General features: G+C 44.1%; 1 protein-coding gene across 1 annotated transcript; it reads right to left on the reverse strand.

The window, feature by feature from the left end:
• Positions 1-6639: 6639 nt before the first annotated feature.
• Positions 6640-33555, reverse strand: LOC131395926 (liver carboxylesterase 1-like). The gene is made up of 14 exons (XM_058527701.1): positions 33504-33555; positions 30398-30602; positions 26783-26927; positions 24181-24314; positions 21322-21475; positions 19567-19671; positions 17613-17717; positions 15214-15252; positions 14179-14319; positions 12456-12536; positions 12052-12199; positions 8154-8285; positions 7094-7166; positions 6640-6814 (listed from the first exon to the last, which is right to left on the reverse strand). The coding sequence occupies exons 1-14, from the start codon at positions 33553-33555 to the stop codon at positions 6640-6642; spliced, it is 1689 nt and encodes a 562-aa protein (XP_058383684.1).
• Positions 33556-59982: the final 26427 nt, after the last annotated feature.

A 59982-nucleotide genomic window follows, 5' to 3' on the forward strand; every position in this document is an offset into this window, starting at 1 on the left:
GCCCAGGTGGGATGGCGTATTGCCAAAGATGCCAGATTGCCCTTGAAATACAATGACTTGGTTAATGCAGTAACAGCATGTGCTATGTGTTCTAAACAACACTAAAGACAATTGCCAAAGGAATCTGAGCCATCCATAAGATCCTAGCCATTGAGGGATTGGCAGATTGATTATATTGGACCCTTTCTCCTGAGTGAGGGTTCTAAATATGCCGTGGTTTGTGTGGACACAGCATCTAGTCTAACACAAGCAAACCACACTGTCACCGTTAAGGGAATAGTAAGCTAATTAGCATGTACAGATACCCTCATCAAATGGGCAGTAATCAGGGGTCACATTTCAAAGGTCATGACATACAAGATTGGGCAAAAGATCATGATATTGAATAGAGGTTCCCTCTCCCCTATAACCCACAAACAGCAGGGTTGGTAGAAAGGAAGAATGGGATATTAAAGCAGCAGATTAAATTACCAACAGGTAAAACCACCTTGGCCAGGTGGACTAAGGTACTGTCCCATGCTTTAATACATTTAAATGATCAACCAGCATGGCCTGTTGCCCCATATGCCAGACTGGGGATCCCTGCTGAGACACCTAATACCATAAATGTATGGAAGTCACCAGAAACAGCCATTGGCTTGACTCTCACTATGGATCAGTGTGCTATGCTGTTGAGGACATCAAGCCCCATCTTGCCTGGGAAAGGAGTTATCCACTGAAATTTGCAAGGGGACATCCCACCGGGTAAGGTGAGTTACTTCACACCTCTGAATGAGGGGTGACTACTCAATCTCCACTGGGATCCTGTTATGCTGCTGCAAGCTGGGCCTGTTGAAACGCAGTACACTTGGAATGGAACACCCACCATTGAAAGAGGGAAGAAGGTGGGGTTCCTGGTCTGGTATACTCGGTCCCCAGTCCATCTCACACCTGACAATGCTGCCTCCCCTGGCCAACATGTATGGTATACACAACCAGGTCAGGTTTCTAAAGGTGCCAACCTCCCTGTCTTCAAGGCGAGATGGGCACATTCTGTTTTCAACTGGTACAATCATTTGGCTGCCATCTTTCTTTCCTCCATTGACCTGAGGGACATTATAGCACATATAAAGGCCTTTACTAAATTCACCCAGCAAGCCTTAAAGGATAGCCGACAGTCTGCCCTTACGGAACACTGAAATGTCTTTAATGAGAAAAGCTGTCCTCCAAAATAGAAAGGCATTGGATGTTATTATTGCTTCACAAGGAGGCACCAGTGCCATAATTCAAACAGAATGTTGTATGTTCACACTTGATGAGTCTCCTGATGTATCATCTTTATTAAATCACATGAGGGGACACGTGAATGCTGGGAGTGATTCGACCCCCAGCCTAAGGGACTTAATAAATCAGCAGTTTGGATCATGAGGCTCTTGGTGGAAAAAATTGTTTTGGGAATCATTATCTTAATCTGTATTTTCTCTTACATGTGCCTATACTGTTGCTGTGGTGTCTGCCTCCACTGTGGCCAGATAGCTGCCAAATGAGCCACCTCCACGCCGGTGAAACCCCTTGTTGACTCATCACGGCAAATTGCACAAGAGGGGTGTGAGAGATTGTAAGAGCTGGTCCTGAGGGACAGAGTGTTGGAGGAGGTGATCAAGAGGATGTGACCGAAAGTTGACCTTCAAGCTGGATCTGGGCACTCAGAGGCTCTTTACCCCCTCCCCTGTCCTTGGAATGTACGCTCTGCCTACCATTCCCACAGTGGGGGCTGTTCCAAGCACATAGCCTGGGGAGACTAAGGTGTTGTTGAGACCATCCGGATGGTATCCCTGACTGAACCCACTTAAGGTCCCTATACAAACATTTAAGATTCTGGTGGGTGGGTATGGGATCTACTCATCTTGCAGCCATCCAAGACAAACCTTATGAGTAAGTTCCCTTGATTATTAAAACTGCCCCCTGGCAATCTGGAATGGTCTGTCTCTTTCTTTGGTCTCTCCTTGCCCTCCATGTACAGGGGCCTGTTTCAGACTACACCAGGGAAGCTCCTGAGGTTGCAAACCAACAGTTTCATACCCTGGAGCCGTGCAGGGAGGGGGACCAGCTGTTGGCAGATGCAGAAGGACAGGGCGTAGAGAGTGTCGTCAAGAGGAAAAGAGCCAGCGCTGAGAGGAGGAGGTGAATCTGGGGTGGCCAGGCAGTGAAGTTGAAAGACCCCAGCTTAGAGGCAAGGAGGCCTCAGCGTGGCTCCAGTAGTTTTGTCAATGTCTTCTGGGTGACTTTGAGCTGGGTCCTTCCCCTCCATTTGTCCATATATAGGGGTGGTCACGTGTCCTCCCTGGAGCCCTTCTAGCTTAAATGCAGTAGCAGACACTATCGATTCACTGCTCATATCCCCTCTACACTCACTGATCCCATAACCCTGGTGGCTTCCCTCCACAGGCACCTGTGACTCTCTTCCTGAGGGCTTTCTCCATGAAGCAGGTCTTGGTGCTGAGAAGGAGAAGCCTTTGATGATTGACAGGTGGGAGACGGCATGTAAATATCCCACTTCCTCACTCCTCTGGAGGAGCTGTCCCAGCACTTCTTGGGGTCACCTCCCAAATAAACTACTGCACTCAGATCCTTGTCTTGGGGTCTGCTCTCAGGAGGACCAAACCCAAGACATATGCTGGGCCTCTGTGAGTCTGTTATTAGGTGCAGAAACATCAAGGATTATTAAGTGTTCTTGGTGAATTGACCCATTTGTCATTATGTGACGCCCCTCCTTTTTTCCATATAATATTCCTTCATTTGATATGAATATAGTCACCCCAACTTACTTTTGATTAGTATTTGTATGGTATATCTTTTACTTCCCTGTTACTTTTAACTTACTTAAGTCTTTACCTATAAAGTATGTTTCCTAAGGATAGTACGTTATGGATCACCCTGCAAATGCAGGGGGGACCTCCCCCAAAGTTTGGTTCATATGTTGAGACTGGTGACGTTACACACACACCAAGAAAGCATGAGAAGTTTTATCACTTATTATTTGAGGTCTCTGGGGAGAGCAGGGTGACCTCTCAAGAGGTTCTGAAATGGCTCCACAGAGCAAGGAAGGAGACAGGTTTGGGATTTACTGTGGTTAGGGCCTGGTTCCATGGTGAGAATTCCCACGTGGGCAGGAGCTTCCATGGTTTGAGTCTCCTGCCTGCAACAGAGGAGGAAGCACTTGGGCTTTCTCATCAGCTCGTCCACCCGTGGGGAGAGAGGGGAGAGGGAGGGATGAGGCTTAAAAGCCATCAAACAGTGGAAAATGGAGTCGGGTTCCTCATTACAGTGCATCCAAGTGGTGGTGTTTTCTCATCCAGTCCAACGACATCTGTCTTTTAACTGCTGTGTTTAAACCACTTCCAGTTAATGCGATTATAGACGTGGTTTAGATCACAATCTGTCATCTTGGTAGTTCTTTTCTATTTGTTCACGTCTCCTGTGTCGCTCTTTTCCTCTCTGGTTGCTTTTGGATTGAGTATCTTTTATGATTCCAGGTTGTCTCCACTATTGGGTCATTATTCATAACTCTTTTGAGAAACCATTAGTAGTGGCCCTGGTATACAATGCACATCTCTGATTAATCACATTCTACCTTCAAACAACCAAAACCACTTCACGTGAAGGGTAAGAACCTCACAACTGTGAACTTTAACTTCTCTCTTCCCATTTTTGTGCTATTTTTGCCGTGTATTTTGCTTTTACATATGCTCTAAACCCACAGTTCATTGGTGCTATGTTTGCTTTAGATAATGATTAAAAAGAAAAAATATTTCCTCTTTACCTATATTTTAAAGATTTCTGTACATTTTCACTTGTTGATATTCATTTCTTTTTTCTGACAAGTTTTTTACTTGTGTCATATTCCGTCTGCAAGTAGAACTTCCTTTCACATTTCTTGTATCACAGGTATGCTAATAAAATCTTGTTTTTTGTCTGAAGCCTTTTATTTCTCCTTTATTTTTGAAAAATATTTTCACTTGGTACAGAAATCTGGGTTGAAAGTTTTTTCTTTCAGTGCTATTTAAAGAAGCCAGTCCATTATTTTCTGGCTTGCATAGTTACCAATAAGAAATCTACTGTATTTCTTGTCTTTGTTTCTCTGTATATAATACCTTTTTCCTCTCATTGCCTTCAATATTTTCTTATTCTGAGTCTACATGTTTATGTTGTTGTTGTTGTTTAATCCTGCTTGGAGTTTTCTGAACTTCTTGGATCTATGCTTTAGTCTTTCATTATTTTTGGAAAATTCTCAGCTATTATCTTTTCAAACATCTTTTCTGCTTCTTCTTTCTCTCCAGTTACACATATGCTGGACCATGACATATTGTCCCACATCTCTTAGATCCTCTGTACTGTGTTTTTTTCACTCTCTCTTTTCTCTTTTCAAGTTGGATAATTTATATTGACCTCTCTTCAAGTTCTCTCATTCTTTCCTCAGCTGTGTCAAGTGTACTGATAAACCCCTTGGAGGTGTTCATCATCTCTGTTACTATTTTTTCAAACTGTTCTAACATTTCCATTTGCTTTTTTCTTATACTTTCTATCTCTCTGGTGAAGTTACCCATTGGTTCACATAAGTTTTGCATATAGTTATTGTATATTCCTAGTTTGTTTGTTCTGACACCTGAATATGGTTCTATTGATTGCTTTTTCTCTTGTTAGTGGGATTTTTTTTCTTGCTTTTTTGAATGTTTGTAATTTTGGACAAGGGATCCAGAGTCCTCTCCAGAGTCCTCCTCAATAGCATTTGCAGGAGAGTAGAAAGTGAAGTAAATAATATTTACGATTGTAAATGAGCACACTTCTTCTGTGTGTGTGTGTGTGTGTGTGTGTGTGTGTGTATGTGTTGGGAGAACAGAGTTGATTTATCAGGAGTGGAGCAGGGCTTGGGTTTCATTGTTCCTATGGTCATCTTCAGGGCACCACCTGATTCACATTCTTCTAGGGTTACCTTGTGCTTTGGCAAGAGCTGCTGAGTGTTTTCCCTCAATGTTCCTGTTCGACCCTCAGCTTTAGCCCTGCCCTGTGCCCCCGCCCCTCAGTGAGAGTCTCTTTCCACACTTTCCCCTCCCGCAGTGGTACATTTCTGCTGCTCAGTACTTGGTATGTGCTAACTCGAGGTGGCCTCCAGGAGTGGTTTCTCTTGTCTTGGTCCAGCCTCAACCTTAGGCAGGACCTGTGTCCCTTGGTGGTGGGGAGAGGGGCTTTCTCAGTGCTTCTGCCCCTCTGCAGCAGTAAAAGATCTCTAGTGGCCAGGACCCAGGGTGGTCACCTCTCCCTCTCCCAGGGGAAGAGGGTTTTTAAATATTCCTTTGCCTCACCTCCATAGGTCGTCCCCAGGGCCCCAAGGGAGGTGGGTTTGCTGCCCTTTTCCCAATGGTTTAGAGATTTTATTCCTTAAGGGAGAAGTGTCTGAGCAGAGCACCATGCCTGCACCCCTGAGGCAGGCTTTCTCTGGTCTTACTACCTACTCCTGATCTTTCTCAGGAGCCCCTGACGGAGGTCCTTGGAGAAGAGTCTGTGTAAACTCGCCCACCAGTCTGAGGTTCCGGAATCTTGTACTCTCACACTAGCCCACACTTGGCCTTTAGCAATTGATTAGAATTTTTAGAGTAATTATACTCACACCTATGGTGACCCCATCTTCTGCCTGTAGGCAGACAGTAAGTCAGCATCCACATCCCATCTCTCCTCCAAAGTGCCTGTCTTCCCCAGACTTCAGGGTCATTGTTCACCTGCAAGCTCTACTCCTTGAATGGTGCAGGAAAACTGATGATTTTGAGGATAATTTAGCCTTTTATTGCTGTTAAGGCGGGAGTGACACTCCCTAGAGCTTTCTACATCCCAGCAGAAGCCAGAAGTCACCCCAGGGATTCTGAAAGTGGAAGTTTTAGGGTGACACTTCAGGGACTCACCCCAAGGCGGTCACATCTTGGACCTGAAGTGGTCCAGGCTGCAGAAGGGGCTCAGATGAGTTGTTAGAAGAGATGGTCTCAGGGAGGGGCCTGGGAAGATACTGTGTATGTTGAAGAAAGAATTGCAGACCTGTGGAAGGGTCAGTAAGGGCCACACAACAGTGCCACTGGGTCACTTCGGCACCTCCCCACTCTCCCACTCCAGGCATATCCTCAGTCTATGCCAGCTCCATCTCTACAGGTAGTTCCACAGAGGGGAGAGGACACTGCACTTTGGCCAGGTCGCATCCTGTTGTTGGAAGTTGTTAACGGTTCAGAGACATGGAGCAGTTGCAGATTCTCCCTGGCAGCTCCCAGGGCCCAGCCTGCTAGACTCTCTTTGCCCAGAGGCCAACCCAGGCAAGGTAGAGGCACCTTCTTGCTTATGGTGCCCTCTGTCTTCATCCTTCTCTCTCTAAGGAGGATGGCTTAATCTCCAGCCTAAGACTGACTTGGTGTCCAAAACAACATTTATTCCCCAAATTGAGGCCACAAATACAGATATTCACCCTCTCTGGCTTCTGCCCACTCCCACCAGACAAGTCCCCAGCCCCCACAAAGAGACGCCTCTTTGGCCCGTAGACACCTCTGTTGAATTCCTCTGTCTGGGCTCTCTAGTCTGAGATACACTTGTCTGAAGCCAGCTGGGCCTCTCATTTACGTTTCATTGTTCTGTCTGGGGTGTCTCTTCTGCTGCCTTCTTGGCCATGAGCTCCGTCCAGAAAGCCACTTCCTTATCTTTCAGCTTCTGGGCTGCCTGGGTGGTGACACCAATCTGCAGATAGCCTTCATCCTGGTCATATGCCGGCCAATGGGGCAGCCCCTCCCCATTGGGGTTCCTGGGAACAGAATCAAATAAATATTCCTCAAAGCTACTGTGTGGTCCCAACAAGACTCTGAGATTTTCAGGGACCCCTGACTTCATCTCTGCCAAGAAGCTCATAAGCCTCCAGAGACAGGGAGCTCACCACCTCCTGGGCAGCTTGTTCATTTTTAGAGAACTGTCATGTCCGAGGACACAGGGCAGGGAGTTCGACCACAACATTAGAAGCTATCTCTTCCCAACAGATCCGCCATACCCCTACCCACCCCTATTCCATCTTTGCCATGAGGCTCACCCATTCCGAGCAAAGTTGGCCCAAAATTTCATCACCATCTTGCTGAGTTCAATCTCCTCTTCTGAGGCACCCTCTGTGGGGAAGAAGACAAAATCCTTTGCTACTCAAAGTGTGGTTCCTTGGTCCGCAGCAACAGTACCTCTTGAGAGCTTGTTAGAAATTCAGAATCTGAGCCCTTACTCCAGACATACTGAGTCAAAAGTTACATTTTAAGACGATTCTGGGCAATTTATGCGCACTTTAAGCTGAGAGTTACTGATCTAGGACTCAGTGAAGGGCTGCAGTCAATCCATAACCTGGCTGCCTCTCTTCTGTGCCCACCTGCCCTGCCCTCCCCCTACATGGTGGCATTCCCTCACTCCAGGGTTTCCACTACAGCAACACCACCTCCCAAGATTGCTCTCCTTCGGGTCTTTCCTCAATCTCCTCCACCCACCCACATGTGCATAGAATCTGAAAAATAACAGAGCTGCAATGGTCCTAAGGACTTATCCAACCAGGAAATGCCCAGGGGCACTGGTGTGTCACAAAGAATCCTGAGGTGGGTCACAAATCACCTGTTAGTGACACTTAAGGTATTGAAGACATTTGTGAAAGGTTTCTTTAAAATGTCATATTATTAAATATATTAAATTTATGAGTTTTAGGTAGATAGATAGATGGTTGGATAGATATTCAGAGAGACACACATTAGCCCTGATTCAAGGTCAACACCCACTCTAACCTTACTCTCACTCACATTCTGACATGCTCTTGTGAGTGGAAGTGGTGGTGGCATTCTAGCCCTTGAGCAGGGCCTGGCATATGAGCAACCATCTGTATTATTGATGCCCGGGTCTGGATTCTTGGAGTGACCATGAATGAGGGCACATGGAAATACATTCTCCATCATGCATGTTAGAGCAAGAGAAAGGTTGGGAACCTTTGCAGTTCAACCCTGTTATGGTGAATTCAGGAAGCTAAGCCCTGAAGAGAAGGAGGAACTTATCCAATGCCACCAAACTGAGACATGAACCCCGGTCTCCTAATCCCAAGTTTGTAGTCACCAAACGACCATCACCTTTTAGAAACGGGGCCCCGAAGACTGAGTAGAGCTCATCCCCGTGGTCCCCTTTCACCGTCTTGGGTCTCAGGTCTGATGAGAAGCTTGGGCGATACTCAAACTCATACATGTAGGTGGGGGCTCCGGCGTCTGAGGAAACATGGATTCATGTACAGTTCATTTTACCTCACGCACACCTGGAGGGTATCAAGGTCTCCGGGGGGGGGGGCGGTCTCAGGGAATTGGTGGCACACCTGGGTCCTGAGTACACAACAACAACAATATTAATAACAGCTGCCCATTGTGAGTGTCGACTGTATGCTGGACACTGTGTGGCCCTGCAGGAAACCCCTGATTGTCAGCATAATAGAGAAATAGTGTTTCAGAAAAGTTCTGTGACTTGCTTAAGGGCACATAGCTGCTTGAGGTAGAGCTAGATTTCAGCCAGGTGCTTGTTGAATGAATGAATGAAGACTGAATAATGATTGTTGAAACTTTGGGTAAATCCTTTCAAAATAACGACCGTTACAGGCACACCGGTTCAATTCACATAAGCCCCATTGCGTACTGATGCATTCACACTCAAGAACATCTACATACATACAGTTTACACTACTGTATTCCATTGATAACAGGCTAGTTTTCATTCCTTTGGAGAATCCCTGCAGCCCAATCGGTGTCTTCTATTCCGCCCAGTTTTGAACACTTCCAGTGTTTTTCTCACTCTTCTGAGAAGAGTGAAGCAAATCCAAGTTGCTGGTCTGAAAGTGTGAAAATTGAAATACAAACATATGAAGTAAGGGGACAATCTGTCTCTTGTGTCTCAGGAAACCACAAACTCAGCATTTCCGATTTCTCTGTCACCTCACATATCTTGACTCTTCCTTGGCCTGGGGAGTGTTGAGGTGCTGGAGAGAAAAGAAGGGCTGAGGAAGGAGGAAGCTGCCTCTCTCCTGCCCCTCTCCTCCTCCCCTGCCTCCTCTCTCACCTCCCGCCATCCAAGCCCCAGAGATGTCAGCTTTCCTGCTGATGCTTCCCCAGAGCTGCCATCCCTGCTCCTTCAGGGCTAACTCATGGGCCGCTCGGCCGTGGATATCCGGCACTTTGTGTGGATCATAAGACCCACAGAGGAGTTAAGGGTCACGTCCCAAGTCAGGGTAGTGGAGAAATTTTACAACTTTTTCCCATTTTGGGTACCTTAACAAATTTGGAAAATACAGAAAAAAGGAAAATGAGCAAAAGTATCACTTATAATCCCTCCACTCAGAGAGACCTCAGTTAATATTTTAGCACATATCCCTTTAATATTTATAAAATTGGTACAAAATTGTATATGTTATTTTGTAATGACTATAATCATTTCTTCACATCATTACACATTCATCCACAAATTGCTTTGACAATATATTCCATCCTGACATGAGGATGCAGAGTAATTTATTTAATTGTCTCCCTCAACATTGGTTTAGCAAGGGGAGGTGTTTGGAAGAAGCAATCCTCTGTGGTTCCATAATCCGCTTGTTAAACAGCTGCTTTAAGGTCAAGCAAAACTCACTGAAAGGAGAAAGTTTAACTTTGCCTTTGCCACTCAGACGTTTTAGAAAGGAATTCAGAACACAACATAGAGGAAAGACCTTCTGTGAATGATAGAACTTATTTTTGGCACGATGCTGCCGAAAAGATATTCTTCTTCTTCATTTTTATTTTTTTAACATTCTGCCTTAAACCACTAAGATTTATAAAATTCCTACAATCATGACATAAGTCTTCAAAGGAAAGTCACAGATTTGGCTAATAACAATTAGGAACAACAAGAGAAGCAGAGGGAAAGAGACAGCTAGTAATCAAAAATATGCAGATTAAAACACTGCATGTTCTTTCTTTTTGGTGAGGAAGGGCTTCTGAAATTGGAAGCGTTATTTTTATTTTTCCAATCTCACTATCCCAGGTGAGAAAATTAAGAAATCCACACTCTTATACACTGGAAATCAATTTTACAATTTGTGTCAAAATCTTCACAATGCCCCTATGTTCCAGTCTAGTAATTTCACTTCTAAAAGCCAATCCTAAGAAAATTATTAGAGTCTTGGTTAAAGATTTATGCCAATAAGGCTGAGCATAATGTTTCATGTAGCATCAAAATATGAGCAGCCAGCCTATCTTCCAAATAAGATAGGAATAAATAAGTCTAACGCATCATTCCATGAAATAATGGATATTTTTCATGAGTTTTTATTGACATCAAGGAAATGCCTACAATATAGTGTTCTATGAACAAAAACATAATATAAAATTAATTTTTAAATTATATGTAAGTCATGGAAAGATTATTAGAAGAAAACATATCAAAAATCAAAAATTTATAACAGATACTTCTAGGTAAAAGAGTTAATAGTGATATCTAATTTCCTCTTTATGTGTTCCCATATTTTAAAACTTTCCACAACTGTAAGATATGATATATTATTAAATATTAATTTTATATTCAAAAAAGTTTTTTTTAATCAAAAAGAGAGTAAGACTAATACAAAAATGAAAGAATAACATTGATAAAATCTGTGTACTCCTTTCAAAAAACTTTGAACTCAAGTCATGAGATATCAGATAAAAAACACAAGTCCAGTGTGGCTGGACCAGCAGACGATGCAGACAGGGATACCACAAATCAGACACGTAGTAAGAGACAAGACCAAGTTTATGAAAGAACAGATTTGACCCCAGGCGGCCCCTGGCTGAAGAGTTTCATCAGGATCCTCGGGAGGAGGAGGTGGTAACCAGCACCTGTATGTTATTGTCCTGAGTGCTTGGGCACATAGTGGGTCAGCTGTAGATACTTTTGTCATGCTTACAACATCCTGAATTTACAACCCTCCCATCATAGTTAGAGAGAGAGGTCTAGACCAGAGAACCATTTCCTGACTTGCAGACTAGGTGAAGGAGAGTTCCTAGAAAAGGAAGGGTACCGTGAGGACCTCAAAAACGCAGCCAGAAGGGGCACCTCCTCTCTAGGTGAGCTCATTCACCCTGACCTCACACCCCACCTACACAACTTGGGTCAATGTAGAAGGTCTCATGGTAGACCTAGCACACACCTGGATGGTCAAAAGCCAGCCACAGACATCAACATTCTCCAGACCACCTGCCCCATTCGTCCCACACTCATTCCTTTCAGCTTTCTTGGTCCCGACAGCCCTCCTGATCTTCTGCTTGGCTTTACTCTACCCCCAGCTCCACCAGTTAACAAATTAGTTTGAAGCTCTGGACCTTAGAAACTTTCCAAGACACGTCTTCTAAGATTTGCTCTCTAGCCCCATCGATGACAAAAACTTCAGGTGAGAGTCCCAGTAGCAGATACTGTTGGTACCTCACCATATACCTACTTCTGGGTATGCCAGCCTGATTTCCACCTCTGGCATCTTTGCCTGAGGTCTTTGGCTACCAGAGACCACTCTGCCCATGTGTGCAGCAGGTCAAAGCACCAGGGAATTAACAACCCCTTAGGAACAGCCTTCAACCAATGACATGTGGAGTTGGAGGATAAATATTTCAGCTCCCATGCTGCTCACCCAGGATAACCCTGAGACATGTCTTCTGCAGGTTTCCCAGAGCTCCCCAGCTCCAGTGTCCACAGTGGATACTTGCTTGACAGTGCAGCATGGATTGTCTTCCCTTCTCCCTCCCATGTCACTTCTCCACTCCTCTACTGGTGTTTTCTTGCATTTGGAATATTTTCCCAGTGTCAGCTTCTGGCAGAAACCAACATAGGACAGTGCCCCACCTCAGACCATATGGAATCACCCTTGTAGGCCCAACTCTCAGCAGTTTAAACATATCTGTCTATGCTGAGGCGTGGGCAGGACAGAGAGCGAAGCTGGTGTGGTCAGTGTCCCTTTGCTGTCCAACCTCTGGGACTCACCTCTGTGGAAACGGGCCACAGTCACAGATGGGACACAAAATGTCACATCTCCCAACAAGTCCAGGAACAGATCTTTCTTTTTGACAGGGTCTTCTGTCCCTCCTAAATACTTCTCAGTGGCCGCTGGAGTCAGTTCCTCAGGGATGTCCTGAAATGGATCAAGAGTGAAAGTGACCACCTCCCTCTGGTGAGTGACACAGCTTCTCTTCTTGTGTTAATGGTGAACCTCTTGCTTCTTGTGCAACCACCCCCCATCTCGGGTGGTGGGTGAGAAAGGCAGAAAAAATGGAGGCAGAACACTCTGTCCCTAGTCTGTGTTCTGCCGTTTAATTGGTCTGTGATTTGGGGCAACCCCCACCCCTTGTTGGGTCTCAGCCAGTTGCTGTGATTCCCTAGGTTCTTACAAGTATGGAGTAGGACTTCCACAAGAGTGATGTGGCCGTCTTCTGGTCCAGCCTGCCTTCAGAGAGTGGGTAGCCCATCACCTGTTAAAACAATGGTTAAGCAATTGTGAATCATTGGGAATCACCGAGAAGAACCAAACTGACCAACCGACCAAACCAATGGAGTCTGAGGGTCACCTTGTCATGTCTTGATGAGCATGGGTCTTTGATGAGTTGCACAAACTCAGTGAATCAAATGGACTTATTATATCCGGAAACTCAAGGAGTGAAAAGAGGATAGAGTAAGTGTTAAGAGAAGCTGTCCCAGTCCTTTGCAGTATGTATGTGTATATATATGTCAGGCTAGAGTCCCCATAATGGTCATCGAGACAGAGAGGGAGAGTTTAAGCCAGGCTAGAGTTGAGGTGGAGGGCTCTGGGCAGAGGACACAGACTCACAAATACCCTTCCTATCTCAGCTGACTGAGGAAACCCCAAATCTTGCCCTCTGGCTTTGGTACTTCAGTATAACCTGTGAAATTGTTCTGAAGTGAGAAGCTCAGAACTCTGCACATAACAGCTCCATCCAAACCTCTGCACTAAGAGGCTTGACCAAACTCTTGCATGGCTTCTATCAGCTTAAGATCCTGTACTTAGGATGACCCCAGCTTCCCTTAAATTGCCTGCTTAGGAGCTCCCTGCTGCGAGGAGAATTTACTGTTTGTTCCAGACAAAATCTGGTGATAGGTTGATAGATCCCTGAACCCCCTCTAAGAGCAGCTATTTTAGAAAGCTTGCAATTACAAATCCTTTCTCTGCCCTTTGAGATGTAAATCTATCACACCAATTGTTTCCTTAAAGACCTGTGAGCCATCTCTTTGAAATGCAAACCTTCGGGGAATGACTAGTGCTCTCTCTCAGTCCCTGTGGGAGGACCATGGCCTAACTTCTTTGGGCACCTCCCTCTAACTTATCCCACTGTCTCCTGTCATAAAGTCAGGAGAGTGTTTCTCCTCTGGACAGGAGCCAATTAACAAATGCAGGTGGACCAGTCACATGGACCAACCCCCCTCCCACCCCCGCAGCCTTTCCCTGAGCGCATCCAGCCTTTAAATAGGCTCCAGCATTTTGTTTCAGGGACTGGAGTTCAGTTCACGCTGTACTCTTCCCTACTGCAGTTGTTAACTGAATAAAACCTGTCCTCACCGCTTCAACTAGTGTCGGCTTTGTTTATCGTTGGCAGAAGGGGAAGCCCATCCTAACTTTTAGCAGTCAGTTTTAACTAAGGAGAAGAGGCAAGTTACTCTCAGTCTTTCCACTTAGATGACTAGGAGCATGTGTGGGATTTATGGAGAAACTATGAAAGCACCAAGCCCAAGGGGAGAGGCTGCAAGATCCCAGGCCTCATTCTCCTTAACTCCCCAGCTCCTTCCCCTTTCCAGGCATCGGTTTTCTCATCTGCCCAGGGATTGTCTCTACAGGCCCTCCCAGAGTCCACATTTCAGGATTCTTGGATTGGAAGACAATCAGAGAGTGTTTGGGGAGAGGGGTCCCCAGGGCCGCCCACCCAGGTGATACTGGGGCCATCGCTGAGAAGGTTTCCATGGAAAAGTCAACTTGTGTGAAGGGGACAGTGGCCCTGGACCCTGAGGGGTTCTGGAGAAGGAAGATCTCCGGTGATCAGAGATGGGAGGGGTGATGTGAAGGGCAGTGGAAGTGAGTCTAAGGTTCCAGCACATTCTCACCCTTGGAAGATGCCAGCCAAACTCTTGCTTGTTGATTCCAACGATGTAGGGAACAGTGTTGAACGTCTTTTCAGCCAGAATCTCTTCAGGCATCTTTGGCAGCAGCACTCCATCAACCACAGTGGGAAGGAAGGGATGACTCTGGGGAAGAGGAAGCATAGTGTCTGCGCTTCCCCTCTCGAGGAAACACCCGCCTCCCCCTCTCCGCCTGTCTGAGCGGGAGGTCACTACCTTAGACCCGCATGGATTTCATCTGTTTAGCCTGTTTCCCTGTTATACCCCCAACTCCTGAATCAGGTCCTGGCCCTTAGTAATTACTGATTAAATCTTTGCCGAATGACTGAGTGAATCTCATTTAATCCTCACAACACCTTTCAAGGTAAGTGCTCCTGTCCTCAGGTAGAGAGCAGAGGGGACAGGAGTGTAAGACAGTAATGCCACTGGAACCTGGAAATGCATTGGACGATAGGAGGGGAGGAGGAAGGAGAGGGGGAGGATGCCACTGGAGTTTCCTGGGTGGCTGGGAGGAGGGTGGTGTCCTCAGGACTGAGAATCTTGGCTCCCTTCCTGACGGCCCGTCAGACAGTGGAGCTTACACAGCCAATCAACCCTGCAGCCTCCAGGAGAAGATCTGGGCTCCTCAAGGAAGGCTCCTGAAGAAACCTTTTATCTAGTTATCTCCCTCTCTCCATAGTGGAAATTTCCAGTCCAGGCTTCTCCCTTAGGGGCATTTTTGGGAGCAGGAAATGTAAACAAGAAAAGAATAGGCTGTGTCCAGGGCACACAGAGTTGATGACTGGGAGCACTGGACTGGGAGTCAGGGGAGGGAGCCACTCCCTCCATAGGCATTCCAGTCCTACATCTGGTCCTCCTGGCTGTGTTATCTAGGCAAGTCATCGCCCCTCTCTGGGCCTCAGCAGTGTGAACACAAGTAGTTAGTATGAGTCCACAGGAGGGATTTTCTCATTCATATGTAACTGGAGCTTAAAGGTATCAAGACGCAAAACCTGTAACCAAGAAACCAAAGTTCCTTACCTCTCTGGGGTCTCCAAGTAAATCAAGAGTGAAAAATTTCTGTGAAGACAAAGGCAGAGGATGTGGGTGAGAAGCTTCCTGGGAGAAAAGCTGGGCACTGGCTCCGCCGTGCCTGAGTACAGGCTGTGGGTGTAGGACGGGGAGGGGAGCTCTGGAGAGGATATCTGTGGTTGTGCCTGCCACCCCCTCCATCCACTTCCCCTTCTTGTTCCCCCAAGAAACAACACCCTAATTTTCCTTTTGGGGACATCCTTCTTCCCCCCTTTTACTCCATGAATCCAGGCATCTGTATGTGATCTGTTTTCCTGACCACAGAGATCAGTTCGGGAATGAGCCCATGCCCATATCAGTTCAATAAAGTTTACCTCAAAACTTTTGTTGGAATTATTGGGAAGGAGGGTTTAAGCAGATAGGACATAAGTCTAGTCTGCTGTTGTTGTCTCTAACCTCCCCAGGAGATTAACCTGCCTGAGGGTGAAGTCAACACTGAGAGGTAAAAAGCTGAGGGATAGAGACAGATTCTTAATAATATCATATGTGCATCTGGATCCAGCTGTGCCTGAAGCCTTCTACTCCTGAACTGTAGTTTAGTTTTCAGTTAGTTACTTGAAAAGTCTTTTATAACACATTTGTTTTTCTGCTCTAGGCACTTTGAGATGAGTTTTCTCATCTTGCTTTAGAAAGTCCTGAGTCATTCAAGCTCACAGCAGTTGACCCCACCCTACTTTGTTGTGTGTTCACTAAGATTGCACTGATTGTAACGTCACACTGTAGTTAACAGGTATGATCAGCATGTAGCAAGTGGTCTGTAAGTGTTCCTCCATTATGGGTTGTAGACCAACCAACCAGGTAGGGGTGTGTGTGTGTTTGAATTAGGGAGAGTGGATAATCATGGAAACACTTCCACTTGATCTCAGAAAATTTCAGAAGAATAACGTTGACACTTAGGTTCTCTGGGTTTTCCTAAAGTCACCAACTCTCCACTTAAAAGCTGCTTCCTCTTGTGCAACATGGAGAATTTTGAAATAAACTTGCATCTTTCCAGGCATCAGAAAACAGTTGTGCTTTAATTCTTTGAACACATTGGTCACCTTATTTGAGCCTGAGAAACCAAGATCCAAGCCCCAAGGCCACACTGGAGTCACCACAAGGAAATTGAGCAGAGTCCAGTGCTAGAGGCCTGTCCAGGGGTCCAGGAGTATCCTTGGGAGCCCAGGGTCCAGACAGAAAGTCCACGGGCTCAGGCTACTCCTGGGCTCACATTCACACCCTCTTCCCACAAAAAGAATAGTTCCTGTTGTCCCTAGATGCTGTATTCTCTGGATGTCTGTCCTGCTGTAGCTTCCCTGTGGTGACACACTGCCATAGGCATCCATCAATCCACAAATGTCATCTTCGCTGTGAAGTATCCTTGTGACTATAATGAATGCTTCCCCTCTGTATACTCCCAACACACTTAACCCGTGATGTATATGAGTGTGTTTCTCCTTGAATAGTTCCTTGTGACCAGGGACTGTATCCAATTCATGTCTGCATCACCCTTCCTTTTACCTACCCATAAAATTAGCACAGGTAGATGGATGGATAAATGGATGGATAAGTGGATGGGTGGATGGAGTTGATCAATACATGGAGTATGGGTATATCAGATGGATAAGTGGATAGGTGGATTATAATTAGCATATAGGTGATGGATGGATCATTGATTTTATAGGGATAGACGATAGAGTGAAGCTATACGGTCACTGGACGATGAATCAATGATTGATAATAGATGAATGAAAGTTATGGATGGATTGATATTAAATTCACGAAATGATATTGATAAATTGCATAGACTGGTGGATGGATAGATGGATAATAAGACGATGAGTGGATAAACGGATGGATGAATGAATGAACATGTGTTTATCCTAGAATCATAATTGAGGTAGAGTCTCAGAAAATCTAGATAATTGAGCCAACAGTCGGTTATAATTGAGATAGTTTCTAAATTAGCCAAGGTAAATTGTGACAACCTTTCTGAAAATCTTTGTTCTTAATATCCCCATCACTGAAATTCAGGATGGTAGTTACCTCTGGTAATACATAATGTTTAATTTCTTACAAATATATCTGAAAACAAGAAATGGCAAAATACTAAGTTTTGATAGAGCTAGGGGAATATTACACAATTGTTCACTATGTTGTTTTTTGACTTCACTAACATTTGAGATATTTCATACTAAAAAAGAAAGAAAAGAAGTTCCCCCTTCAGATCCAGAGGCTGACACTGCTCCCAAGGCGAGACACTGTCCCAGGTAGTTTTTCTGGGGCAAGGGGACAGCTGAATTGGTAAAGTCTGGGGCCAATTTTACAGTGTGAGGGGCTTGTGTGGCCACGAGAACAGATGCACCTACCATCTTCCGCGACGTCTGCCGGAGCTCGTCCTCTGTCTTCTGGCGCAAGCACTGAACAATGACAGCCGAGGTGGTGGTGTTACACCCAGCAAAGACAGCAATTTTCTGCAGAGATCACAGGTGACAGCAAAATTCAAGAGCCATGTCCTTTCCCTCAGTAAACAAAGAAGTGTTCTATGCCAAGCCCAATTTCTAACGGCAGCAGTGGGGTGGCAGAAAATGCTCTAGACCAGCAGGTGTGGGTCCTGGTCCCAGTAACGCCAGTTACACAAGCTCTGTCTCTGTCACCTTATCTCTGTTAAAATGGACACAGTGATCTCAGAGCTGAACATCTAAGGAGAGGCAGCATGGAGTGGGGCTTAAGAGTGTGGAGTCCAGAATCACACTGTCTGGTTTCAAATCTCAGCTCATCCACTTACTAGCCACTTGGCATCTGGAAAGTCACTTACAAAGTGACCAGAGGAGAAGACACAGATGGATAGAAGGCAGCCTCCATGATGGTGGGGCCGTGGAGAGTGTGTAGGGCTCCCCAGAGCCTAGGACAGTGTCTGACACAGAATCTATGCTCAGTATGAATTTGTTGAATGAATAAAAAGGCACAGAGAGAAATAGAGGAGACAGAGAGAGAGAGAGAAGGAGCAAGAATAAGAGTCTTAGATTCCCTTCATTCTGCCAATTTCTGGTTCCAGTTTGATAGAGAAATCTAGCCTCATCTCTGCCACCTTTATATCCTGTAAATAAATTCCCTCTTCTTGACTTAGCCTGGTCAACTGGGCTTCTGTTGTTTACAACCAAAGAATTCTGAAAAACATTCTCAAAAATTCTAAGAATTTCAGTGTCTTCCTTTCCTCTCCTCCTAATTTCCAGCCCCTCTAGTCTGGCTGCTGCCCCCACCACTCCAGGAAACCAGGTCTCACAGCCATACCAAAACACCCCACGCCATAGACTCCAGTGGGCAACCTCAGCAGAGCCTCCTGTTGCTCACTCTTCCTTGGCTTCCTAACAGTCTCCAGATAAAGACAAAGTCCTCACAGGGTCCTGTGCAGCATGGCCCCTGCAATGGCCCCTGCAACGTCCCCATCCTCAGCTCACTCCAGGTGCCCTCTGCTCCTTCTGCTCTGGACATATCAGCCTTTCTCACTCTCTGTCACTAAAATACTCTCTCCTGCTACAGGACATTTGCACATGCTGTTCCCTCTTCCTGGAATGTTCTTCTCTCACCAAGTAAATTACTGCTCTTCCGTTTGATCTCAACTCATTGATCACTTTTTCCAGGAAGACTTTCCTGATAATCTCCCCCTACATACCGTACTAACTGCTCCTTTTAGACTCTATTATACATCAGGTACCTCTCCTTTATTTCACTAGTCAGAGTTGACATTTATAATTTGTGTGATTATGTAATCATTAATCTGTCTCCTCCGTTAGAAGAAGCTTCATGAGATTGCTAGATGTCTGGATCTATCAAAATTTTTTGTTGAGTGAATGAATGAATGAATGAATGATCTAGGAACCACCCCCAGTCACAGGTCCTCAGAGAAGGACTACACGGAACCCACACACTGCAAGTGGGTTCACCAGAACTCAGACCCTGAGGGAGACAACTCACAGTGACAGTCCACTGCCCACTGTCTGGCCTGGCCCCTACTTTGACACATGTTGGGAAGTGTGGCCAGTGGACAGTGCCCTGCGCTGGCAGTGCAGAATCATGAGCTTGAGTCCCAGCTCTGCTCTGATCACTCTCTGACCTTGACAAGCTCCTTCCGCACTCCGTCCAGTTTGCTCAGCTGGATACCTGGGAGGTTGGGTGAGGGGTCACCTTGCCTTTCCCCCTCAGCCATTCTCACTTCTGTGATTTTTGAGGATGTCAGCTGGATCCCATGGCAGGAATGGCCCCTGAAGACTCAGAGAGAGCAGAGCAAAGGGTGCAGGGGTCGTCCAGTGTGAGACCTACCTGAGCTGCGGCCTTTGAGTCCTTCTTGACAACGGCAGTAACGAGGGCCACCCCGCTCTCAGAGATGGCCCGGTGGAAGAGGTTCTTGGCCAGTGGAGATAACACCTGAGAGGGAAGGGAGTGGAAGAGAGTTTACGCTCACAAGGAGGGGTCTTCAAGAGCTACCCCCATCCACAGCTCTGCCCTGGACCATTCCCCTGGAGACCTTGGGGCTCAGTGGACATGACAGGTCCTCTCCTTGCCTGGACTGTTCCCCAGGCTGATCCTGGGACCCAGCTTCTCCAAGAAAACCTCCCTCAGCTGGAGGGAGACAGGAGCACAGAGTGAGGGACAGACAGGAAATGTGTGGCACATGCTGATTATAACAATCAAAAGTACCTGAAAGACTCTTAGAAATTCCAAGCAACACTTTAAAGACACAGTTCTGATTCTGCATTTCTATTACTCAGAATATATCCTAAGAAAAATGATCATGGAGGCACACAACCATTTCTAAGAATGCTCATTTTGTTCCAAATAGTAAAAATTGGAAATAAAGCAATGTTCCAATAATATGAGATCGGCTAAACAAGCTATTTTTCCATTCTTACCATGGAACACTACACAACTATAAGAAACGAAATTATGGAACAGCATTTAACATTTAGGGAAATATTTATGTTACATTATAACGGTAAGGAAAGTTTTTTGTTAAAAAATCCTAGATAGATGATATATATGTAGAAAGATGATAGATAGATAGATAGATAGATAGATAGATAGATAGATAGATAGATAGATAGATGATAGATAGATAGATAGATAGATAGATAGATATAGGCAAGGTGAGTCATGGAAAAAAGTCTAGAAGGATATGTGTCAAACTGTCCATGGTGAGTAACCCTGGATAATGGGATTATGGATGACATTTTTCTTCTCTGCTTTTGTCTATACTTTTCCTTTTTATCCTCTTTATAAAATATAAAAACATCTCCCTCTGAGTATTCAACTATGAAAGCAACACATGTTTTAAAAGTACGGTAATAACGCTGACCCTCTACTCTACTCTGAGGCAGCTGCTGGGTTCCTTTCAGCTCCCAGCACCTTCTAATCTGGTTTTCCACCCTTTCTTCCCTCAGAGTCTCCCTCAGCCCCATTCCCCACACCAGGCTCCCAGGTCATGTCTGTGTCCCACATCCCTGTCCCAACCCTCCCCATCCCACCTTCTGACCCCTCATCCCTCCCACCCACCTTCCCTCAACCCAGCTCCATCCCTCAGGCCAGAGACTGCTGCCCTCCCTCTTGGGCATGGAGGAGATATCAGACAACCTCAGAGGAGGCCCCTAACCTCTTTCTTCTTAGTGCTTGTATCCCCCTGACATGTAGATCTGGCTTCAAAACAAACCATGACACTCTGCCCAACTCTCATGGTTTCCTCCTCTGATTCATAATTTATACCCACACCTACTTCCCAAGAGAAGTGAGGTGAGTCCTAATGTCAAAATGATTAGGAAGGGGAGAGAGAGCTCAACCAGGTGAGAAGAGAGGGAATGCCATTGTGGCAGCTGCTGCAGGAGATTCTTATGGCCCCCGGATGCTAGCTGATCTCTAAGCTTTCTGGGAGCCAAGGAGAGCTTGGCCTTTAACTCTCCACCCTCTGATGCTATGCAGAGTGGGGTCTTGAATCCAGGTCTTGCAAGTAAGGGTGCCCATGGCTAGACTGGCTGGTCTGCAAGGGGTCCTATCAACAGCCACATCACATCCAGGAACACTTACAAGAATAGAGACACTTTCACCTCCTGCTGACTCTCCAAAGATGGTCACGGAGCCTGGGTCCCCTCCAAAGTTGGCAATGTTCTCCTGGACCCAGCACAGTGCGGCCACCTGGTCCAAGTGACCCCAGTTTCCCCGGCTGTGCTCGTCCCCTGTGCTGGGAGTAAGAGAACAGGGTGGGGTGGGAGCAGAGACGTCATGGCAGGGCTCTCAGGACCATAGATGGGGTTTCGGGGCTCTAAGTGAGCCTTCTGGAATGAGATGGGGCTTCCACAGCCCTGACACAGGGGTCTTCACCCGCCTTCCTCTCCTGCAGCATTGTTCTGTTGTGGGCTCTACAGTCCTTCATCCCCATCTATCTATTGAGCATCTACCATGTGCAAACACTGTCCTAAGAGCCAGGAGCCCATCTGAGAACAAAACAGGCAAACCTCTGACTACACAGAGCTCACACTACAGATCATAAGAAACTAAACAGCTAAGTATAGAATATAATGTCAGGTAGTGAAAGTACTTTCAGGAAAAATAAAATTGGGTAAGGGGAAAGGCAAAGGTGGGGCAGTGAGGTCCTATTTCAGGTCACATGACCAGGGAAGTCCTCTTTGAGGCTGTGGTATTTGAGTAGAGACCTGAATTAATGAGCACAGAGCCTTGCAAATATCCAATGAGGGGAATTCCAGGTGGAAGAAACAGCAAGTGCAAAGGCCCTGGAGTCCAGTGAACAAAGTGTGAGTGTAGGACATGCAGCTAGAGAGAGGCCTGTGGGCCTTAGTAAGGATGTCTAGGTCTTTGTAAATGAGGAGGAAAGTCACTGCAGGGAAGGACATGCCACCATTTATGTCTTACTTGGTCACTCTGCTACTGTATGGATCAGACAGAGTGTAAAAGTAGCAGTGTTATAAAAGTAGGAGATTGTTACAATAATCCAGGTGAGAGACAGAGGGTTTTGATTAGGATGGGTGGGAGGCAGGAAGTCAGAAGTGGTTGAATTCTAAATGAACCAGAGGACGTGCTGACCCACTGGATAGTGGCATGAGAAAAAGAGGAGTCAAGCCTGATCACAAGACCTTTACCCTGAGCAACCAGAAGGATGGAGCTGCCAGCAGATGAGCAGGAGGCACTGTGGGGAAAGTAGGAGTGTTTTGGGGGAGGGCCAGTAGGAGTCCAGGGTTTAGTTCGTCCCTGTGAAGTGTGAGGTGCCCTTTAGACGTCCAGTGGAGACAGCAGGAGATAGAAGAACGTAGTTAATGGTGTGCATCTGGGTTTCAAAGGAGAAGTTGGGGCTAAAAATAGGGAGCTGTGAAAGTGCCCCCTGAGCTCACTCAGAGCAGCAGTGTAGATGGAGAGGGAGACACACTCAGAGGCCCAAGGACAGGGAGGAGGAGGGTCCAGTGAAGGGACTGAGAACGAGCAGTCAGTGAGGTAGGAGGTGGCCAGGAGCTGAGAGAAGGGAGCATTTCAATAAGGTGTGAAAGATCATGTATGGATGCTGCCAAGACCACGTGTGGATGTTTGCCAAAGTTGAGCCAAGAGCTAGTGGGTTATTGATAACCTCGACCAGAATAGTCTGGTGGCACGGTCGGGGTATAAACCCATTGGCGTAGGTAGAGAGGAGAGGAAGTGGGGAGAGCTAATGTACCTGTTTTACTGTAATGGCAAGCAGAGAAATGGTCGATGGGCGAAAGGTATGAGGAGTCTCATGAAGGCGATACATCCCGGGACACGACTCACATAGGATAACCCTTTTCCAGCTCCATAGGTAATTCCAGGGAGGAGCCCACCCCTCCCCCATCCCACCCATCAGCCATCTCAGGCTCAGAGGTCCTGGGGCTGGTGCATTCAGAAAATGCTCATAGTAACTGTGTCTTGCAGGAAACCTGGTCCTGTTTCCACGGAGACGAGATGGAGAAGACTTTGGCTTTGACTCACGAATATGCCAAATACAGAAGGAAATGGGATGAGAGGACCTGACATTTCCTGGGAGGGTTGTCCACTGGGATTGGATGCCCCGACAACCTCCCCGTTCCAGGCCCCCATTCCTTCTGCCGCAAGCATTCACTGAGCTCCCACCAGGAGTCTGCTCCTTCCTACTTTCCCTCGAGGCAAGATGTGTAAGCCTCTGACTGCTGTGCTGCATGCTAACTGTCATTTAGAGGTTGCAATGAGCTGGGGCAGCACAGCTGAAGAGGAGATGAATATTTCAGAGGAGGCAACATTCGAGTTAGCCGGTCCTCATCGCCTAGTTGTTGAGATTCAGTGCTCTCACCATTGTGGCCGGGTTTGTTTCCAGTCAGGGAACCACACCACCCATCTGTCGGATGTCATACTCTGGTGGCTGTGTGTCGCTGTGATGCTGAAATTTATGCCACCAGTATTTCAAATATCAGCAAGGTCGCCTATGGTGACAGATTCCAGTGAAGCTTCCAGACGAAGATAGACTAAGAAGGAACTCGCCACCCACTTCTGAAAACACAGCTGAGCATTTTCATTTTCTGAAACAGCACTGGGAGATGAGAGTATGGCACAAAAAAGACCAGACAAGTTTCCCTTCTGCTGGAGACAGTCCCTAGGAGGTATAATCGTCTTGACGGCACTAACAACAAACAAAATTTGGGTTGGGCCTTACAGGATGAATAAAAGTTTGTCAGGTGGAATGGGCATTCCAGGCAGAGGGAACAGCACATGCAACAGCTCAGAAGCAGTGGACCAGTGTGGCTGGGGAAGGAGAAGGTAGGTAGAGCACAATTATGAAGGGATTGGGAATTCAGCAAAGATCTCCTTGAGGGCTGACATGACCAGTGCTAGGTCCTAGCATCCTTGCTTTGGGGGCCAATGTGCAGTGTGGAGAGTCCAATATCTTACCTGAAGAATCCCCAGATGCCCAGGCGGTACTGAATGGTCACCACCACCACGTTTTCATGGGCAGCGAGGGGCAGCCCATCATAGGTTGATGCTCCGCCTATCAACAGAGCACCTCCATGGATCCACACCATCACCTGGACAGGGAGGAAGACACCATACTGGATACAGGAAGCAGAGCTGGCAAGGACCTCAAGAGGTTGTCTGGTTTGGTTGCCTACTTCACGGCCATGACTCCAGAAGGCCGGAATTTACCGGTCCCCGGCAAAGGTGGAGCAGTCTGTTGCTCTTTTCCCCCATTCTCCCTGGTGGAGCCCAGGCCACCACCCCACTCAATGCATCCTAGCTGCCCCTGCCTGTCTCTCCACCCCAGTGCCACATCCTCCAAGGGCTCTTCATGCTGAGAACACCATCATGGGCGCATTTAAGACTAAGGGTGTTATCTTCTCCCCAACACTCCCATCATCCTCATGCCTGGACCCCTCACCCAGCTCAGCATACTCTGCATGCCACAGCACTTGTCCTTCAGCTTCAAAGTAGTCATCTCTTATGTGGTGAACTAAACCTCTCTCATGTGTGGATGATCATCTCAAGAGGCACGCTTGCTCCCAGTGGTATCTCTTCCATATGTTCTTTTCCTCTGCCTCCTCTGCATCCCTAAATCCCACTGATCCTCCAAAGCCCAGCCTCAAAGCCACCTCCTCCGAGAACCCTGCAGTCATTTGACAAAAATGACCTGAGAAGCTACTGTGTGTTGGGGACTGTGATAAAAATTGAGGATGAGAGTGGACACAACAATTCGTGACTCATGGCTCTTGCATTTAAAGAGCTCATGCAGCAGAGAAGTGAGAAACGCAAAAATAATAATATCGAAATAATTTTGTCACTAAAAAAAAAAGAACTCATAACACAAACTATGTGCGCGGTACTGTTCTAAGCATTTAAAAATAAACCATCCATGAGGTAGGGACTACTATTGTCCCATTTAACAAACAGAAAAACTGAGGCACTTAACCGGCCCGAGGTCATGCAGCTAATAAGCAGTGGAAGCAGGAATTGAACCCAGGCAGTCTGGCTCCAGATCCCACATGTTGAGCTGCCCAGCACACTGCAGCCAACGGCCACGGTGCAGTCGGTCAGCTATTAGGGAAGGAGTAAGATCTTCCCTTCAACTCTAACTAACGTGTCAGGAGTACTGTGCTTGTGTGCCTCGCCAGGCACTGAGATAAAGCTTGATATTCGTCATTGAACCCTCATATGTGATTATTCTTGGTTTAAGGAAACAGAGACAAGTGTCTCAGTTGGTAAAAGACAGAACCAGGATTTAAACCCAGGCCCTGCAGTTCCAGAAACTGTGTCCATAACTAGAGGTTCTCCTGCCTCCAGGTTCCCGGAGCCCCTGTTCCTCCCACACCTCTGATCCCTGGAGGGACTGAATGTGAGTCATCTCTGAGGGAAGGCTGAGCCAAAGTTGGGTCAGCAGTTTTCTGCTGAAGTTAGTTTCTGTCTATGCAGCCCTGATGGTAAGATCCTCCAAGGCAGGGGCTGTTTAGTGATGGTTTTATGTTTCTGCTTTATCCTAACCCCCAAGTCTAGCTATGTGTATGGGGCACTGAGTACATGATAGAAGAAGAAATGAATGAATTAATGAACCAATGAGTAAACCCTTGCCCCCACCTTTTTGGGCCAAGCTTGTGCAGTGCCACTTCTAGTCACCAGTTCACAGACGCCTCCTCCACTCCTGGGCATCGTGCCGGGTGTGTCCTTGGAGATGGCTGAGTGCTCACACCCCTCCCTTCTCCACCCCAAGGATCCCCTCCTTTTCCAGCAGACCCTCACCACCTTCCAGCCTGTTCTGGAAGCCTGCCGCATCTCCCGGCCTCCGTTTATTTAAGAAATGCTGATTCACTGGATCATCAGCCCATGCCAAAGACAATCAGGGAGGGACATTAGCTACAACTAAGTCCCAGATCGGTGGCCAAAGGCAAAGGAAAGTGCTTCTTGGATTGACCCACGATCTGTCCCCACACTTCCCTCACAGGACACCTCAGAGTGGGATCTTTGTGTGCTGAGGAAAGGCCACACACAGGCTCAATTTCCTAGTCTGTGTAAAGAGCACTGCTTTGAAGATCAGAAGACTCACACTTTCGTCCTGCCAACCCTACTGTGTGACCTCACCTTCCCGTCTCTGGGCCTCAGTTTCTCCATTGTTAGAGAAAAGGTTGGGTTTTTGGCTTATCTCTAACATTCCTTCCAGTTCTAACTTTATTGGCAATTATATCCTAGCTGCTCTGGGTATCAGATTCCAAATCTAGCAACTAAGGGTAATCATTCTTCTCCCTCTATTAGCATGAGAGAACTGGAAAAATTAAAATGTATGTTACAGATGTACAGCAAACTCCCCAGAGGCCCTAGGTCTGTCACTAGGAGAAAATGAGGTATGAAAACTTGTGTTTCCTGTGGTCACGTGGTCTGGCTGTGGTGGGAAAAGGGAGTCCTGGGCCCCCTGAAACAGCCATGGCGGGTGATGCCCCCACCCCAAGCTGCCTTCATCCTCTTCCAGTCTCCACCAGAAGATCCCACAGCGCTGGAACTCGCTGCTTACCGGCAGCCTGCTTTCGTTCGTCAAGTCAGTGGGAGCGTAAATATTTAGATAAAGACAGTCTTCAGAAAACTGGAAAGAGATGTTCTCCTTTCTGTTGGTAATCAGGTCTGAGAGCATCTGCCCCGCCACCGGGTCTTGGGAGCACCTGGGAGGGGCGGGGAGAAAGAAGAACTCCTGAGGTTCAATCAGAGCTAAGCGAGGAGATGTCTCCTGCAGTCAGGCTGGGCCTTGGACTGGGAGGTTTAACCAGTAATAGAGTTACTTATGCCAAACTTGAGAGACTGAAATGCAAAGGAGGCTGTCTGGGAATCTGGGTTGGGGGCTGTGGGGCTCACTAAGGTCTTCCAGGACTGTGTATAGTGAGGAGGCCTAGCACTGTCCCCTTCCAGAGCCTTCGGGATGCCCTGGGTCAAGGAGAGGAGGCTGCCTATGCACCTGGGAGAGGACCATTTCCTGCACACTCTGGACACACCCTGGCTCCCCTGGGCTCCCTTTGGTGGGCTACAGGGTGACCATGTTCCTCCATCAGGTAAACCATGTGTTCTAGTCCACAGGAGACTTTCATAATCCATGAGAAGTCACTCAAATGGCAGACATTTGGGGTATGCAAGAGGTCAGGGGTGAAATATTTGTTGGGCAACAGCAGGAGAACTGTGTTCTAGTCCTGCCTCCGCCACTAATTTTCTCAGTGACCTTGGGTAAATACCTTGCCTGGTCTTGTCCCCAATCTGCCAGGTCTGGGTGAGGGAAGTGGTTTCTATAAGGGTCTTGCAGCCCTGACATGCTAAGATTCTATCATCAACCCATCCCAGGCAAGCGCTAATAGTTGCCTTAATAACAGATCTTAAAGATCCAACATAGATTATAATTGGAAACATTTACTGAGTTCTTTTGCCAATCTTGTTTTAAGTACCCCTTACGTACTAACTCATTTAATCCTCAGATCAGCCCCATGATGTAAGTTCTATTATTATATCCATTTTACAGTTGAGGAAACTGAGGAACAGAAAGGTTAGAGAATTTATCTAAGGTCACATAGCCAGAAAGACCCATACTATGTAGTGCTAATATTTCGAAGGACGTTACAAGCAACAATTCGGAATCTCTATATACCCAGCAGGCAAACATCACTGCCCCGGTATGTAGACGAGGTAACTGAGGCCCTAAAGTGCTTGGACGACACGGCTGTCAAGTGACAGAGTCAGAGCCCACAAAGAAGAATTCCTGATCTCCATCCTGGAGGAACTTGGCCCAGATCACCAAGAGCAAGGGGCATAATATTCATAAAAGAAGAAATTCAAAAGTTAAAGAAGAGTTCAATGTCACTAGGATTCAAATAAATGCAGAAAAAATAGCAAAATTATACAAATAATTATGATGATAGTAATAATTATTATTGCATTGTCTACCCAATAGGCAAAAAACGTTTTTAATAACCCCAAGCATTGCCAAAGTTTCAGTGGATAGAGGTTTCCATATATTAGCAAAAGGAGTGTAGTTGGACATTTCTGGAGGAAAACTTAAGAAAACGTGTATACTCTTTGACTCAAAAAAATCATTTCTTTGAACTTATCTGAAAATATTCATGAGTGTACACAAAGGTTTAGCTGCAGGATGTTTTATCAGAGTGCTATTTATATTATCAAAAACATTAATGAAAACTTGAACTCAAATAAGAGATTGGGTAAATAAATTATGATTCAATACCCAAGGTAATGCAGCTATTAAATGTCAGGCTGTGATATTTAATGACATAGAATGTTGTTCATGATATACTTGTAAGTGAGCAAAACAGGCATCCAAACTATCTGTAAAGTGTGATGGGTTATTATGATTTATAATAAGAAATATATATTTGGTCTTCCTCCAGTTTCTGGCACAGAGCTCCTAAAACCTTGGAATTTCCTAGGAGATGAGAGCCATAAAGGTGTGTTTATGTTAATAAGGTGACTTTTGGACCTCACCTGAGGCTGCAGGCTTGTTGCCAGGAGAACCAACCAGTGATTAGAGGGTTGTGATTTTCAGTCCACCCCCTGACCTCTGGGGAACGGAGAGGGTCTGCAGGGTGAATCAACGGTCAGTGACCAATGATTTAATCAACTGTGCCTATGTAATGAAGCTCCATAAAATACCCAAAGGACGGGAGTTCAGAGAGCTTCCAGGTTGGTGAACCAGAACGCTTTCACGTGCTACCATGCCAGGCCCCAAACTCCCCGAGGACAGACGCTCCTTTCTTCAGAACCTCGTCATATGTATCTCTTCATCTGGCTCCTGATTCGTATCCTTTAATATCCTTCATACTAAACTGGTCATCTAGTGAGTAAACTAGTTTCTATGAGCCACTCTAGCAAATTAATGACTTGGAGGGGGTCATGGGAACCTCTGATTTATAACCAGTCAATCAGTCAGAAGCACAGGCAATAACCTGGACTTGCGATGGGCATCTGAAGCAGAGGACAGTCTTGTGGGACTGAGCCCTTAACCTGTGGTATCTGACACTATCACTTGATAAATAGTGTCAGAATTAATTTAATTTCAGGACACCCAGCTGGTGTCTGAGAATTGCTTGTTGGTGTGAAAAAAGAACACATCTTGGAATTGCGTGCAGAGTCTTATGTGACTCTATTTTTAAGGGAGAAAATATGCAACAGATAAGAGACTGGAAAAGTAGAATTAAAAATATGAACAGCAGTTCCCTCCAGGGAGTGGAATCATATATGATTTTCATTTACTTACCTTTCCTTACCTGTACTTCCTCACTTTTCTGTAATAAATATGTATTACACATGCAATCAGGAAATAAAAACAGTGAATATTATTTTAGAAAGGAAGGAAGAATGGAAGGGGAGAAGAGTAGAGAAGAGGAAAACAAAAGAAAAGAAGGAAAAGAAAAGAAGAGAAAAAAGAAAAGAAGGCAGTAAGCGGCAGGACTCTGGAAATCTCCAGAAATGCCTTCCTGAGATGAATAAGGTCTGAAGGGAGGCACACAGGCATCCAGGCACCCTGGGGGGTGAGGCTGAGGGGCTTCTTTGCCCAACTTGGCCAGGGTGACTAGGACACACCAACCACTGCTCTGCTCATGACTAGGTGGCTAGGCATACTTGGGAATTGAGAACTTGCCTGGTCAACACCCCAAAGCACTCCTCACCCACATACTGCCTGGCTCACCCCACTCGCCAACTATGGCAAAGTTCAAGACAGGAGAATAAATAGAACCACTACTTCTGTTCCCTCTCACCGACTCATCTTTTTATTTTTTCAAAGCATTTATCATATTCTAACACATTACATAATTCATTTATTAATTTGCATGTTGTTTATTTTCTGTCTCCCCTGCTAGAATGTAAGCACCATGAAGACAGGATCTTTGTTCTGTTCACTAGTGGGTCTCGGAAAACTAAAACATGACTAGCACACAGTAGGTGCTCAATAACTATGTATTGAATAAAGGGGTCTAGAATGCTGTGAGAGTTCTGGTAAGTCTCTAAGGATTTACAGTATCTTGAGGATTCCAGAACAAAGTATGAGGCACTCAGAGGATTGCCTTGGCTCCTTCCTGCATGACTTTGAGGCAAACACCCCACTGAAAGATGCCAAAGCCACACCCCGGCTTACATAGGAGGGTAGGAGGTGGTGTTCTTCACAACGTGCCATGGTTCTGCAGGCTGCGGCGGAGCAAACCTCAGGGGTCCAAGAGGGGGCTTGGCAAAAGGGATGCCCAAGAAAACGGCCACGGGCTGTGCAAATCCTTCTAAGCTGACGTACTTCCCCAGGACCTTGCCCTGCACAGTGTCCACAACAGGCGGTGAGGATGGGAGCCCTGCTGGACATCAGGAGGAAATGAAGACACGTCAATGGTGAAGGGCTTGACTTGTATTCCAGGTGGGTCTTGCCAATTTTACATGTGACCTTGAATGAGTCACCTCAACTTTCTAGTTCTCAGTTTCTTCTTATGTAAAACGGAAATGATGTTAACTGTCCCTCCTAACTCATAGGGCTATCTCAAGGAGCAAATTGGAATTGGAGGTAAAACAGCATCGAGTGAAAAGTAAATGCAAGAAGGAGGGCTGCCGGGAGTGAACAGACACTGGGTTTCCACTCTCAGGCGCCTCTGGAAACAATTATCCACTAGGATCCTGGCGCTGAGCTGCATTTTGGATGGGAGGATGAACAAGAGGCGGCCCCTCTTCTCAGAAGCTCTGAACCTTGTAGGAAGAATGAGCCACATACATACTTGACCCTCCTGCTGGGAAGAGAGTGGTCAGTGTCCTGAGAGAGGCACCAGTAAGGTCCTACAGGAGTTAGACGAGGGAGCGAGGGTTTCTATTGGTGGCATCATGGAGGCCGTGACCTTGGAGCGGGGACTTGCAGCAAGGGGAGGACTGAGCAAGGGGAGACGGAAGAGGGGATATAAACGCATAAAGCAGAAAAGAGAATGTGCCGAGGCTCTGAGACAGCAAAATGCAAGGCCTGCCCGAGGAAGAGTGATGGAGCATTTGAGCCAGAGGGAGTCTGTGAGGAGGGGAAAAGAATCCTGGGATGAGAGAGGTTCATGTCTGAGAGGGCCTCAAATGCCAGGCTAAGGGTTTGGCCTTTATTTAGCTGGTAAATGAGCAGCAGGGAACAGTTCTGGGGTGCAGGAGAGTGACACAACCAGCTTGAAGAGGATTCTTCTGGTGGCTCTGAGCAGGGTCGTCCAGAGAGGGAGAGTTGGGGGGTCAGCTTCCTCTCTGTTCCATTCTTGTGCAGCAGACGGTGCTTCCTCACTGAGCTGAAATTCACGTCCCTGCAGCTGCCCCATCAGCCCTGGTTCTACCTGCTGTGGGACCATCCTGAGCTGTCATGGGGCAGGCGGTCTTTCAGACACTTGATCGTGCCCCTTCCTCAGTCCCTCAGGTCAGCTCTTGTGTGTCCCCTGTTTGTTCAAGCATTCCTCATAGGAAATGATGTCTAGCCTCTCATCCTCCCAATTGCTCTCCTTTAGATGTAGACAAAAAGTCAACATCTCCCTCAAAGTGTGTGGCCAGAACAGAAAATAATAATCCAGATTTCTTCTCATAGAAGAATAACCAATGCTCACCTTCAAGAGAGATGAAGTGAACAGCGGCCAGATTGCCAAGGGTGAGAAAGTGGGTGATGGGGTGAGGTCATCAGCAATAATGGTAAGAGCAGCAGTTACCATGCATGTAATAGGTAATGTTTATATACTGAGCACTCCCTTGTGCTGGATGTGCATTCCAGGTCAGTTAAAGTAATCTTCACAAAATCTTGCTAAGTAGTAGTTCATATGCCCATTTTATAGATGAGGAAGCTGAGGAAATGGAGGCAGCCAGTGTGGACTTTCTGAAGTTGGAAATGGGATGGCCTTGCAAAAGGGGGACCACTGGTAAAGGAATGATCTCTTCTAATTTGGTTCTTCCTCTGCCCCTACACTCAGTTCCCGGCATCCCACAGTGTCATGCCACCAGAAAGAAGATAGAGTCCAGATGGGGCCTGGGCTGTCAGGACACTGGTGGCCAGAGCACTGGCTCTAGACTCAGGGGTCACAGAAAGATTCCAGAGCGTGATTTTCCAGCTGACGTTGAACAAGGACATTTCCCTGTCTGAGTCTCAGTTTCTCCATCCATCAAATGGCACAGATGCATTCTGAGGGCCCTTGCTGCACCCTTGTATTAACCATGTCTTTAGTGTCTGTATTTGATGTTTTGACGTCTGGGGCCTTGCAGACCCTGCCCCTCCCAGAGGCAGCCATTCCTAGAGGTGGGAACCAGTTTGTCCTTCAAGCATGCCAGAGCCCACACCCCAACCACCTTCTTTATCAGGCTCCTGCCCTAATCACTCTAGGGCCAGGTACCTGACAACTGCAGACAGCCCAGAGGCCCCAGAGCCAGTTGAAATTGTTTAGTTTGCCAACCCTGAATCCGCTTATCCCACCTCGCCCCTCCCTCTCACAGCAACCAGGATGAAGACTCTTGCCCACAATTCCTCCTTCTCCTTCTGCCTTCTGAACCACTGGTGCTTCCCCTTGTGGCCCACCATGGCGTTGACTTGCCCCCTCCCCTTGGGAACTGTGAGTAACAGACTCTCTTTCCAATGGCAGTCGGCTCCTGTTCTGTTTGCCTTACCATGCCTCAAATTTCTATTAACACATTATTTTAAAACAACTGTTTTATTGATGAATTCTTATTTTCCACTGTTTCCATACCAGGAACTATGCTCTTTACAAACAACAACCCATTTCCTCCTCACAACAGCCCAATGAGTTAGGTACTGTCCTTATCCATATTTTAGAGGGGGAAACTGAGACACAGAAAAGTGAAGTTCCTTGCCTAAGGACACACAGATAATAAGTGCTGAGCCGGGACTCGAAGCCATGTACTCTGGTTCCAGAGTCCATATTTAATATCTGCTAAGCCACTCTCCATGATTTTGGCCATATCTGGACTAATCATCAAGGGGAAATAAACTGAGCTCTCCAAAGTTCTCATCTGCGAGGCATGAGGTTAGCTGATTGTTCTCCTGTGCTGGGAACGGCCAGCTGAGGTCTCAGCATTTATCCTCCTTAGCTGGGGCTGACTTGGCTGGGAACTCCAAGTCTGGAGGGCACTCTCCTGCAGATCCAGACCTGTCATGCCTTTGTGTCATAAGCAGCTCCTTCACCTCGTCGCTGGACAAGTATTTCCAAATGTCCCGCCTCTATTTGTATTTCAGAAGGACTCACCCCAAGCCGTGGAAGCAGCGAGGGAGACCAGGACCAGAGCAAAGAGCCACATCATGGAAGGACAGTAGCTACTGGGCCTGCAGGTCTCTGCACCGTTTTGAAGAGCTGTGCAGTCCGGCACCAGAGCCACAGCTCTGGTCCCGCCCCTCACTTCCCACCCTCCTCCAGCTCCCGCCCCCTCCAGCTCCAGCTCCCTCAGTTCCTGCCCCCTAAATTTGCTCCCCTACAGTTCCTGCCTGCCCCAAAGCTCTCACCCCATCCCCTGCCCTATAGCCCGATCAGGAGATAGCATAAAAGCTCTATACTTTCCAAATTTTGTTCTGGGCATCTGTTGAGGCCTCTGCACCATGTCCACCCAGAGTTTACTCTCTTTTATCCAAACAGCCTGAACAAATCTCTCTGATTAAGATAGCCACAGACTCTTCAAACAACTTGTTACATAAGGGTATCTCCCTTCCTGGACTTTAACCTCAGTGTCCACTGAGCTTCCCAAAGACTGGTGCAATCAACAGGTGCTTTTAGACAATAGGACACTTATTGCAGTCCCCAGAATAAGCTTGCAAACTGTTAGAGCAACTCCCAGTCTCCCGGCTGCTCAGCTGGGGAACTGATGACAAATCTCCTCATTTCCCTGGGCTTCTAATCCATAGAGCTCTATGCTGTCAAGTTTGGAAGCATCTTTAATTGCATCCAGTCTCCCTTTTGATGCCTAAATTAATTTACCACATTCCTGCCAAGTGAGTCAGCCTTGTGTTGCACACCTCCAGTGTCCGAGAACTCAGTACCTCTCCAGGCAGGGATCTTTGGAGAGAAGGTTCTTACGTGAACTAACTCCAGCTCTCCATAGTCCCTGGCTCTAATCCTCCATTCATCCTTCCATTTATTCATTATTCCATTTATTCATGCATTTTCCAAACATTTACCGAATGCCTGGCACTATGCTAGTTGTTATGGATACAAAAATGAATTCAAGTCATGTTTATTGCCTCAAGGAGCTCACTGTGTAATAGATAAGACACATGGATGTGAGAGGATTGCAATGCATTGTCAAAGCACCAAAATGCAAAGATATAAAGTGCTCTGGGAACACTTGGAAAAGTGTCCTTTACCTGCTGGGGAACACGAGGAAGATGCTCAAAGCCTGTTTCACAGAATCATTAAACGACCAACATCGGGGAATTCATTGAATACACTCTGGTGCGGCTGGCTAGGGACATACTATGCATTCCTGCAAAGTAGTGACGTTCACCTTTATTTCTTGACAAGGAAAGACATCCTGATCTGTTGTCAAAGGAAAAAAATAAAACTGGTTATAAAACAGTTATGGCTGCTATGGGATACAGTTTAGCAGTTGCTCAATAACTAAACACAGAGTTACCATATTTCTCAGAAATTCCTCTCCTGGGTATATACCCAAGATAATTGAAACCATGTCCCTTAAAATCTTGTACACAAATAGCAGCATTATTTGTAATAGCCAAAAGTGGAAAAACCCAAATGTCCATTAACTGATGATGGTCAAATAAAATGTGATCTATCCATGCAAAGGAATATTATTCAGCCATAAAAGGTAATGAAGTATGGATATTTGCTACAACATGGACGAATCTTGAAAACATTATGCTAATGAAAGAAGACAGACACAAAAGGCTACATATTGTATAATTCTATTTATAATAAATGTCAAATATAAGCAAATCTAGAGAGACAGAAAATGGAATTACCTGGGCAGCACCAGCGGGGTGATCTGCCTGACAAGATGCCTGCCGTCCCCCACACGCAATCCACTCTTTGACAGCAACTTCCTTGTCCCACCCCTTCTGCCTATAAAAATCTTTCATTTTGTACAGCTCTTCAGAGCTCCTTTCTGTCTTGTAGATGGGATACTGCCCATTCATGAATCATTGAATAAAGCCAATAGGGTCTTTAAAATTTACTCAGTTGAATTTTGTTTGTTAACACCTTTAATCCATGACAAGTTACTCAGGTCTTCCATTTATGGAAATGGTGTAAAATTTCCTTTTTGAATGAGTGTGTTAAAGCAAAAAGAATTAATCCATTTAAGAAAACTGCTAATAATAGTACAGATGGTATGCTGTTATGGCAACAAAACGTGATGTTAGGATGAGAATAACCGAGGTTCCAGAAACACTGCCTATGTCTAAAGTGCATTGGAAAATATCATAGAATTCTAGATTCACAGAATATTGATCCAGGGTGAACAGTGCATGAGAGATCACCAACCCATAGGCTCCCCCTGCCTCTCACCACTCCCTTTCCAGTAAGGACTCCCAGGAGTCACCCAGTGGGGTTCCCAGACCTCTGGTCTCCAGTGCCATGTTCCTCACAATGAAGGCTCTGCCTGATTGACCCCATAATTAACAGACAGAGTCAAGTGAAGGGCCCAGTAGGACAGGGGCTCCTACTAGTCCAGTGCTTGTTCTAGCATGTGCTCTCCATGTATCTGTTGAGTAAACTGATGGAGATGCAGAGGTTTGGGGGGGCTAACCTGGAGCCCCCAGAGGCGTCTTCTCTCCTGAGACCTGCCCAACCACTTGGGAGTTAAGGCCAGTTGCTAGGAGTTTACTCTTCAGACCATGTAGTTCCACACGGGAAACCTCAGGGAGTTCCCCGAGGGAACAGCGATAATCCCAGTCAACTGCCACTGAAACGAGAAGAGCTGGATCTCTTACAGCTAATGTGACGCAGGGAGATTATACATGTTAGGTAAAACTGAGGTCTGGCTTTAGGCTTCATGGACTCCAGCCTCACCCGTCACTTCTGCAGAGTCATCACGAGCCAGGAAGGGGCTTCCAGGCTGCAGCCAGACACGGCAAGGTCAGGGAGTGGCTGCCTCTGTTTGTGGAATTGGCTGGTGTAACAAGCAGCAATGTGATTGAACAGTGGGGTTGGGAGAATAATTCATCCCAACATTTTATATTGTGCTAAGTCAGCAACCTACAGTCTTCATAGGCTAAGAGCCAGGGCTGTGTTCCCAGGTTGCAAAGGCCAGCTGGCCAGGGCAAAAGGCAGGATAGTTATGCCTTAACAGGTGTGTGTGTGTGTGTGTGTGTGTGTATGCACGCGCGCACGTGCATGTGTTTGGCGTGCTAAGTGATTAGAAATATGCTTGTTGTCTGCTTAGGAAGACCACACAGATTGTCCCATGTGGATAGGGATAAGGGTGCTATTTATTAGGGTGCTCATTATGACCTGTGTTTCTTTCCTAGATAAAAGAGAGGAACCTCAGCCCAGGTCAATCTTTGCAGAAGTGATCACCTCTGGCAATGACTCTAATGCTGTCACAAAGTCCTCACCCCACCACAGGGCTCCCTCTCTCTCACCTGCCACAGTGGCTAGAATGAATGTAACTGAGTGTCCCTTTTTGAATTTTGAGTCTCCAGAAGCTTCATTTCAGCTGTAACCTATGGCCATGGCCAAGCACCCTTGAGCTTTTCCAGGACTGTCATGTGCTTTATGCTACTGGTTGCCCAGTTCTCCCTGATGTCAATATTGGTCTGGCCTGGACAAGGGCAGGCTTGCCAATGACACTGGGAAAACAGTGTAAGCGTGGAGAAGGCGCAACTGTCTCTTTACTGCGCTGGCCTGGAGACAACCCTGCTTCATGTCTGCCCCCTCTGCATTGACAAGAGCAAATCTCATGACTCCAGCTAATGTGAAGGGGACTGCGGCATGTGTTCCTGGCTGGGTAGCACCTTCTCAGTGACAAGTCCACACAGGGAGAGTGTGTGACTCAGGGCTGGAAAGGTGACAGCCATGGTGGCCAGTAATATTTAAGGGTCTCTAGACCGCACAGGCAGTTTTATTCTGATTACCCTTGCCTAAGAAAGTGTCCCTTTCTTTGTACAGATCCTGGACCCAAGATGGTTCTGCCGTTTGGGGTTGTTAACCAGAGACAGTCAAATGGATCCCCAGGGTTAAGGAGTCTGACACAATAGAGAGGAGGCTGAGTTTGTTCCAGAGAAACTGAAGCGTTAGAAATTAGGGAGAAGTTTGTGATGGACAGAACTACAGAATCACCAGCATTATGGCGGGTCCAACTGTTATTTGGAGGTTGGAGTTCTCCATTTTGAAATGGCCTGAGATATCATGATCTTTCCTGGTTACAGCAAGACAAGACATGGACAAAAGAACCATAAAGACCTTCATCGTGTAAGAATTAGGAAAAAGATGGTCAAGAGAGGAAAAGAGGAATGGAAAGAAACTTTCTTGATCTGATCTTGGGATGAAGCAATATACCTTAATGTCAGTTACTTCTCTTCCTAGCCAATTTGATGTTTAGGTTTCCAGTTGGTGTGTAGTTTCTAGAGCTTGAAAGAGCCCTTTTTAATTGGGGGATGTGAACCCAAGGTTCAAGTCCTTGACGTTTGCTGCCACCTGGAGAGTGAGGTGGACCTGGCATAGTCCCTTCCAAGGGGATCGAAGGTCAGTCTTGGTTCTTAGTGATTCCAAATCAGAAGAGTAGGAGAAAACTGGAAACATTAGTTTGGAGAGTCATGCCAGATATTTGAGAAACCCAGAAGTGTTCAGGGTCCAGTACAGTTTACAGGTATATAACAAAACCTCAAAGGCAGTTAGCAGAATCAGAATCTAATATCTACAGATATGCAAACATCATTCTTCTCTCTACAATCACCTCCATTTGTTTTATCAAAGATAATGACAGTAAAACTAATTTGTTTGTCTTAAAGTTGGCCTCATTATTTGCAAAACTGCAGCAAGAATAGTGATTAACCATAGAAGCTCTTTTTAAGACTGTTTTGCCTGAACTTTTCATAAGGAATCTGAGAATGAGCTCTTAAAAGCCTCTGAGGCCAGGAAGCCAAGCCAAGATTTTTCCAGCAAAACATATAGTTTGAGTAAATTCCTCTCTTCTAGACGTATGCCCAAATTTTCTGAGGTTCCTGAGCCTACCAGGAGGTGAACTTCCTTCCTTGTCTGGTAAGGCTGTGGGAACCATATAAGCAAGGTACCAAGCCAATTTTTCCAAGAGGCTTTATTGGTTCCTTAAAGTCAACCTTAGTTCCTCAAAGCTGTCTGGTCATGTCTGAGTCTATGTATATCTCTCTCAAGTATTACATTCCAATCAAAGTCTTGTTAATATAACCAGCGTTTTCAGTTGTGTCCTGTTACAAGGAGAACAGATTCTTATTGAACTTATGCAAATAACTAACTCTATTTCCATGAAAAGAATACTCAAGAGTTCCAAATTCTGGTGGGATCAGGTAGGGAGAAAAAGTAAATGTTCCATCTTTGTTTACACAGGTACATTTTTACCAAGTTGCTGTAAGTCATAGATAGCTTAAAAGAAAAGGCTTCTTTAAATCTGGAAAAATAAAACACTAAGAAATCAGCAACGTTTCAAACAAAAGGTCATAAAAAATTATAATTATCCTCTTCAATTCATTCAATCCCGTGTAATTAATACTTCTTATGTTTGAATTATGTTTTTCATTAGTACTGGAAAATCTTACCCAGTTCAGTTTTATGATCTTAAAGTTATCATACATCTGTATTTGTCAAAGTCCTTTCCATGAATCTCCTTGAAGATGAAACCATTTGCAGGAATGCTTTTGCAAGTGCATCAGAATAAAACAATAACTTATAAATTACAAAAGACTTAAAAATGGCCATGGTTAAAGATCTGATGAAAGTTCATTATAATGCAATTGACAAAGAAATATGGTTACTTCTGTGACATACAACATTTTAAGATAATATCTAAAATTATGACTGATAACATTATACCAGCACAAATCAGAATTTTAGGAATTTCATACAATTTGTGGGACACATATTAACATATATGTATAGAAATAAAAGGTAAAGAAGATTTAATATTATTTATAATTTGACAATGCTTCCCACGTCATTTAACATATCAAATAAACCAAATTAGTTTACCATTTCTCTTTTTATAAGGAGAGAAAAAAACAATTTCAAATGTTTCAATGGGCCCTCTGGAAAGTCCTAAAGTTTGTTTAAGGTCAAGAAAACTCTATTTAGAGTCTTATTTTTGGGAAGATTATCAAAAATATCAAAAAGTTTAAAAACACTCGCCCAAATAAGATCATAGTTCACTGTGAAACAATACTTAGTTATCCATTTAACCAAAGTTACAATTAAGAACTTCACTGGCAAGTGCAGAAACTTACACAGTCTTAAAAACAAAAAAACAACTTAGCTTTTTTAATAGAGAAGAATCGGTTTTCTTAAGTAATCAAAGACCAGATAAAGACAACATGAAACACAGAAAGTTTTTTAAAGTCTTTAAAGGCACACATCTACGTGTACAAACAGAATGGAAAAGGAGATGACAGCAACAGCATTTTGGAAACTGGAAGATGGACAGAACAATGGCCATTGCTTTTTGAGCAGAGAAAATAACAGACAATGCACAGAGAGGAGGGAGTCACCAGAGACATGGATTCAAGGTTGAGGCAGTAGAAAACTCTCTGAATTTAGAGCTACCAGGTACCTGTGAAAGTGGGGTGCAGATATCCCCCACGTATGCACATGGTGAGTGCAGCTCTCCCCTCTGAGATGCACCCTGAAGCCAAATTGCCCACACATGCTCTGCCTCTGCCAGTCCTAGAACTGGATTGAATCCGGGGAATCTGATCACCTGATTACAACAGAGCATCAGGAGGCACTTGGCTGCACCAACATAATGTGATTTTTGTCCAGAGATCTGAGTGTCAAAAGAAGTTCCCTGAAGTTCAAGGAAATGGCTGCAGTGACAGTGACTCTTGAGGAAGCCAATGCCTGATCACCTAGCTAGTGGTCATGATGGTGGACAAGGTTGTCCCTACCCTTATATTACTGACCATCAGTGGTCCACTTTTCCCATAAAGTATCTTATTTTCAGGAATGCAACTTTGTAAATCAATTGTTGCACATAGTAAAACTAAGCAAAGAAATATACAGTAATTAATAAGAATAAAAGTGTAGCAATCCTTCAGAAAATACCACGTGTTGACAATGATACAGAATAGCCAGAAATCTCTTAATCTGCTGGTAGGAGGGAAAATTTGTACTACTACCTTGCAAAACATTTTGGAGTATTCTGCTAAAGTTGACATATGCAACCTCTGGGGGCCAGCCCCGTGGCTTAGCGGTTAAGTGCGCGTGCTCCGCGACTGGCGGCCCGGGTTCGGATCCCTGGCGCGCACCAACGCACCGTGTTTCCATCCATGCTGAGACCACGTCCCACATACAGAAACTAGAAGGATGTGCAACTATGACATACAACTATCTACTGGGGCTTTGGGGAAAACGAAAAAAAGGAGGAGGATTGGCAATAGATGTTAGCTCAGAGCCGGCCTTCCTCAGCAAAAAGAGGAGGATTAGCATGGATGTTAGCTCAGGGCTGATCTTCCTCACAAAAAATAAATAAATAAAGCATTGTTAAAAAAAAAAAAAACACTACTGGGGCCAAATTCAGGATATGAGCTGAAGATCTCTGACCCAGAAAACTCTGTTACTGACATCTCAGAAACCCTCCTGTTCTGTGCTCCTCAGGTATAGTCTTGAAGCAACCACAAAGAAAAACTAATTACCCTGGTAAATTATATGGACATAATATGAATGATATGGATATAATAGTTATTATATGGATATAATGGGGACTATATGGATGTAATATGGATCATATGGTTATAATGGGAATTATATGGTTATAGTATGGATTATACAGATATAAAAAGTAGAAGTGCATCCTTTGAATGATGGTATGTACAATAGTCTCCCTACTTATCATCTGCTTAACTTTAATTTATCCTTTCTTAATGTAAATATTATTTCTCCAGAGAGAATCTCCTAAAACTTCAATCTTGTAATCTATGCAGAAATAGAAGTATAATGATGTACACCTGAAATTTTATACAATGTTATAAACCAATGGTACTACAATAAAAAAAAAAAAAAACACTTCAATCTAAATTGGGTTTCCCTGTTGCACTTTCTCAAAACACCTTACTTTTCCTGAATGAACGTATCAAATTTACATCACAAGATAGTCAATTGCATGAATGTTTCCCTACTGTCTGCTTGCTCACCATTTGGTGGAGAGCATTTCTTTACTCACCGTTGTATCCCCACTGGGGATATGCCTGGTACATACCAGGCACGTGATGTAGATTTATTGCATGAAGGATTAACACCGACCCCATCAGGGAAACATCTTTTGTCCTCAGTGAACTTGCTGCCTGGTAGTTCACTTCCAGGATCCTGACCTTCCAGGACATCTGGCTTCTCTGGCTGAGAAGGAGGCTCACCAGCATGCCACCGTCCCCCACATAACTCCTGTGCTAGAGAAAAGACTCAGCTCAAGCCAGTGACATTCAAGACATCCAAGCTTGGCTTGTGTCTGAAACCCACCTGGATTGGGTTTGAAAGACTCATATTTCTGAAACACACACAGACACTTTCTCTGATAGAAAGTCTACTTCATCCTGGATGCTGGGGGTAGGGTGGAGGGACAGTTTCAGTACAGGATTAAATTCTATCCCCTGTGCATATTTTACATTCTGATTTTATTTCCTATGAGTGACGAGATCATTATTATGCCCACTAATAGGCCAGCCCTCCTGCAGATTTATTGAAGAAATCTGATTTCCAGGTTACCAAGGCAAACTGCATTTTTTGATGTTGGAAAGAATTCCCAAAAGATCATCCTCAAGTTCAGAAAACATCAGCAAAAGCAGCTGATTCCACAAAGTAGCCAAACACAGAATGAAACTAATGATTTCCGGAGAAATTGCAGAAGGAGAAAGAAAACTGAAGTCACACAGAGGTAACTTCTCAAGGAGCAAAAGAGAAAAAGACAGGCAGGAGCAGAGAAAGGAAGATTAAGGAGGAAAGGACTGAGGAGCGCTCCAGAAGTGGACATTATCAGGGGGAGGGTATCCACCCAAAACTCCACGTCCAGCTCCTTCAGACTCTGTCCCAGGCTCATGTTCAAGTCCAGCTGCAGGTACTGCTCGGTCTGGTTGTGGGCCGGCCGCAGAGGCAGACCTTCCCCGTTAGGATCGCTGGAAGTGAGAGCAGGAACAGGGGTGAGGTTCTCATCCTCAGACACCTGGTTGTGGGGGAAGCCGGGAGGTTTACTTACCCGGTCCGAGCAAAGTTAGCCCAGTATCTCCTCATCTTCCTTCTCAGCACTTTCTCCTCCTCTGTGGCTCCTTCTGAAGGAGATAATTGAAACTGAACACAAAACTCAGGTTCGTTGACCCAACACACAACAAAGACAATCACCAAAAACACCAGGATTGCAGCACGGAAAGAGGTTTATTATCAAAAGGCAGTCAGACAAGAAGATAGGAGTGAAAAACTCCAATCCACTTCCTGAAGGGAAAAAGGTAAAGGATTTTATCTAGGGTCCTAGGCAGCGGAAGGGGAGCATGTGTCCCTGCAGCCTGTTGCCTTCGCATGAGGTTTATCTTGAGTCTCTGGTGTCACCTTCAGCCTATGTTTGGCCTTGTGAGATTGAATCTCTTTTTCCTTGACTGTGTGGACTTTTCTGGTTAGTTTTCACCTTCAGCTTGCATTTGGCCTGTGAGACTGAATCTCCTTTCTTCTTGACCATCTGGGCCTTGACTTCCTAGAAAAAACAATGCACTTATCCTGTAGCTGAGTATGGGCATGCACAGCTGCAGTTAGCAAAGCTTATCTCAATTTTTTTTTCTCTCTTTGTTTTTTTTTTGCTTTAACCCAGGGAAAATTTTAACTCATTCCTTCTTGGTTTCATAATCACCAAATCTGGCTCTCACAATGATTTGCCAGAGGCCCTAGCTCCCTTACATTTGATGAGTCACTTTCACACTCTCCCTCCCTTGGATTCTCCCCAGACTATCAAGCCATAAGCCCATTTTGTACATGCAGATACTGAGGCTCTGAGCAGCTGTGACTTGCCCAAGGAATCCTGGAGTCCAAATGGCAGATGAGGCTGAACACACATCTTCCCTGTCACCCATTCCCAAGAGGCTGCAAGTTCCTTGGGGGAAAGGGACCACTTCTCTCCCACTCTCTCTTGTTGTCTGTCTGTCTGTCTCTCAAACAATTAATTGGTTATTCTACTTCTTTCTTTGAAAAACTAATACCTCTCCAAAGTACAAAATCCAAATTGCAGGAAGTGTGTGTAATGAAAATAAGTTCCCTTCTCCTCTATTCCCCCCAGACACTCATTACCAGCCTCAGAGGCAACCATTTTTGGCAGCTTAGTGAGCGCCCTCTGAAGGCAGCTGAGATATATGCAAGCGTTTAAGCAGACTTCTTTTCTTAATTTCTTTTATATTATTTTATTGAAGTCATATTGGTTTACAACATTGTGCAAAGTTCAGGTGTACATTATTATATTTCAGCTTCTGTATAGACTGCATCCTGTTCACCACCAATAGGCTAGTTTTTATCCATCACCAGGCATATGTGCTCCTTTATCCCTTTAGCTCTCTCTTCATCCCCTTTCCCTCTGGTAACCACCAATCTGTTCTCCTTATCCATGAGTTTGTTTATCTTCCACAGATGAGTGAAATCACATGGTGTTTGTCTTTCTCCGTCTGGCTTACTTCACTTAGCATAAAATTCTCAAGGCCCATCCATGTTGTCACAAATGGCATGATTTTGTCTTTCTTTTATGGCTGAGTAGTAGTCTATCATATACATATACCACATCTTCTTTATCCAGTTATCCATTGATGGGCATTTGGGTTGGTTCCATGCCTTGCCTCTTGTGAATAATGCTGTGATAAACATAAGGGTGCATATATCTTTTCGAATTAGTGATTTCCCTGTTCTTTGGATACATACCCAGAAGTGGAATAGCTGGATCATATGATATTCCTATTTTTAACTTTTTGAGAAATCTCCATACTGTTTTCCATAGTGGCTGCACCAGTTTACGTTCCCACCAGCAGTGTATAAGGGTTCTCTTTTCTCCACATCCTCTCCAACATTTGTTATTTCTTGCTTTATTAATTAAATCCATTCTGACGAGTGTGAGGTGATGTCTCATTGTAGTTTTGATTTGCATTTCCCTAATAATTAGTGATGTTAAACATCTTTTCATGTGCCTGTCGGCCATCTGCATACTTTTTTTGCAAAACTGTCTCTTCATATCCTCTGCCCATTTTTTGATCAGGTTGTTCATTGTTTTTCTTGTTGAGTTGTATGAATTCATTATATATTTTAGAAATTAACCTCTTATTAGGTATATGATTTTCAAATATTTTCTCCCAGTTGGTGGGTTGTCTTTTTGTCTTATTGATGATTTCCTTTGTTGTGCAGAAGTTTTTTAGTCTTATGTAGTCCCATTTTTTAATTTTTTCTTTTGTTTCCCTTGCCTGAGTAGACATAGTATTCAAAAAAATAATAAGATTGATGCTAAAGAGTATACTGCCTATATATTCATCTAAGGATTTTATGGTTTCAGGTCTTACATTCAAGTGTTTAATCCATTTGAGTTACTTTTTTTGTGTGGTGTAAGACAATGGTTTACTTTCATTCTTTGGCGTGTGGCTGTCCAGTTTTCCCAACACCATTTACTGAAGAGACTTTCCTTTCTCCATTGTATGTTCTTGGCTCCTTTGTCAAAAATTAGCTATCTATAGATGTTAAGGTTTATTTCTAGGTTCCAAATTCTGTTCCATTGATCTGTGTGTCTGTTTTTGTGCCAGTACCATGCTGTTTTGATTAGTATAGCTTTGTAGTATATTTTGAAATCAGGGATTGTGATGCCTCCAGCTTTGTTCTTTTTCTCAGAATTGCTTTGGCTATTCGGGGTCTTTTGTTGTTCCATATAAATTTTAAGATTCTTTGTTCTATTTCAGTGAAGAATGTCATTGGGATTCTGATTGGGATTGCATTGAATCTATAGATTGCTTTAGGTAATATGGTGATTTTAACTATGTTTATTCTTCCAATCCATGAGCATTGAATATTTTTTCATTTCTTTATGTCTTCAATTTCTTTCAATAATGTCTTACAGTTTTCAGTGTATACGTCTTTCACCCCCTTAGTTAAATATATTCCTAGGTATTTTATTATTTTTGTTGTGACTGTAAATGGATTGTATGCTTGATTTCTCTTTCTGCTGGTTCATTATTAGTGTATAGAAATGCACCTGATTTTTTATTTTTATTTTTTAATTTAATTTTATTTATTTATTTTTTGTGAGGAAGATCAGCCTTGAGCTGACATCTGTTGCCAATCCTCCTCTTTTTGCTGTGGAATATTGGCCCTGGGATAACATCCATGCCCATCTTCCTCTACTTCATACAGAACTCCACCACAGCATTGCTTGACTAATGCTGCACCAGTCTGTCCCCAGGATCCAAACCTGCAAACCCCAGGCTGCCGCAGCTGAGCACATGAACTTAACTCCTATGCCATCAAGGTGGCTCAGAAATGCAACTGTTTTTTGTATGTTGATTTACTGCAACTTTACTATATTTGTTAATTATTTCTAATAGCTTTTTGGTGGATTCTTTAGGATTTTCTCTATATAGAGTCATGTCATCTGCAAATAGTGATATTTTTACTTCTTCCTTTCTAATTTGGATCTCTTTTATTTCTTTTTCTTGCCTAATTGCTCAGGCCAAAATCTCCAGTACTATGTTGAATAAGAGTGGAAAGAGTGGGTACCCTTGTCTTCTTCCTGTTCTCAGAGGGATGGCTTTCAGTTTTTCACTATTGAGTATGATGTTGGCTGTGGGTTTGTCATATATGTTCATTATTATGTTGAGGTACTTTACTTCTATAGCCATTTTTTTGAGAGTTTTTATCATAAATGGATGTTGGATCTATTGATTTATGGATGTTGAACCACCCTTGCACCCCTGGAATAAATCCCACTTGATTGTGTTGTGTGATCTTTTTAATGTGCTATTGTTTGATTTGCTAATATTTTGTTGAGGATTTTTGCATCTTTGTTCATCAGTGATACTGGCCTATAATTTTCCTTTTTTGTGTTGTCTTTGTCTGGTTTTGGTATCAGGGTAATGTCGGCCTTGTAAAATGAGTTAGGAAGTGTCCCATTCTCTTCAATTTATCAAAAGTGTTTCACAAAGATAGATATTAAATGTTCTTTGGATGTTAGGTAGAATTCACTGGAGAAGCCATCTGGTCCTGGATTTTTGGTTTTTGGGAGGTTTTTAATTACTCTTTCAATTTCTTTACTTGTAATCAGTCTATTCAAATTCTCTATTTCTTCTTGATTCAGTTTTTTGAGGTTGTATGATTCTAAGAATTTAACCATTTTTTTAGATTATCCAGTTTGTTGGTGTATAGGTTTTCATGGTATTTGCTTATAATCCTTTGTATTTCCATCATGTCTGTTGTAATTTCTCCTCTTTTGTTTCTGATTTATTTGAGCCTTCTCTTTTTTTCTTAGTGAATTTTGCTAAAAGTTTGTCAATTCTGTTTATCTTTTCAAAGAATCAGCTCTTAGTTTTATTGATTTTTTAAATTTCTATTTCATTTATTGCTGCTCTGATTTCTATAATTTCTTTCCTTTTGCTGATTTTGATCCTTGTTTGTTCTTCTTTTTTCTGGTTCCTTTAGGTGTACTGCTAAATTGTTTATTTGAGATATTTTCTTGTTTCATAAGGGAGGCTTGTCTTGCTATAATTTTCCCTCTTCGAACCACTTTTGCTGCATCTCTTGAGAGTTGGTATGTTGTATTTTCATTTTCATTTGTCTCAAGTATTTTTTGATTTCTCCCTTGATTTCTTCATTGATCCAATGGTTGTTCAGTAGTATGTTTTTTAGTCTCCACATATTGGTGACTTTCCCAGCTTTTTTCTTATAGTTAATTTCTAGTTTCACAGCACTGTGGTCAGAAAAGATGCTTGATATGATTTCAGTCTTCTTAAATTTGTTGAGGCTCGCCTCAGTTTCCCAACATATGGTCTATCTTTGAGAATGTTCCATGTGCACTTGAGAAGAATGTGTATTCCACTGTTTTTGGATCAAATGTTCTATATACATCTATTAAATTGATCTGGTTTAGTGGTTCATTTAAGGCCACTGTTTCCTTGTTGACTTTCTGTCTGGACAATCGATCCATTGACGTAAGTGGGGCGTTGAGGTCCCCTACTATTATTGTGTTGCTGTCAATTTCTCTTCTCAGGTTAATATTTGCTTTATATACTTTGGTGCTCCTGTGTTAGGTGCATGTATATCCATAAGTGTTATGTCCTCCTGCTGGAATTTCACTTTTATCATTATATACTGCCCCTCTTTGTCTCTCATTGCCTTTTTTAATCTTGAAGTCTACTTAGTCTGATATAAGTATGGTAACACCAGCTTTCTTTGCTTGCCATTTGCTTGAACTATCATCTTCTGTCCCTTTGCTCTGAGCCTGTGTTTGTTTTTAGAGCTGAGATGTGTTTCCTGGAGGCAGCATATTGTTGGATCTTGTTTTTTAATCCATCCAGCTACTCTGTGTCTTTTGATTGGAGAATTCAATCCATTTATGTTTACAATGATTATTGATATATGAGGGCTTAATAATTCCATTTTATCTCTTGTTTTCCAGTTATTCTAAATTTCCGTTATTTCTCTTCCCTTATATCTCTGACTGTCATTTCAGTTTGGTGGTTTTCTGTGATGTTTTTCTCCATTGTCTCTTTACTGATGAATTGTGACTCTACTCTGGTTTTTGGTCTGGTGGTTACCATGAGGTTAGTATAAAAGATCTCACAGATGAGACACTCCATTTTCTGATAGCCTCTTATCTCCATTAGCCTAAGTATGTTCCATCCCTTTCCTCTTCCCCTCTGGAGTTGTTGTTATCACAAATTATCCTGTTTTGTGTTGTGAATTTGTGACTAAATAAAGTATTTATAGTTATTTTTGATGCTTTCCTTCCCTTTATCTTTTATGTTATAATTAAATGTTTGTTAACCTGTTCCAATAGAGAGCTTCAATTTTCTGATTTTGTCTGTCTATTTATCTCCTTGATCAAAGCTTTTTAAACCTTTGTCTTTTTGTTTCAGGTAGGAGGGCTTCTTTCATAATTTCTTGTAAGGGAGGTTTAGCAGCGATGAACTCCCTCAGCCTCTGTTTGTCTGGGAAAGCTTTTATTTCTCTATCAGCTCTGAAGGACAGTTTCACTGGATAGAGTATTCTGGGCTGAAAGTTTTTGTCTTTCAGTGTTTTGAATGTTTCATTCCACTCTTTCCTAGCCTGTAGGATTTCTGCTGAGAAATCTGCTGAAAGCCTGATAGGGGCCCCTTTGTAGATTATTTTCTTCTTCCTTGACGCCCTTAATATTTTTTTCTTTGTCATTAACTTTTGCTGGTTTTACTAGTATATGTCGTGGAGAAGGTCTTTTTGCATTTATGTAATTAGGAGTTCTATTGGCTTCATGTACTTGTAAGACCAGTTTCTTGCCTAGGTTTAGGAAGTTTTCAGCTATTATTTCTTTGAGCAAGCTCTCTGCTCCTTTCTTCCCCTCTTCTCCCTCTGGAATACTTATAATCCTTATTTTTCTTTTCTAAATTGAGTTAGATATCTGTTGAAGAATTCCTTCATTTTTAAAAAATCTTAGTTCTCTTTCCTCCTCCACCTGAAGCATTTCTATATTTCTATCCTCTAAATCACTAATTCTGTTCCTCCATAATATCAGCTATATTTTTTAAGGATGGTAGATTATTTTTTATCTCATTAATTGTGTTTTCCTATCCAGAATTTCTTTTTTTATTATTTTTTTTAGAGTTTCAATGTCTTTGGTGAAGTATTACTTCTGCTCATTTATTTTATTCCTGAGATCCTTGAACTGTCTTTCTCAGTTCTCTTGTAACTCATCGAGTTTCTTTATGACAACTATTTCAAATTCTCTGTCATTTAGATTGTTAATTTCTGTGACTTCAGGATTGGTTTCTGGAGACTTGTCATTTTCCTTCTGCTCTGAAGTGTTATTGTAATTCTTCATGGTGTTTGATGAAGTGATCCTTTGCCATTGCATTTGTGGTAGTATCAGGTTGCAGATTCCACCTGTCACCGCCGGGGGAAGCTGGAGCCGTGTTTCTGATCCTGCCCTGTCTGCTGGAAGTTGTAAGGGTAGGGCTGCTCTGCGTTTGTGTGGGTTGGCCACAGCTGCTCGGCAGGTTGCTCTCATGGGGGTGGGGCCTCTGTACCTCTGTGCTCAATGGGCAAGTTGTGTAGGCATGGGCTGGCACTGTGCTCGCTGGTTGTTTGGCTGAGCCACTGTGCTTGGTGGGTGGGGCACCTTTGCGGGGCTGAGCTGCAGCAGCTCAGTGGGGACTGTTCCTGCTGATGGGCCACCGGGGCATGCTGGCCGCTCCTACAGGAAATGCTACCCCTCTGAAGGCATTTGCATGCAGGCTGGGCTGCCCCACCTCCTCTTACAGTCACACTGGATGCTGTGCTTGGTGGGTGGGTCCCCATTGTGGAGCCTGAGCCACAGCCACGGGGTGGGGAATGTCCCACTAGCAGGGCCTATGTGGCGTGGTGATAACTCTGGTAGGCTGAGCTACCTCTCAAATGGCGTTTCTGCACAGGCTGGGCTGCCCCTACCTCCTCTTAGAGTTGAGCTGGCTGCTGTGTGAGGCTCTGTGACCTGGCTCACTGCTGCCAGGGAGGGAGAGGGTGTGCTGACCTAGTTCCACTGTTTCCTGGGTATCCAGTCCATCCACCTTTAGATATATAGCTGTTTGGGTCTTTCAGACATACTGTTGTGCTATGTGGGTGTCCTCTGCTGGTTAATGAATGCCTGTTTAGTTGTAACTTAGAGGAAGAGAGACAGAGGGAACAGGTCACTGTTTCATGTTGCTGATGTCCTGAGTCAGAATTTTTAGAGTGTGAATCTGGTCACCAGAGAAGATCCCAATTTCCAGCTGGCCTGATTATTTACATAAATGCAGCAAGAATAGCGATTGCCCATATAATCTCTTTTCTAAAAATTGCTTTGCTGGAACCTTGCAAGCAAGGTACCAGACTAATTTTTCCAATCAATTCCTGAAAGCTGTCTGGTCATCTCTGAGTCTAGGTACATCTCTCTTGAATGTGATAATCTGGTCAAGACTTGGTAATATTAGCCAATATTTCCAATTGTGTCCTTTATAAGGAGAACAGATTCTCATTGAATTTGTGTGGATACATATATTGTCACGGGAAGAACACTTAAGAGTTTCCAAATTCTGGAGGGATCAGGTAGGGAGAAAAAGATAAATGCTTCAACCTTTGTTACAAAGATACACTTTACCAAATTGCTATGTTATAGATAGCTTAAAGGAGAGGAGAAAAAGGAATTCTTTACATCTGGAAAACAAAACATTAAAACAATAATTTTTCCATTTGAGTTTTAGAAATTTGTACCCAGTTAAGTGTTATGATTTGAAAGTTATTAAAAACCTATATTCTAGAGTTCTTATCAAAGTTTTTTCCAGGAATCTCTTTGAAGATGAAACACATTTGTAAAATCATCAGAGTAAAACAGTAACTATCTGTAAATGATAAACAGCTATTAAAAAGGCACTAGATAAGGATCAGAAGAGGATTCATTATAATGTAATTGACAAGGAAATTTGGAAATTTTTGAGACATACGTATTTAGATAATAACTAGAATTACAATTGATATCATTATATCTATCTGACCAAAGTATCAGTAAAACCTTTGAAAGGCAAATACTAAAGGTTACATAGATGTACGCAACACTTAACTCCTCTAAGTTAAGACTCAGTTTTTCTAAGTAAAGAGACCTGATACAAAGCAACACAGGAAATTATTTTGATAAAACACAAAATCTCTGCCCTTTGGGCATATTACTTAAATGGTAAAGAAGCTTTCATAATCTCAGAACAGAAGCAGATCAATAGCTCAAGAAAATCTAGTCCCTTTAACAGAAAAGAAAGCCAGATTTTAATTTTGCAACAGCTTACTTTTGACAGTAAAACTCATTCATTCCAATTGTAGCTAGTCCTGACCATGCATAAAATTCCTTTCCCAAGATTCCTTTCCATAAACCTCCTAAAACTTTCTTTTTACATTCTAATTTTGTCCTATGTTTTCCTTTTTCTCATTACAAAATAACCAGCCTCTCTTTAGGATAAATTGTTTTCTTTTCCCTCAGCAAAATGCATTCCCCTTCCTCATGCTTTCTTTTACTGAAACACGTATCTTGCATTCCTTGAATATGGATGTTTCACTTTTTTATTTCCAGTAGCTTTAGTTACATATTTTAGAATTCTTAACTCTTAGAATCTTTAATTCCTAATGAAAACTAAGAATTAAGCAATTGTGGATTGGCAAATTTATAAATATATTTCATAATTTCTAGAAGTATATGCCCTTTTTTTCCCCCAAAGCCCCAGTAGATAGTTGTATGTCATAGCTGCACATCCTTCTAGTTGCTGTATGTGGGACGCGGCCTCAGCATGGCCAGAGAAGTGGTGCGTCAGTGCGCGCCAGAGATCCGAACCCCAGACCGCCAGCAGTGGAACGCGTGCACTTAACTGCTAAGCCACGGGGCTGGCCCCTATATGCCCTTTTAAATAGTGCAGTCTTTCAGTGTGGCACAAGACCTGGCTACTAACAGACCCAAATTTATCTTTAATTTCTTCACAATGAGAAGCTGGAAGTAGAGAACCATATGTGTAGTAATTAACGTTTTAGTATTAACTTGCTTGGAAAATGATCCAGATATTCAAGTAAAGTCCATCACTTAATTTAACTTAGCAAAATTCTAATGTTTCAAATTACCAAAAAGAATTTGGAAACTACTTTTTCAGGCACACATGCCATAAAACACAATTATTGCACCCCATAACACTTATCCCTTTTTCATCTATCTAAAGTATTTTTACCCAACAATTAATCACAAAAATTTCATGTGACATTAAAGCAGTTAGCCATCATCTTAAATTATTTTTTTCTGGCTGAAAAATTTTGTAACGTGGATACATGAACTTGAAAAACCCAGGTAAATGAAAGTTGTGTGTCTGCATTATGTTCGGTGTTGTTAACTCTAAAGACATGCCTGTTTCAATTAAGGCAACAATTTTAAGCCAGCTTTTATTTGCTAAAGATTAATCCTGGATCATGTAAACTTGAAAAGCATTTGGGTTAGTTTCTATTATATTTCTGAGATTTAGGAATACGTAGTTTGTTAAGTGCTTAATGTCAAGTCAATTAAAGAGAGCTTTTTTACAAATTAAGTTTTGATAATACCATCTGGATACCACGCATCTGCAACACATGTATAGACACATGTAAACATCTAGACACAACAGAGGACTAATAGCTTTCATTCAAAAACTTTAGCGATGTCTGACGTACAGTCATACAAAACGCAAAAGAGTAGTTGGATCCAAATTGTGTTTCTGGCAGATGGAGCATATTACGATTATTTGCTCAGATGGCCAAACTTTTTTATTAAAGATGTTTTTCGTCTATAAGGATCCTTTTAGAGCTGTTTTTGGAGTCATTTTGTCCTTTAGAAACTTCTGCATACCAATCAAAGAATGCATTCCGTTGTCTCCCTAGAGGTGTGGAATCCTCTCTTCTAAGAACACCCTTCAAGGTGGACATATTCAAAACAAAGGTTCCCCAGAATGACCATTATAATTCTAAATTATACAAAGGCTCACCCCTTTTTCCACAAGGGCATTAGAACCGAGCCAATAAGCCAAATGAAACCTATCTTGCCTTTGGATTTCCTAAAATGTCTTAACTATGAGAGACTCTGTTTTCCAACAGCTGTTCCAAAAAAAACCCAGCAATCACATGATCGTTTTTCCCTTTTTGAACATAATGGGTGACGTGTCAAGAAGTTTCAACAGACAGACAGAAACAGAAAGTAAGTTTTCTCCTGGGAGTTTTGGAGTATACTTGTCTATTATCAAAAGTCTAGGATAATTGCTATTTAATTTTTTCTTTCTAGTTGTTTATTTGCTCCGGTTAACTTAGAAATCGTAATTAGGGGTTTAGCATTTGAATCCTCTGAGGATCTGATTTTAATGGGGCAGCTTTTCACAGTGGGGAAGAGAGGAATATGGGGCTAGAGGTGAAGCCTGAGACAGAGGAGGTGGGGGAGAAAAAAAAGACAGTGCCTGAGACAAAAAAGCCAGGGGAGGGAAACATGAGGCTTCAAGCCATTGTGACTTCTTTCAATTGCTTATTTGCCTTGGTTAAGTTAGAAGTGATATTTTTCAAAGAGGAGATTTTAGAGTCTTGGATATGTTTGGATGTCTCCAGGTACCAATTAAAATAGACACATCATTCAGTTTGTTTTATTTTAGTGCCTTTGCTTTCTGATCTAGTTCTCAGAAAAGCAAATTTGGGGAGATCAAAAATTCCCCATTTGGCCTTTGGTGTTCTCAATTATTTTTGGTTCAATCAGTCCATTTAGTTAATAATGTGCAAGAGAAGAGATCATAGATTTTAAACATAAAACTGATTGAGGTCCCTGAAGGAAGGCTGGCTTTCGATCATTAGCTTACTGGGTCCTATTTCTCAAATTTGTCCAAGAACAAAAGAAAATTCCTAACTAGTCTGATTCCAAAAACAATCTTACCATTTGTGCACTTCTGAAAACAAAATAACTAAGTACTCGACAAGGATGAAGCCTTGACACCAAGGATGAAGATTTTAACCAGAAATGGCAAGACTTTCACGATCCTGAATAAAGTTAGAGAGCTCAGAAGGCAAGGAGAGTGGAGCTTGGACTCTGAGAAGACTTACTAAACCAAAAGTAGTTGGTGACTCATGGAAGTGATGATACAAGGGGCTCGGTGTGGGTACCTTGCTCAATTCTGGAGATCTCTGTCTCTCAGCGTCCACCTCCTTTGGATCCCACTTCTGACACCGTTTATAGCCAACTTTAAAATAAAATAGCCAGTTACCTTACCAGCAAAAGGAGTTTATTCAGGAATAGTCAGAGGAATTGCAATTTGGGACAAGTAAGCTATGGCAAAAACAACATACAAGTCCAGACAACAAAGGAAAGGAGCTTGTTTTATAGATAAAAAAAGAGTTGGGAAGAGCTCTTCTAAATGAAAGTTCATTAGCAGAGAGTAAGAGTATGGGGTGGAGACAGCTCCTCGTTGGCTGACCTGCAGCATTTTCCATTGGCTGCGTTTGTTGCTGGGCAGGAGGAATCTCTTCATTCTCCCTGCTGGGTAGTAAAGTAGTAGCCAACTTCCTGTTGGAGATGTAAGGTACATCTCTTCCTGTTTGGGATAATTGATGAAGAGTGGTAGGGTGTGAGAGCTCCCTCTACAGGCCTTCTTGACTCCAATTTTAGTTGAGGTTTCATTTACCAATTTTCATGTAGTGATGACAAGTATCATCAACTTCAAGCCACTCACCCATGATGACTACATCTTCCTGCTCAGGGCCAACTGGTTCAAGGGGAGCTTTGTGGTCTCCTCCATGGCTCTGGTGCCTGCCTACATTTTCTACAAGTTCCTCAGCACATGGGGCACCCTTCAGGAGGTGAGCTCTAGGCCAGCCAAGGGAAGTGCAGGGGGATCAGGATAGGAGGGTGTATTCTGAGTTATTCCTTTTGGGGTGAGAGAGGACAGATAGAAGGACACAGACACTAGACCCACCAAACCAGCCCAGTTATGTACCCTCCTGAGTCTCAGATTCCATATTTGTAGCCTGGGGATAATAATATGCACTTGGAAAGGAAAAAGAGATGCTTAGCACAGTGCCTGGCACATGCTAGATGTTCAACACGTGTTACCTAGTATTATGTTATTTGTCATGTGAAATCAATGCCCCTACTGCTGTTCCTGCTGTTATTGATGGGAGAAGGTGATGCTCAGCCCTTGAGGACTCTAAGGATGAGTTAGACAGACTGCCTTCATTTGGGCTCATTCCCATGTACCCTTTTAAGGTTTGTCAAGTCCCCAGATGTCTCAATTTTCCCCATCCAAGCTCACAGTGACCTGGTAACTTTGCTTTTACCTGCTTCTTCCATGAACCTGAACCTGATCAGCCTAAACCAGAGATTTCCAAAACATGTTTCCTTCTTTTACCTGTATGCGTTACGTGAACATATATACTAAGATAAGGATTTGGGAGATAATGCTCTTTATTCTGAAATTATGTCTTTACTATTCTTTGGTTATTACAATGCCCTTTCTTCTATAAATAATAATGATAATCTTTTCCTCAGGTCCTTACTTTCCAAGGTAGAGATTTCATTGCTTCATTCCTTTATGCACTCACTTCACAGACATTTACTGAGAATCTATATGGGCCACACAGTCTTATCAGCACCAGAAAAAACTTCCTGGGGCTCACATTCTGATGAGGGGAAGATGGATGAATGAGGACATAAGGGAGTGAGCCACACAAGAACTTAGAGAAGAGGTTCCCGGGCAGGGCTGTGTCTGCCTTCTCCCCCAGTTCCATGTGACATGTTTCCTGTCCATGGAATCCCAAAGTCTGGTAGCCTCTTGGTCATTGGGAGCGTACACGTTCTGTGAGCTCATCCTGGACATGGGAACCAGGTCCTGCTTTGAGCATTTTATTGTTCATACTTTGGGAGTGGGGAGGACTTCTACCATCTAGTGATCAGCCATTTATTCCAAATACATTCCCTGAGTCCCTGCCCTGTGTCTACACCCAGGGAGGCTGGCCCTGATCCCCAGGCAGGACCAGTGTCATCTTCTGTGCTCTTACTGTCCTCTGAGCCTGCCCTCTGCAGAACTTACTCCAATAATGGTTTTAAAATTGCCTGTGTGTTTATTTGTTCAAATGCAGTCGCTTCCATGAGCTGTAAGCTCCCCAGAGCAGAGACTGTGTGGGTCTCCGTCAACTCTGGATCCCCAGGGCCTATCCCAGTGGTCAGACAGTTGGCTCAGTAAACATTCACTGGATGAATGACTCAAAGTGAATTGAGCAGCTCTACCAACAACAGTGGGGAGTGTTTTGTACGAACTTCATACACTGTCCATGTGGGACTTTAGGGCAAAAAACCAGGTGACCCATATCTGGGGGTATCTGCTGGACCACTGGGAGGGTGTCCCTTGGCCCAGCTTAGGCCTCCTCCTCTTCCCCATCCTCTCACAGAGACTGGTCTATCACATCATGCTGGAGAATGAGCATCACCTGGTGGCCCAGAGAGATGTGAGGCAGTTCAGGTAGGTGTAGCCTGGACCATTCTGGGTGGGGGCTGTGGGGTGAGCCCTACCTGCTCCCTGCTGTGTGCTGGCTGCCCAGGACAGGACCACACACCACACGCCAGAAAACTCAGAGCAGCCATGGGCACGTGGTCTTAGGATCAGAGGAGATGGGCCTGTCCTCGCCTTCTACCTGCCTCCACCTGGTTCTCTGCTCCTCGGTCCTGCGTTGCCAAATGCCCAGATTCTCCTAAATTCTATTCTCACTCTGTGAGTTGTCACCATGGAGTGTCACCCAACTAGGCTGAAGTCAGAGCTGCAGTAACACGTTGACCTGAGTCCTACTTCTTTCCCCCTAAAAACACTGGGGTTTTTAATTGGGGAGAATGGAGGTAGGTCTCAGTAAGCCTCTGTTTCAGACTTGCTGTGTGACTGTGAGAAGCTCCTTTGCCCTTTCTGGGCTGCAGTGACAATTAGGGAATCAGACTGCATCTTCTCAGGGTCTATGAAGGGAGGGAGTGTATTTTAGTCCTCCTCTGTGCTTTTTGCTGCCCTTCTCAGCTGGCCTTTGGTCTTCTTGGTCCTTGCCTGCCATGACCCATGCATAAAGGCCTCATTGTCGTGTGTCCCAAGGGTGAATCAGACATGTGGTGCAGCTGAACAAACACCAAACCAATGCCATGGTGCTGCCTTGCAGTGGAATTTGGCTCCTGAGCCTGGGGTCGGGGAACTGTATCCAAGCCTAGGATCCCTGCCGGACAGCAGGGACTCTGGAAGCCCTTGGAAGTCCTAATTCTGGCTGACCTTCAGGGTTCACCTTCCACCCACACTTAATGGAGAGGGAGTAAGTGCTTTATCATAAATGATGTTAGATTTCTTTTTCGTGGCCCTTCTTTGACAGCAGAGGTTACCCAGGATAGGTGTGCTCCTGTGTACTCTATATGACAACTTTGATATTTAAAGTGTTATTATTTTCCGTGAAATGTCAAATATCTGTTTAAGACCATCACATTAACATCTACTCAATGTCTAGTTATTTATCTTCCACCTGTTAGTTGGGCTTCATTCTAGACGCAAATGAGAGAAAGGAGAAGGGGAACTGACAGCTCTTGCCAAATATCCTGCTGATTAAATGTCCCCAAAGTTGCCCTAATTCTCAGAGGGGGTTCCTGCCCAGGTGGGAGCCAGTCTCTTCCTGTGTGATCCATTTTGCAGTCCTGACAATGTAAGACTGAAGCATTCTCACCAATGAAGTTATTTCTTAGTAAAGAAGCCCACTGAGCTCATTTCACCTGTTTATTTCGTGTGAAAGCTAGGGAAGGGAGATGAACAGAGAGGGAGTGTGGTGCAGTGGAAACAACACAGCATTTGGAGTTGCACAGACCTGGGTTTGCAGCTGACTAGCTGGGTGGCCTGGGGAGAGTGGCTTCACCTTCTGGGATTCAGAGTTCTTTGTCTGTAAAAGCAAGGGTTGGATCAGATAATCAAAGGTCCCATCCAATTAAAAAAATTCCCTGTCTCCATGACAATGTTCTCGTGCTAAATTTACAAGGAAGGAAGCACATCACTTACTGTAGGACTTTCCAGAATGACCTAGTGACCAATAACCTGTTGAGCAGAGAGATGTCAGATTTCTGGCTTCCAGAACTTTGATTTTTCTGGACTTTCAGTAGTTCCTCTTTCTCTAGTATTTCTTCGACTGATGCCAGAAACACTTGGTATTTAAAGAAAATCCAGCCTTTTGTTTTGAGGATTTTCATGGTAACATGTCATGCCCTTGTAAGTTCAGGATGCGCAGCTCTGCAGATATTCAGCATAGCCATTGCTGCAATAGCAGATGTCACAGAAACACTGGTGAAGTTGCTTCTGGGGTGCCCGCCCTCATCCCTCTGTTTCTCCACTTCTGTGTAAATAAGCACTGTTTCAGTGGTGCCCTCTATGTGTCACGGACTGTTCTAATGTCATGCATATTTCTATGTCTGGTGTGGATTTATTTTAAATGCTGTTCTCTTCATGGAAAAACAAGTATAAAGAATAATAAAGAACATTTCCTGTGGCATGTATCTGGTAGTGGATTCTTTCTGCCATGAAGATAAAATGCTACGAATTATGTAAGGCAGATGGGTTTGCCTATGATCAACCCCCAGCAAGTAAAGAAGAGCTTCTGGTCATAGTGGCCCATCTTTCACCCAAATACCTCTTTTTATAACTTGTGGACCAGGAGACTGGAGGGGGTTAAATCTGTAATCCTAGCTCTGAGATTGAGATATATTTTTATTTATATTGAAAATGGATACCAAGTGACACAAGGCTAGTTATCTAGTTTTGCTTTTTCATTTCTAAGGTTTAATTTCAAGGGGATCAGAACCTCCAATTGGATTGAATGCCAGTCACAATTTACTGCATGTGTGCAGTTTTCTGGGGAGAGAGGTACATTAATACTTAGACTTTAGTGCTAAGTACTGTCATTGTTTGGGGAAGGCATAAACTTACATCATCATCATCATCATTATGACCATCATCATCATCATCACCATCATCATCATCATCATCATTATTATTGGTGAGGAAGATTCACCCTGAGCTAACATCTGTTGCCAATCTTCTTTTTGTATGTGAGCCATTGCCACGGCATGGCCACTGACAGATGAGTGGTGAAGGTCCGTGCCTGCGAACCCAACTGGGGATGCTGAAGTGGAGCATGCTGAACTTAACCACTAGGCCAACCAGGGGTGACCCCTACATTATTATTTTTAATGAAAGTCGTCAAATAAACAATGACAGTAATATAAAGGTAGTATTGACAAATAACAATTCAGTCTATGTCTTCAAATATGTAAAGTCTGTCAGAGAGTGGGTGGTGGGCCCAAGGGCTGAATTGGGCCAGTGATAGGAAGTCCAAAAAGACAGCGTGCAAGAAGACTAGACCAGGACAGAGAATAGGCTGGTGCTGGAAGTGGTGAGCTCCCCAGCTCTGGAGATATGCACGCAGACAGCAGGCAATGTCTCTTGGGGAGTTTATAGAGGAGACTCAGTGTCAGGTGAGGTGGGGGAGGGAGGTTGCATAACCTCTAAGGTCCCTTCTATTTGGAGCTTCTGAGATTGTTTCTGGGCAGCCATGGGCTTAGTCTTGAGCCGCAGCACTGGGACATGCAAATACACTTATGCCAAAGAACCCGGGTGGGAGTGGTTTGGCCTGTGAAATGGAGTTGAGCAGACATCCCACAAAGGTTGTTATCATCCTGATCATTTTGTTTTAACTCGACAATTGGAGTTAGGGTTTGTTATAATGAATCAAAGAAAAGGCGGCCACGTTTGCAGCTTTCCCTTCATGCCTGCTGACATTTAATGAGTAAGTGGCCCTG

The sequence above is a fragment of the Diceros bicornis genome, chromosome 32 (assembly GCF_020826845.1).
Source record: "Diceros bicornis minor isolate mBicDic1 chromosome 32, mDicBic1.mat.cur, whole genome shotgun sequence".
NCBI classification, from domain to species: Eukaryota; Metazoa; Chordata; class Mammalia; order Perissodactyla; family Rhinocerotidae; genus Diceros; species Diceros bicornis.

What these genes read in the sequence shown, in the direction of transcription:
- LOC131395926 (XM_058527701.1), bottom strand. Translation starts at nt 33,555, where the DNA reads ATGTGGCTCTTTGCTCTGGTCCTGGTCTCCCTCGCTGCTTCCACGGCT. An exon ending in TACTTGGAGACCCCAGAGAG is followed by an intron (nt 14,320 to 15,213) that starts GTAAGGAACTTT and finishes CCTCTTCCCCAG; the next exon opens with AGTCATCCCTTCCTTCCCAC. An exon ending in TGTGGCCCGTTTCCACAGAG is followed by an intron (nt 8,286 to 12,051) that starts GTGAGTCCCAGA and finishes ATGTTTCCTCAG; the next exon opens with ACGCCGGAGCCCCCACCTAC.